The 72,089-nt window shown below is 39.3% G+C and overlaps 2 protein-coding genes across 3 annotated transcripts in view; one reads left to right on the top strand and one right to left on the bottom strand.

The window, feature by feature from the left end:
- Positions 1–7,074: 7,074 nt before the first annotated feature.
- On the bottom strand, positions 7,075–42,110 carry reep3b (receptor accessory protein 3b). The gene is made up of 8 exons (XM_029455710.1): positions 41,720–42,110; positions 28,432–28,504; positions 21,895–21,971; positions 20,982–21,102; positions 20,763–20,876; positions 15,045–15,210; positions 9,449–9,582; positions 7,075–9,267 (listed from the first exon to the last, which is right to left on the bottom strand). Exons 1-8 carry the CDS (start codon positions 41,749–41,751, stop codon positions 9,196–9,198), a joined length of 789 nt encoding a protein of 262 aa, XP_029311570.1. The 5' UTR covers positions 41,752–42,110; the 3' UTR covers positions 7,075–9,195.
- A 6,446-nt stretch (positions 42,111–48,556) lies between these two features.
- Positions 48,557–72,089, top strand: part of jmjd1cb (jumonji domain containing 1Cb) — a 102,971-nt gene continuing 79,438 nt past the window's right edge. The window contains exon 1 of one of the 2 annotated variants that reach the window (XM_029455570.1): positions 48,557–48,893. In XM_029455570.1, coding sequence (XP_029311430.1) covers positions 48,738–48,893 — 156 coding nt within the window. In that variant the 5' untranslated portion in view covers positions 48,557–48,737. The remainder of the gene's footprint in view (positions 48,894–72,089) is intronic. The other variant, XM_029455568.1, reaches the window with a different exon arrangement.

A 72,089-nucleotide genomic window follows, 5' to 3' on the forward strand; every position in this document is an offset into this window, starting at 1 on the left:
AAGCTAATTGTGTAAATGATTTGCATCATAATATCTTGTCATTTCTGATCACAGCTCTTGAAAAGCTATGGCAGGACATTATGCCTTCCTCCGTGTTTGTTTTTCTTTGACATGATCGGAATATTTAACATAGACAATGAGTGTAATGTGAAAACTTAAATGAGCTACTGATTGAACATCTCTACATTCATGGACTCTTGAATTGAAATATGTAAATAATGCAGCAAAGACAGACAAGCTTCATAAAGCCAAAGGGAGTTACATGTAATTGATGGCCAGAGTACAAACAGCTTAAACTTCCGGCTGGCTGGCTAGGGTTCATCAAAGTAGATGAAACAGCTTCAACAACCCTCCACAACTCTGTACCTTCTCAACAAACCCAACCCGAGCCTTGCACAACTTGCTGTTCTGTTTCTGTTCTTCAGATGCAATAGTCTTTTGACATAATGTCTGACAACATCTGAAACACTGGAGCCTTGTCAACCATGATTCAAGACTCAAAGATCACCGAGCAGCACGACCTGGTCAGTTGATAAAGGTTCAACACATTTCTTCTGACGTGTCCTCTGACAACCGATTGAACTTGTTTAGATTCCCTTTGGAAACAGAAGCACTACGATTGCAACTGTTCCAAGTCAGTATAATATGATTTAAACAAGCTACCAGATAAACAACGTTGCATGGAAACGCATCTTTAAGGAAATTAACTACTTACTAACAGTATAGTGGCAACAACTGTCCAAATCAGAGCTGAGAGTGTAAACACTTAAAAGATTACAGATTCAGCATTACACTCCTAAACATGATCAGACTTAAAAAAATAATCAAAATTGATCGATATCAAATGTTGTCTTTTTTATTCCAGGTATTCTTTTTCTTTGTCAAAATCTGACAACTTGACAGCCATTTGGTCAAATAGTGGCTAATGTAGCCTCTAGCCTGCAGCAGAGATGAGGCGACAGAGGTCTGGTAAGATTATTTCTAACTCCACATCCCCAGATTCTTTTCATGTCCACACTTGTAGTCTTTGGCCCCATCTGACACTGACTCCAGGGACGTTACTTGAGGACATTTATCACACTTCACACAGCTCCCCCTGGAGACACTAAATGTTTTATATTACTTTTTTTCCACATATCAAATCAAAATCAAATCAAATGTATTTATATAGCCCAATATCACAAATTATACATTTGTCTCAGTGTGCTTTACAGACTGTACAGGTTACGACCCCCTCTGTCCTTAGACCCTCGCATCGCACAAGGAAAAACTTCCTAAAAGAAACCCCATAATTAAAGGGGGAAACATAGAAGAAACCTCAGGGAGAGACTGAGGAGGGATCACTCTCCCAGGACGGACAGATGTGCAATAGATGTCGTGTGTACAGGATAAACAACATAGTACAAATACAACATCCATGTGACAGAACTGATGTTATGATCAAAAAAGAGAAAGTATGGATGAATCTAGGAAAATGTCAAAAAGGCTTCCTGGTGTCCAGCAGGACCAGGGCAGCAGGCGCAGCCACGATTCCTGATCCTGACGTAAACTTTATCAGTGGCAACCTGCCACATGAGAGACACAGAAACTCCAGGGATGATGAGTTAGTAACATACATTTACATAAATGCAAACAGATAGAGAGGGAGAGGAGGGGAGGGGAGGAGAGAGGAAGAGAAGGAGGAGAGCAGGGAGGTGTCCCCCGGCAGTCTAAGCCTATAGCAGCATAACTAGGAGCTGATCCCAGGCAAGCCTGAGCCAGCCCTAACTATAAGCTTTATCAAAAAGGAAAGTCTTTAGCCTACTCTTAAATGTGGAGAGTGTGTCTGCCTCCCGAACACAAACTGGAAGCTGGTTCCACTGGAGAGGAGCTTGATGGCTGAAGGCTCTGGCTCCCATTGTACTCTTAGAGACTCTAGGAACCACAAGTAACCCTGCAGTCTGGGAGCGCAATGCTCTAGTTGGTTTATAAGGTACTATGAGATCTTTAAGATATGCTGGAGCCTGACCATTAATTGCTTTGTAAGTCAGGAGAAGGATTTTGAATTCTATTCTGTATTTTACCGGGAGCCAGTGCAGAGCAGCTAATACAGGAGTAATATGATCCCGTTTCCTTGTTCTTGTCAATACACGTGCCGCTGCATTTTGGATCAACTGAAGAGTCTTAAGGGATTTCTTGGGACAACCTGATAACAATGAGTTGCAGTAATTCAGCCTTGAAGTAACAAATGCATGGACTAGTTTCATGTTGAGACAGGATGTGTCTTATTTTTGCAATGTTACGTAAATGAAAGAAGGCAGTCCTTGAGATGTGTTTTATGTGGGAGTTAAAAGACAGATCCTGATTAAAGTAACTAATTATTAAAATAACGCCAAGATTCCTTACCGAGGCACTTGGGGCCAAGTACATTAACTTCAGTTTTGTCTGTGTTTAACATCAAAAAGTTGCTAGACATCCAAGTTTTTATGTCATGCTTGAAGTTTAGCTAATTGATTGGTTTCATCTGGCTTGATTGATAGATTTAATTGGGTATCATCCGCATAACAATGAAAGTTTATAGAGTGGTTCCTTATAATATTGCCCAAAGGAAGCATACATAAGGTGAATAGAATAGGTCCAAGTACAGAACCTTGCGGGACTCCATGACTGACTTTGGCTGTCATGGAGGATTTATCGTTAACACGTACAAACTGAGATCGCTCAGATAAATGGGACTTGAACCAGCTTAGTGCGGTTCCTTTTATGCCAACACAATGCTCCAGTCTCTGTAGTAGAATGTCATGATCAACAGTGTCGTAAGCAGCACTGAGGTCTAACAAGACAAGAACAGAGACAAGTCCTTTGTCTGATGCCAATAGAAGGTCATTGGTAACTTTCACCAGTGCCGTCTCTGTGCTATGATGAACTCTAAATCCAGATTGAAAAACCTCAAATAAACATGACAAAAAATAAAAATGTAGTGCAATGTAATGTAGTGTAGTGTAATGTAGTATAATGTAGTGTAGTGTAATGTAGTGTAATGTAATGTAATGTAGTGTAATGTAGTGTAATGTAATGTAGTGTAATGTAATGTAGTGTAATGTAGTGTGGTGTAATGTAGTGTAATGTAGTGTAGTGTAGTGTAGTGTAATGCAAAGTAATGTAGTGTAGTGTAATGTAACGTAATGTAGTGTAATGCAGTGTAATGTAGTGTAATGTAATGTAGTGTAATGCAATGTAATGTAGTGTAGTGTAATGTAGTGCAATGTAATGTAGTGTAATGTAGTGTAATGTAGTGTAGTGTAATGTAATGTAATGTAGTGTAGTGTAATGTAATGTAGTGTAGTGTAATGTAGTGTAATGTAATGTAATGTAGTGTAGTGTAATGTAGTGTAATGTAATGTAATGTAGTGTAGTGTAATGTAGTGCAATGTAATGTAGTGTAATGTAGTGTAGTGTAGTGTAATGTAGTGTAGTGTAGTGTAATGTAATGTAATGTAGTGTAGTGTAATGTAATGTAATGTAATGTAGTGTAGTGTAGTGTAATGTAATGTAGTGTAATGTAGTGTAATGCAATGTCGTGTAATGTAGTGTAATGTAATGTAATGTAATGTAGTGTAATGTAGTGTAATGCAATGTAGTGTAATGTAGTGTAATGTAGTGTAGTGTAATGTAATGTAATGTAGTGTAATGTAATGTAATATAGTGTAGTGTAATGTAATGTAGTGTAATGTAGTGTAATGCAATGTCGTGTAATGTAGTGTAATGTAATGTAATGTAGTGTAATGTAGTGTAATGCAATGTAGTGTAATGTAGTGTAGTGTAATGTAATGTAGTGTAATGTAATGTAGTGTAGTGTAATGTAGTGTAGTGTAATGTAAAATAGTGTAATGTAGTGTAATGTAATGTAGTGTAATGTAGTGTAATGCAATGTAATGTAGTGTAATGTAGTGTAATGCAATGTAGTGTAATGTAGTGTAGTGTAATGTAATGTAGTGTAATGTAATGTAGTGTAGTGTAGTGTAATGTAGTGTAGTGTAATGTAATGTAGTGTAATGTAATGTAGTGTAATGTAGTGTAATGTAATGTAATGTAGTGTAATGTAATGTAGTGTAATGTAGTGTAATGTAGTGTAGTGTAATGTAATGTAGTGTAATGTAGTGTAATGTAGTATAGTGTAGTGTAATGCAATGTAATGTAGTGTAATGTAGTGTAATGTAATGTAGTGTAATGTAATGTAGTGTAATGCAATGTAATGTAGTGTAATGTAATGTAGTGTAATGTAGTGTAATGTAATGTAATGTAGTGTAATGTAATGTAGTGTAATGTAGTGTAATGTAGTGTAATATACTGTAATGTAGTGTAATGTAATGTAGTGTAATGTAGTGTAATGTAGTGTAATGCAATGTAATGTAGTGTAATGTAATGTAGTGTAATGTAATGTAGTGTAATGCAATGTAATGTAATGTAGTGTAATGTAGTGTAATGTAATGTAATGTAATGTAGTGTAATGTAATGTAGTGTAATGTAGTGTAATATACTGTAATGTAGTGTAATGTAATGTAGTGTAATGTAATGTAATGTAATGTAGTGTAATGTACTGTAATGTAGTGTAATGCAATGTAATGTAGTGTCGTGTAATGCAGTGTAATGTAATGTAGTGTAATGCAATGTAATGTAGTGTAGTGTAATGTAATGTAGTGTAATGTAATGTAATGTAATGTAGTGTAGTGTAGTGTAATGTAATGTAGTGTAATGTAGTGTAATGCAATGTCGTGTAATGTAATGTAATGTAGTGTAATGTAGTGTAATGCAATGTAGTGTAATGTAGTGTAGTGTAATGTAATGTAATGTAGTGTAGTGTAATGTAGTGTAATGTAGTGTAATGCAATGTTGTGTAATGTAGTGTAATGTAATGTAATGTAGTGTAATGTAGTGTAATGCAATGTAGTGTAATGTAGTGTAGTGTAATGTAATGTAGTGTAATGTAATGTAGTGTAGTGTAGTGTAATGTAGTGTAGTGTAATGTAATATAGTGTAATGTAGTGTAATGTAATGTAGTGTAATGTAGTGTAATGCAATGTAATGTAGTGTAATGTAGTGTAATGCAATGTAGTGTAATGTAGTGTAGTGTAATGTAATGTAGTGTAATGTAATGTAGTGTAGTGTAGTGTAATGTAGTGTAGTGTAATGTAATGTAGTGTAATGTAATGTAGTGTAATGTAGTGTAATGCAATGTAATGTAGTGTAATGTAGTGTAGTGTAATGTAATGTAGTGTAATGTAGTGTAATGTAATGTAGTGTAATGTAGTGTAATGTAGTATAGTGTAGTGTAATGCAATGTAATGTAGTGTAATGTAGTGTAATGTAATGTAGTGTAATGTAATGTAGTGTAATGCAATGTAATGTAGTGTAATGTAATGTAGTGTAATGTAGTGTAATGTAATGTAGTGTAATGTAATGTAATGTAGTGTAATGTAGTGTAATATACTGTAATGTAGTGTAATGTAATGTAGTGTAATGTAATGTAATGTAGTGTAATGTACTGTAATGTAGTGTAATGCAATGTAATGTAGTGTCGTGTAATGCAGTGTAATGTAATGTAGTGTAATGCAATGTAATGTAGTGTCGTGTAATGCAGTGTAATGTAATGTAGTGTAATACACTGGTTCCCAAACTTTCTGTGGCCAAGGCACACCAAAGACCAAGCCAAAATCTCAAGGCACACCTGAGTTCATATCCGGGCAGAATCCCCTCTCTAACACATCGTATCACTGTTATCACTCTGTGAACATTTATTTAGCCTAGTCCTTGTAAGAAGCTATTCTCCTTCACACTAACAGAGAGCCTTTGATGTGTCACACTCTAATATTTCCCATCATGCGCAAATGGCTAAAACGGGTTCGATTTAACAGTTTTTATTTATATTTAGGCCAAAGCATATAAGACCTATTGTTTCTATATTGTGAAATAAGTGTGTAGGACAAAGTACCGATAAAGTACAGTGCTTCCCTGCGCGCACTTTTCACATTGAACATGTGCTCTTTTATTAAATAAATGAAACGTTTATGTTATTTATCTAATTTATGTGCACGTTTCAGTTGCTTTGCGTATTTACATTCTCTCCTCTGCTCTGCTTCACGAGGGGCAGAGCTCCGCTTCCGAACCCACACACACACACACGTGCGCACACACCTACAGTCAGAGACAGCGGAGGAAAGGTAAGGAGAGGACTTCAAAAATCTGCGTCATGCACGGACCTCATCCAGCCCAGGCAGTACCCCGCAGAGAAGTAAACCTAGGGGAAACACTAAAGTAAATACAAAATCATTCATAACCTTGTGTAATGTAATGTAGTGTAATGTCCCTCATAGAAAGACACACAATTGACAAAGTGTCGCTCTAGCTAACAGGAGCTGGCTTACTCAGTGTGTACACTGTGTACTGGGTTTATTTACAGCTAGTTGCTTTATTCAGAATAACATAAGATAATATCATAGTAGTTGCTCTAGCTAACAGGAGCTAACTGGCTAAATTTAATAGCGGTTGTTGAGCTAGCTTAAGCGAAGCATGGGGAGACAATAAAATTCGACATGAATTAAAAGTGTTACGAGGAAAAATGCCATTATGAAATGAAAAGCCTTTTGAAATAAAAAATATCTATAATTAAATAAATATAATATCCAATAACTTAATAAAATAAATGATAACACTTCAAAATAATGGATTGAAATAAATTTGAATAAGCTCTTCAATTATTAAAAAAAAGATTGTTGGTTAATTTATACATTTGACATAATATATTATTTATTTCAAAATGCATTTATTTATTTGAAAACGTCCATAGATTCAAGTGATCAATCCTAAATAATGAAAGAATTATGGAATAAATAATGATATGAATTGATAAAATATCTATACATTTAGAAATGTCATCAGTGAAACATTAAAAACATTAGTAAGTTTACCAGTGTGTGATTGTGTACTCTTCACTGAGATAGGAAGTCTACACTAACACAAACACCAAACCCCCTTACACAGTTGTTGAAGGCATGGAGAATAAAAATAATAAGTAATAAACAGACAACAGACACATTTATCCCGTTGCCCTTTCTGTACTTGGGACAACCTTTATTTTATTGCATTTACAATCCACACACCAAACATTTCCCCCACACCGATCAAAACACTCTGCCACACAGCTCTGGGTGAGTATGTGAAGCTTTGGTATCAGAATTCAGTTATGAGCATTAAATAGACATGACATGGGAAAGTTTGGCTCGTTATTGATTCAGTCCAAATCAGACACTCACGCAGCTGTTAATACGAGTGTCATATTAAACCCCCACACCTGCAACACGTCATCAAGACAACGTTTCCTATCTTGCTGTGGAGAACCATTCCCACCATGCCAGCATGGCTTGGATGGTCAGTTAGTTTAGCGCGAAAACCCCACACCTTTATCAGAACATACAGTATAATGGAATACAAAATGTGCAGCAGGGTGGACAAGTTCCTGTTTATACTGCACTGCTTATGTGCTTAGGCAGACATGTTGACATGTACGCTTCATCCATTTTCCTTGTCACTTTGTATCAATCTTTATAGTTTGTAGGAACACTCTTGGTCATTAAAAGTCATTTTGCTTCAGCCAGACATACTGCTCTCACATAAACCTTCCATAACAGCAACTGTAGAAGAAACTTCAGCCACAGCTTGTCAGCAGTGTAGCACTGACTGCAGTACCAGAAGACACGAACGAGCCAAACTTTAAAATGTCATGAGAGGCTGTTTATTAGCATTAAGCTCATTGTGTGTTGTATCCTCCCACAGCAAAGTACAATATAAAATGAGATGAACACAACAGCATTGATAAAATTGTTTGGGATGAATTATATGTGCAAAAACAGGTGGTTACCATTGGAAAATGACTAATTTTGATCTAAAAGTAACACACGCACACAAAATAACATTTTAAAAGCTCATCTTCACCAATATTAGGAACACACAGTTAGATATTTACAACCAGGGGTGTGATCAGGACACTGCTATATAAAAAGACATGAGTAAAAGGCAGGAAACTAAGAAATCCTCATTGATAGCGAGCAGGAGCTCTGGGCCTTTAGGCTGAATAATCACTTTGTTTTTATTCATTTGGTTTTCTCTCCCCTTTCTTTCTCTTCATTAGTCTTCAGGTATTTGGCATAGTGTTCATCAGCTGGTGTTCACGTGTTTCACTCAGACAGGTTCAGTTCTACATCTGACTCTTTCTATCCACTCTCTCCTAACATTCAAAGGTTCATGTTCCAGCAGATCCTGCAGTGACTCTTCCTCAGTGTCCCCACAGTCACAAGGAATGTTGCATGTGTCTGAGCCTACATGTGTCCCTCTGGGTAAAAATAGTCTCCATTAGTATAGTGAGCCAAATGGAAGTTAATGGACTCCAACCCTAGTGTAAGAGGTTCTACTAGGAACAAGTTCCTCATTGATGAAATACCTGAAAGGCATCAGAAGCAACGTTTTAATCTTAATCTAAGTAATCTTTCAAAAGCCATTAATATACATGTTCAAGTGTTATGTTGTTAAAACTCTCTTTATCTCTGTCATGTTTGCAGTTAAAAAAGTCCAATATTCACTTTCATCACCAGCTACTGGATAGGAGCAAGACACACAAACTGTCGTTTTTAGCCTCTCTGTGTGCGCGTGCCTCTTTGAGGTCATTTAGTGGCAATTGTTTTGGTTTAGTTATTTTTGTCTGTGGTTGTTCCGTCTCTTTTTGCATTAATAAGGGTTGAAGAATCTCGGAATCGGAAGGATTCACACCCCAATAACCCAAAGTTGTTCTTATCAATGGCTTATAACAATGCTATAAAGCATTAGTAAATTATTTAACCATTAGTTAAGCAATTAATGACTAGATAGCGGCTCCACAAAACTTGTATGAAAAGAACGAAAATATTCTAAAATCATAAAGACTACATATATAAAATATCACGCATAAAAACTACAATTCTGATGAACAACAGATGAAAGAAACATAAGTTGCACGAATATACGCCATCCACCCAAAGATAAACATCGAAGTTCTCAGAGGAGGTTCTCCAAGAGTTAAGAAATAAATATGTCAGAAGAAAGCTCATCATCAAATAGATACGAGTTCAGCATAGTGACGAGACCATCCACCGTGTGTGTGTGTGTGTGTGTGAAGTATTCTTTTCATGTTGCATAGTTCACAGAGCTCAGTAGTGGTCTCTTCTTCCCTTTAATCTTCAGGGATCCATAACGAGCCTGATGACCAAAACAATAAAACAGTTATGAATATGTCAATACACACCTAAGTTTCTGTTTGTTGTGATACAGAATGATTTCCAAAAAATTGCGACTATACATATACTGTGTACTGTTCTCGCACCATTTTTAAACATGTCTTCTATGTCTGATTATTTCATTTTGTAGCCAGAACACTTACATCTTTGCGGACTCTGGATCGTGTGATCTTGACACTCTGTGATCGTCTCAGTCCTTTCTGACTCACTGCCTCGTCTTCAGAGAAGGTTGGCTCAGTCTCTTCATCAGTCCTCTCCTCCTGGTCATAAAAGTAGTCTGAAAAACACACACACACACACACACACACACACACACACACACACACACACACACACACACACACACACACACACACACACACACACACACACACACACACACACACACACACACACAAAGGAATCACTGAAACACAGACTCAGATTTGTGTCTTGACAAATTAAATATTTCATATTTCAGTTTGGCTGCATAACTGAGCCTGTCGTCCTCACAGCTGAGGTTAGGATCCCCAAGTGTAACGATCGCTGAAACAACAACTAAAACTAATGTTGTGTGTGGCAGTAGATTCATGAGTGTTTCAAATTAAATCTGAGAAAGTACAAATGCCCATTAATCTGACTCATCTACTGTATTTAAGAACTGAATCACTCATATTTGCTGAATTTGCACTTCACTAGTTACAGTGGATGAACCCTGGCGTTCACTTGTGTTGTTACCGATTGTGGTTGCTGTCCTGTTGATCTTGTGTGGAGGTGGCAGAGCAGAGAGCTGTGAGGTAGCTGGTCCAGCAGAGGGCAGCACACTCTGCTGGACCAGCTGCTCCTCACAGCTCTCTTTGTCTCTCCTCATGGAAACTCAACCGTTAGAAAGGTCATACACTAGCTGTCTGTTACACACTGCAGCAAGGTAAATACAATGAGTCTACCAGCGTGGCCCTAACATGCATGATTGGACAACAAAGTGCTGGTGCCAGTTCAGCTCAGAGTATTTTAAAAGGCTTTTGAGAGCCTCTACTAATTCATGTTTTCTTCTGTTCCATCACGAAGACTGTTGATCAGACTCAGATCATTAACTAGCATGGCATAGCCTTCATTTTGTTTATTAATGCATGATAAACCGAACTATATCAACCATATTGTGTCACATTGTCACGTTCGGCTGCCCTCTTCCCACACAAAAATAAACAAATCTACTACAAACCCTGTTGTAAATGTTCACCAACATGTCACAACTTTTCAACTTAAGTTTGTCATCAAATATATTAAGTCAATTTCTGGAGAATCTCTGTAAATACACAACAATACCTAAATATTGTTACTTTAGGTATTACTACCTTTCCGTTTTCTGTCACCCAAGCACTGCCTCCCCATGCCCGGCCAGTGTTCGTGTCCATCAGGGTTTTCTAAAGCCCAGTTAGTCTTTCAACAGCGATGTGTTTCGCATTTCTTCAGGATCGAGCTCCTTCTGCTGCCATTGATGTCACATCTGGAGTCCATAAGAGAAAACCTCCCACTCTCCAGAGTTGGAAGCAACCTTTCCCCTCCCAGAGGAAACGGGGTGGGATGAGACGGAGGCCAGCTTCACATGAGATTTTACATTCCAACATCAAAAATACCATCTGACTGTGTTGGTTGGATGGTAATCAGCCGTTACCCACAAATAGGCAAAGCTGCTCCAGAGCTGTATTTTTTTGGACAGTATTGATGAAAGAACTCAGTCCTGCTACTTGTCTACAGTGTTCAAGCCTGCAGTTGAAAGTAACCTCTAGATTAGGTCTAGATTAGAAACCAGGCGCTTCCATGTCCCCAGCCTGCTGGTTCCTCACTGTACTGAAGAACCACACAAGACTGTAAACTGACTGAGCAGGACACTGATCATCTGCTCCTCACTGTACACTCTGAAATTACAAAGTAGCACAGGAATAACATGTTACAGTAATGTTTCAGGGTGGAATCTAAATTCTCTGTCTGGACTGAAGAGCAAAGTCCAGTCATTCCAGCTATTAACAGTCTGTTCTGTGTAGAACTGTCTAATGTCCTGTCATGTAGCGAGCTGAGGGCTTTATTAAACAATGCTGTCTCGCTCAGCAGCAAACATCTGGAGCAGCTTGTTCTGTTTCTCCAGAACAAAAGCACAATCTTGTGTTGTCTTGTCCTAAATATTCTTCTCTAACATCGTCTTAACCTGTTGTTGAGTTTAACTTTCATTTTCAAAACACACTATCTTCTCATGGCACGCTCCAAAAACTCACCTGTGAGCTGTAGTCCAAGTACACTTGATGTATCTTTAGACAAATTAAAGGGGCGTGGTGTTTTTTGTTTTCTTTTTAACTCTGAAGCTTGCAGACCTGCACTCCAAGTCATCTTCTCTACACTGTGTGAGTCTCTTCTCATCTTCAACTCATCCTCAAAGTAGGGCATCTTTGGATTTAAAGATTCCAGTTGTCTTTATCGATTCCAGTTATTAATGGTTCTTGATTTCGATTGTTTGAGGGGGTCAAAACAGGTCACATGCATATTTCACAGAAGAAAAGGTTTTATAAAAAACTTTTCATAATTCATATTCACATCTTAAGGTTTGTGGAATCTTTAAATTAATTTCATACAGTTTAACTAGGTTTCGGTTATTCAATAATAACTCAGTCTTGTTTTCTTTGTGTTGGTCTGTCTCTGACTTCCCTGTTCTGTCTGTGGCTCTCAGCTCCAAGCCCATTGGTTCCTACTGAAGACCTATCTTTTTAAAAACACCTCACATATCAGTAAATTCCTAAAATATTTAGGTCACTGTAGTTTTGAACAACTATATTCAAACAGGAGGACATTTCAGTAGAGGATTAATCCACATGTTGGTGCTCCAGTAAGTATTTGGGGTGTATATGGGACTGAGTCAAAACAAAGTACAGTGTGTGTGTGGCTCATTGATGTGCTTGTAATAGTTTTGGGACAACAACTATGGCACAGAGGATGAACATGTCAGACTTTGATACACACATGACACTTGTTAGTAGATGAATTCCTTGACTGCATATGGGATTTGTTGACAATCAGATAAATATAGAATATCACCATGTTGAACAAAACAATCTGTAGAAAACCATTGTTGCCTAAGAGCTGAAGACCTCCATTATAGCCACCAGAGGGTGTGTGATGTCATGTGAAAAGCCTCCACAGCAGTGAGAACCATATGAAAGAGCAGTTGGAGGGTAAAAACATCTCCTCCTCTTTCTGCTGATGGCTGAGCTGAATACATAATACAGTCTTTCCTCTCTCAGTATGCTAATGTTGTCTGCCAGCCTCGCTTCCCTCCATCCTTCCACCTCTTCTTCCAATTCACTCCTTCTCCATCCATCCCTTACATCTCCACTCTCCTCCTATACATTCATCTCAGTCAAACACACACTCTCTCTCTCTCTCTCTCACTCTCTAACACACACACTCTCTCTCTCTCTCTCTCTCTCACTCTCTAACACACACTCTCTCTCTCTCTCTCTCTCACTCTCTAACACACACTCTCTCTCTCTCTAACACACACTCTCTCTCTCTCTAACACACACTCTCTCTCTCTAACACACTCTCTCTCTAACACATACTCTCTCTCTCCAACACACACTCTCTCTCTCTCTAACACACACTCTCTCTCTCTCTCTAACACACACTCTCTCTCTCTCTGTCTAACACACACTCTCTCTCTCTCTAACACACACTCTCTCTCTCTCTAACACACACTCTCTCTCTCTCTCTAACACAGACACTCTCTCTCTCTCTCTAACACACACACTCTCTCTCTCTCTCTCTCTCTCAAATACACACTCTCTCTCTCTCTCTCTCACTAACACACACTCTCTCTCTCTCTCTCACTAACACACTCTCTCTCTCACTAACACACACTCTCTCTCTCTCTCTCAAACACACACTCTCTCAAATACACACACTCTCTCTCACTAACACACACTCTCTCTCTCTAACACACACTCTCTCTCTCTCACTAACACACACTCTCTCACTAACACACACTCTCTCTCACTAACACACACTCTCTCTCTCTCTCTCTCACTAAACACACTCTCTCTCTCTCTCTCTCTCACTCTCTAACACACACTCTCTCTCTCTAACACACACTCTCTCTCTCTAACACATACTCTCTCTCTCTAACACATACTCTCTCTCTCCAACACACACTCTCTCTCTCTAACACATACTCTCTCTCTCTCTAACACATACTCTCTCTCTCTAACACATACTCTCTCTCTCTAACACATACTCTCTCTCTCCAACACACACTCTCTCTCTCTCTAACACACACACTCTCTCTTCTCTCTCTCTCTCTAACACACACTCTCTCTCTCTCTCTCCCAACACACACTCTCTCTCTCCAACACACACTCTCCTCTCTCTCTAACACACAGCTCTCTCCTCTCTCTCTCTCTCTCTAACACACACACTCTCTCTCTCTCTCTCTAACACACACTCTCTCTAACACACACACACTCTCTCTCTCTCTCTCTCTCTCATCTCTCTCTCTCTCTCTCTAACTCTAACACACACACACACACACACACACACCAAGGTCTTCTCTGCTGGCCTAAACATCATCAGAATATAAATTTAATTTTATATATTTTTTTCACAAATATGTATTAAATTATTCCCCATAGTCTATTCTCTTCATTTCATAGCTTTCCTCTTGGTTGCGCTGCTTCCAGCCTCAGATGGAGATTTGGAGGTCTGGCCTTTATGTTAGAGCTTTTATCCAATCATATTTCAGCCATAATGTGTTGCCAGGGTCCAAGAAATCTGCCCTGAGGCCTTCAGAATCAACAATGCGGGCACCTGTCGCTTAAAGTGAACGGAGACAAAACTGTGGCGTTAACCACTGGGGCCAGCTAGCAAACGTACGATAGCGTCAGCACGTCCACGTCTTTTGATTGGATACACACTATTGAGAGGCAGAGCTATGCAGAGCTAGCAAACTTTGAACAAGCTAATTTGTGTAAATTTCTACAAGCTGTTTTTTTTCAACCCACAATGGCTGAAGGAGAAGAGATCGATTTGGTCGCAGATATAACTACAACGCCATTTTCAAGACGAACAAGAACGCCCAACCCCGACGCTAGCGGGCCTATCACAGCTGGGAAAAGGGTTTGTCCGCCACTTTCAAATTACTAACTACGAGCGGTACCCCCGGCTCACAGCCTCCGAGAGGCACTGCACATTGTACTGCTGGGAATGCCTGCTATTTACAACTGATCGATTTGGTGTTTGAGTGGCTCTACAGCTCAATGAACAAGTGACAAGGGTGAACAAAAATAGGGAAATATTGAAAAGACTGATTGATTGTGTCCTGTATTTTGGTAAACAGGAACTTTTAAAAAAGTTTTGACAGTATCCAATCTATTAAAGCTGGTAGTTTAACACTTTATTGATTATAAATGTTTCGTAAATATTAATATCATAATGATGGTATTAAGAGGTGGAATAATTCAGGTAGGACTGTGTAGGACAAACAAATCTTGATTCAACATCTACTTTCTAGCTTCTTCCAGGAAAGCTTTCATCTGCATTTCCTGGTCTTCCTCAGCAGACGCATTTTTCTCAGTCTTAGCAGATGGAGTTCACTAAGTTGTCATTCTCTGAGGAAGTCCACGAGATACAATTGAAAGCTCCAGATACCGTCCAATATTTCATACATCTGTTGCATATAGTGTCTGTCTGTCTGTCTGTGTGTCTGTGTGTGTGTACCATCTCCGTCGGCAGCGTCAGTGCTCTGAGACCTCCTGATGGCGGGGTTGGCAGAGTGGGAGCTGTACTGGTAGAGCTGGTCCCCACTCTCATCCTGCTGGCGGCTTATCTGTGTGAGGTCGTGCATACTCAGGCTACGTAGCTTCTCTGTGATGGCACCCTGACCCTGTGACACACACACACACACACACACACACACACACACACACACACACACACACACACACACACACACACACACACACACACACACACACACACACACACACACACACACACACACACACACACACACACACACACACACACACACACACACACCAGTCAATATTACATCACCAACTAACAGCAGACCTCGAGATCAACAGGATAAAATCCACACGGATGAAGTGAGTGTCAACAGACCAACGACTCCCCTCAATATCTACAGACAGTGAGGTCAGGTGGTTCCAACTGAGAGTCTGCAGGGCTGGAGGCCGAAGGCTGTTTTGGGGAGGTGGGTGTGTCAGTGAGTTTGTTCTAATTTATGGGCTACTATCATACATCTTAACGACTGACTCGGATCTATGTTGCCTCACTAACCCCAACCCCTGATAAATAGTCTACTGGTTGGATTCAGCTTGAAAAGTAAGAAAGCAGAGAATTTAAGTTAACTCTGCTTTCATTGCATTCCAATAGAGACTCATAAAGTCCACGGAGCTTCAAACTGTTGTGTTTTGGCTCAGCAGTCTGGAGTTAACCAAGTCCCCACTGTGGTAACAACAGGTGGGGTTACGGACTCGTATGTAAATGGTTACATTTCACTCAACTCTCTGATCACATGGTGGTATTTCTGAAACCTATAACATCAGGTCGTCCACATCTGACACATAAGCTGACAGACTGCTCTCAGCTGTTCACTACGATGGAGTATTGCAATTAATCTCCCACGGGTGCTGTCAGAGCTCCGTGCTTTCGGACCAAAAGTCAGGGGCATCTAGGAGCGCGATTAATCTGCGTTAATATTTTTAACGGTTATTTTTTCTGTGATTAATTAATCGAAATTACCGCGTTAATTCGACAGCCCTAATAATTATTAATACTTTTACTTATTAACTGTGTTTCTTGTATAAACAAATACTTTAATTATATATGTGTGTATATGGTGCGCAGAAATTGTTGTGATCATTCGGGATGTTATTGATTCTACAATGATAAAGACATCACCATAGAAACAGTTCACAAGATGGACAACAGCAGCAAGAGAGGAAAACACTTAGTGAGGAGACTGTTGGTGAAACATGAAGCAAGTAACAGAAGAAACAGGAGGAACATGTCTGTGTAAGTGTTAGAATGAAATGAAAAAACTAAGCATAAACTAAATATTGAGTTAAAAGCATTTGCAAATGTTGATTCTAAGAACAAGATGGAAATAAAGATTTATTTTCAGCTCCCTGGTATAAGAACAGAAATGTTTAAAAATCAAAGGATGGGAAACATGGTGTCACGGTATGAAATGGAAAGTTCTGTTCATGCTGCTTACACTGACTGGTTTTACCTCCCAGAGTAGACTGCTGAAGCACACACACCCTGAAGAAAGAAGGATGTCAGTATAGAGAGAGAGAAAGAGAAACAAAGTCACAAGAGGGTTAGCTCGAGGCAAGCCGGGGCAGATGCACACATCATCCTGACCATATACTGTAGTACAAAAGAAAATAGACACAATGTGGCTTTCAGACTTTCTAAAGTCAGTGTGCAGGGTTAGATACGCAAGAGAAGAAGCCCAGCAACAGTGATACAGGTTTCCCACCACAGGCTCCCAATATAAACAGTTCACACCATATTAAGTATTGGGCTGAAACTGTAACCTTCAATCAGTTCAAAGAACCAGGACTCAATTGCATCAGCTATTCATAAATCTATTACTAAGTTTGAACATAAAATAAGTTCTTAGTAACTACAGGCTAGTTTCCAACTAGTGATTTACCAAATCAGGTGTGGTCATTACAACTTCAGAAATGTAAGTAGAAAGATAGTTTCTAGGAAACGCGGTTTAATCAAGTGCCACAACTATGTAAACCGGAAGTCACTGTAGCATCACAAGCTTCAAAAACATTTATGTCTACATACGTGGAGCTTTTGTGCTTAATATTAATATTCTTACAGTTTACATATCCAATTATGCTAAGCTAATGACTTTTATTGCTCAATTATTCTTTTTATTAGCATAACATTCTGTAATTTGAGGTATGTTGTATTATTTCTGTGAAAGACAATATTAAATATTTAAGATTGGCATCATTACAAATCAGGGTGGCCAGGTGGTGCAGTGGTAAACTGTGTCGCCTCACAGATAGAAGCTTCTGTCCAAAGACATGCAGATTAGCTACATCAGTGACCCGAACATATTTCAACCTGAAGATTGTGATTCAGGTGGGGGGTGTACTGGGTGTACTGGGTGTACTGAGTGGGGGGGTCCTGTGGGAGTGACCAGAGGAGTCTCTCCACAGTTATCGCTCACAGACCAGGGAGCGCAGCAACAGCAGCAACAGCAGCAACAGCAGCAACATTTGAAGTCGGCATGTTTGCATGATTCTTGCATCTTTCAGGACATTATAAGATTTTATCTGGCATCAGGATTAAAAATCACTTACAATAAATTGATTGTGGGGAATTTGCATTATCTGCTGTCTGGCTTGCCATCATGGTAGAGAAGAGAAATATAGAGCTTTATTTTAAAAAGAGAGGAATTATCATGTGAGAAAGATCAGACTCCATTTCCTTTTCCTTTATTTCTGCAGGAGGACCTTATGATTTAGTATTACCTTATTTAAGATTCAAGCATTATATGATGATTATTGGAATAATATTGTGAAAAGCATCATGGCATGATGACATCATGCCTTCCCATGGAATCCATATGATTGAATGTACTTATTGTAAGTCGCTTACTTGCATTGGACAAATGTGTCAGCTAAAGAAATGCAATGTAATGTAATTGAAGGAAGCAGTAAGCAAACCAGTCTGCTTCTTCACACCTGTAGAGGCTTTGCAAATGTAATTTAAAATGGGCCTCAGGCTACATGCAGATCAATATGCATGTATGCTGCATGCATAATAGAGGGTGGTGCATATAGCAGCTTGAAACGTGTTGGTCTCAGGAGTTTCATACTCCAACAAATCCCATCCTAAAAAGGCTGAGATGCATTTGTAAACCAAAACCACAGCACTGAAATCTGTGACGATGCAGCTTCTTTTATTGTACAAGCAAAGGTTAATCAAATTCCAGGTTCAACCAGCAAAAGCTTTTAAAGGATTTGAAATAGCACTGTGACCTAAAACTGTGACGATAAACTACAGAGGGGGGGGGGGAGAGAAACAGTAGAGACAAGGGGAGCCAATAAAATAAAAGAATATAAGAGACAACGTGTGAGAGAGCAAGAGATTGGAATGTTGTAGAGTGAGAGGCATAGCTTTGAAGAATGTTTAATGTTAGCAGACAGGAGGGTTTTAACTGGAGTCACTATAAGGACACAAACACTACAGCTCTTTCTTAGTTCACATAGTCATACCCTTGGCATTGAACCTTCTGATCCACATCTCCTTTGTTTCAAATCACACCTGTATCTCTGTCATGATCAGGTTTTGTATCTTGTTTATGCCCTTGCACATGTACACATCGTATCCTGGTTTCAGAAACCTGGATTTGAGAATCCTGGTCCTTGTTTCGAGAAACTGGAAAATCATAGAGAACTCTGATAGAAACGGTAAACACCTGACACCTGATCACTGTCTGCCATTTATGTAGGTAAATCCTCAAATAGAGTCAAATTGAATTTTGACAGTAATTAAAATTACTAAAACCATTATGCTTAACAATTCTATGACGATCTTCACAGTAACATAAAAAGTGAAAGTGATACTGGTAATGCATAACACAGCAGAACCAGAAACTGAAATTGACCAGGCCTCAACTGTTGAGGTATCTTATTCTCAAGTCAGTACAGCAATGACAGACAGTGACTAGGATATTAAAGAGTTTCAAGTGGGGTTGTATGATTATCAATAGTCAGACAGTTACAGTAGGGGGCGGTCTGCACGCCTCCACTTTACAGAAACAGACTGGAGTACTGGCACAGAAGCTGAGCAATGTACTGCTGTGCACGAGGCCAGGAGCAAAGCATATTGCCACCATCGGTTAGTTTGTTTGTGTTATTGAGTGACTTTGGTGTTTTAATGGGTAAGTTCAGATTCACCGAAGTCGACGAGTAGACGTAGACGAGCATCTTCAGTGTTCTTTGAGGTCAAATTAGAGTAGAGTCAATAGAGTCTATTTGCTTTGAAGAGAGCAGAGATTACGGCTTCAGTTCTCCATCTAAAGGCTGAATTACAACAAGACAAGGCGCTGAAAAAATATTCTGTACACTAAAACAGATTCATTTGTTTAGGTTTCTAAAAGATGTTTTGGTCCATGTTGACATATTCCTCATATGATGAAAACCAGGATACTAGTGTGCATGGAACTGTATCAAATATTGCATGGTCCTTCAATTACACTCTTATCTCTCTGAATTACTTTTGTCCTGTTAAAAAAAGAAAGAATACGTACTTTTTATTTTATTTTTTAAACCTTTTTAGTGGCTTTATTTTTTTAACCTTGCACCTAATTTTCTATTACACGTGATCCTAATAGACACACAGGAATATAGAGTTATTTGTGCGGTTGTGGAAAGTTTAAGATCATATCATTTTGACATGTTATCATCACATGTATGAACATGTGGTATTGCACTGAGACAGAAGAGACTGGGGACCGGAGAGGTCAAAGATGACTCAGCCAACATCACACAGTTCTGAAGGCCTAACACTGATGGAGGCTTCTTCTCTTTTTCTGATGACCCACTTCATCCAACTCAAAATTACAACACCATTTGCTTTTACTGTTTTTCTAAATGTATTTATATTTATCTTGACTGTCTTCATTCAGATTAAACTCAACAAATCCAGTATCATGTATCAAGCCATGCCAGATTGCATCTGCTGTCAATGTGGATCCAAGAACTTGACTTTCTATTTAATAGTAGAGTCCCACTGCCTGGGATTACCTCAATGCAGCAAAACCTAAAGTAGGAGATTATTTGGGATTTTCTGACACACTCAGGTATTCACACAATGCTGATGAAACCAGTTCACACACACCTCATTTATACTGACTCTGCAGTGAGTGGTAGCTGCGGGTCAACAAGGTAGTAGCGACACACTGAAACATTGTGCTCACGCAAATGTATCCACTGTTTAAGATAATAATCCAGCTCTACCATTCATTTACACACACAACACTGTCTGCTGTGTTCTTTCTGTGCTTCAGTAAGACAAGTTAGTACATGGTGTGCCAACTTGACTTTGGAAAAACAATCTGCTGGATTGCTTTACTACATGAAACCGGTGGAGAACATCATTGTATCTCAGCGAAGAGAGCTAAAGCTCACACTTTCTTACAAAGTCAGATAGGAAAGAGAATTTCTTTCTAAATGTTTATCCTCGTTAGGGAGCAGGATTTATGGGAAATGTCTGATGATACATACCACAATAGAGAGACACAGGGTACAAACTGCCTCAGCCATGCTACTGTGATTGTTTTGGTAAATCCAGAAAGTCATCTTAAGTAAATCAATGATGTGAATAACAAAGACAAAGTAGCACCTTTAAACAAATATCAAATGATATAGAGACACTTGCCTTGACAGCTGCAGAGACAGCGGCGGTGGCTGCGATGCTCAGGCCCTGCTTGCCAAAGTTGACCATCGTCTCATAGCTCCTCTCTTTGGCCTGCACAATATACTCATCGATTTCCTACAGGGAGACAATCAATAACGTTTCTAGAAGACGGTTTAATCGAGCATAAAGTGGTGTGGCTATAATATTCTCAACAACAAACACATGGATGGATGATCTTACCCTCTCTCTGGAGGACAGCAGAGGGTGCAGACACTTCCTGTAAATGAGACTTGCTCCTCTGGTGTAGGGGGACAGCAGCCAGATCACAAAGGCTATCTTCAGCTCGTAGTACAGAGGAAACCTGGACACGGACACAATCACGGACGGACACACACACACACACACACACACACACACACACACACAGACAGACACACACACACGGCTGTCATCCTCCTGTTTTATGGTGTTCTTGAAACTTAAGAAATGGGTTACAACACAGAGCCAAAGGGACAGAAGACACAGAGTATTGCTTGTGCTGCTCTTGATTCACCTTCAGATGCTGCGTCACAAAGCACTGAACTGATTGAGGTTAGTACACTAACCTGACTGTCACTCCCACTCAACTAAGGTTCAAGTCATTGATTCTGCCACATTGTTAGGTTACGGTTGGGTGTCTCACGGATGAGTGATTGGTTTGGTTCAGCGCAAACACACTTTGACAACACTGGTCCCATTATCAGTGCCACATCTTCTATTGTTGTCAGTCAAGTTGTAGCCATTTTAATGATTTACGTCTTAAACGTGATGGTTTGTAAAATTCAGGGAACGCACAATAAAGCCTCCCAGCAAAGACAGGGTTCTTTAAGTGTAGGTTATGTAAAGCTTAATGTTACAGGGGGTTAAGTTCACATTTGTGTTCCTATACATTCTTTCATCAGTCATGTCCATGAATACATCTTTCTAATTAAATTAGTTACCAAGGAAACCCATATACAAAGCTAATTAATATCAGCAGGTGAATTTCCACTGGTGACAAACAGTGTACATACAGTATGAGACAATGAGTTTTAGATAATGATTAAATAATAGATTATTGTGTATATATCTTTTGTGTAGTTGGTGCAAACGTGTGTGTTTGTGTGGAACTCACCATGTTAGTGTTAGGTCGGTGATGGTCTCCACCACAGTGTAGAGGGCAAACACAATCCAGTACATCATCCATCGCACCTACACAGACACACACAACCCAATGAACACGGAACAATAGAACGCCTCACTTAAGAAAAGCAACACTGCTTTGAATGGAACAATAAACGTCCTAGACTGCGTCTCTCTCTTCTCTAACTACCATATGATGTGCAGGGCTTGGACTGGCCAACATGAAGCTTTGTTACTGTAACGTGTTATATATTTCAGCCGCACCATCACAGCATGAAGCTACACGCAGAATTCCCTGTATGGAAACGCTCTGATCAGCTCTACATCGCCTCTACATAGCATTACAGTGTATTGTCCATCGGTTGGTTGTGCCAGCAGGGCTACGCTTTCTCATTTGTGTACTTATGTGGACCGAACCGTGCTTCTGACCTGTATAATGACACCATTTTAATCCCAATATTCCTGACAATTGAATTAAATATAATGAAGAATTTGTTTTGTTTTTCTTATGTGGGAAAGTCCTCCAGCTCCAGATGTTCTGGAAAAGAGGAGCAGATTTCTAAACAGACAGAAAGTGTTGATCCCGTTGCACATCACATATGCACATGTTTTTGTTTGTGTGTATGTTTCTCACACATTATATAATATTCTCTCTATTCCCTTATATTCTCACACACGTTATTCACTTTATTAATTGTATTGTCTTTCATAATTGTAATTGTGCTTTGTCAACACAAATGTCATGCCAATAAAGCCTATCGAATTGAAAAATATACTTAGATACACAATTTAAAGTTTATATGGTAGTCTTTTTTTTTTTTTTATCTCTTTCCCCTGTCAGACCAGTAGTAGTGAAGATAGATGGATAGATAGATAGATACTTTATTCATCCCGAGGGAAATTTAGGAAACAGAGCTTTAGGATTTTGCTTCCCTTTGCTTTTGTGCTTTCTGCCGTCCTCCCTGCTCTCTCACTCCCTCCGTCCCTCTTTAAGGGCTTCCCAGGCTCCTCTGGCTGGATTTCAATATCAAAGGCAGCGGTAGACAGTGGCAGGCGGGCAGACGGTCACATGGCAGGCTGTGGTATTAGCCAGAACAGGCCACAGCCGCACGACTGAACACACACCGACACTATCTAAAAAATGTCTGTGTGTGTGTGTGTGTGTGTGTGTGTGTGTGTGTGTGTGTGGGTGAGTGAGTGAGGGAGTAAAGTTGGTGTTTGAAAGAGGGAGAACAAGAGAGCGAGACACAAAACACATATTCACCTGTCTCACAAGCACAAACTCTCAGAATCAGTAACACTGCAGTCTGACTCTCATTACTGGAGAGTGAAACACAGAGCCCGTGAGATAGAGAGGACATCTCATTTATATATTTCAATCCACTTCTGCCTCCACGGCTTCAGTCTCTCCTCCACCTCTCCCTTTCATCTTCCACTTCATACCCCTTCTCTCTCTCTGTCTCATCAGTAGGGAGGACATTAAGACGTGACCTCAGTGAAATATACAGCAGTCATTTTTCCTTCCGGAGGCAATAGCAGACATTTACTGGGCCGTCTGTGAATAACTGCCATCCATTAAAAGAGAAAGGGGAAAAAAACACTTGACGTCAGCTCTTTACGGCCACTGGGCCCACTGGTAATGTTAAACTTAGACCGAGCATGAAGACAAAGTTGGGCAGCAGTGGAGAACGGAGACGGGCGATTGACTGTTTTTCCTGGCCAAGGTCAGGGTCCTTGAACACAACACGAGTGAAACGTGTCATCACGTGGTCACGTCATGTCAAAAAACTTCAATTTTAAACGAGACTGTCATTGACATCAGTGAACGCAGCATGGAGAGTGTAAAACAGAGAAAGCTGGATGTGGAATGTCGCACTTCCAGGAGAAATGGACGAACAAGGATTTCTCTGTGGAAGTAAAAGGCCAGTGTGCCTAGTTTGTGCGAACGTGTTTGCTGTGATGAAAAATAATCTCGACCGTCATTACTGCACGAGACATGCCGAACTGCACGAGCTGAAAGGACGAGTGCGTTTGGATAAAGTTAACGCTCTTCGGCGGAGTTTGGCCCAACAAGCAGCTCTCTGCAGAGCGGAACATACAAACATGGAAAGATAGAGAGGTAGACCACCACACCAAGAACAGACTATTCCACCACTGCTGTGCAATTATCACTGCCATGTGCAATATTCACTTTATTTCCATCAACCACTTGGTACTTATATTGTTTTTGATTCTATTTCATTATTACTGCCTTTTTACGTCATATGTTCTTTTGCTGTGACAAGATACATTTCCCCGTTGTGGGACTAATAAAGGATTTCTGATAAAACAGAAAGATACATGGATAAAACAGTAGCTTTTTTGCACAGGCTGCGTCTTAATTTTCTTTGCCGAGGTTATGAGTTCAATAATTAGTATGGCCCTCGAAGGATGTTGTAAAAAATAAAATGGCCCTTGATATGAAAAAGGTTCCCCACCCCTGGTCTAAATGAACACTGAGGAACACTGTTCCCCCAGTTAATGAAATCTCAACACTTCCTCCATGCTTACCTGATACGTTTAGTATTTCCACAGCATTCCTCCATCAGTAGTGAGAGTCATGTCCTACCCACCTCTGCTCTGCTGTTTTACATTAAAAGCCTCCCAGTGGCTCAAAGGGCACAATCCCTCCCATTCCTGGTAGAGTTTTAATTTGAAACATATGTAAGAAGTTTTGAGTTTCACTGAGAATAATCCTGATTCCCGATAACAGAAATTCACCCTGATCAACTCATCGTGGGTGTTTATCGCAATTTGCGTTAAAGTCCTATATTGTCCCTTCCCAATTGCAAAAAACTGAAAGAATAAAGAAATAATTATCAGAGTGGTGACAAGACATGACTGTTTCTGTACTGGTAGAATTAGTGCTGTGGAAATGGACATTATACTGAATTTAGCATGCTTTACTCGAGTTGTGAGTTTCATCAGAACAGTTTTGATTCGGACTTTTACATTTAAATGTGTGATTTTCATGAATTAACGTGCACAGCAGTGTCTATAATCATGTATAATTTAGGGAAGAAAGTGATTTAAGTTTTCTTTAGCTTAAAAGTTCACATTTTATATGAAAGATATTGTTTCACCACCGAGAACATTTATGGCCTCAACAGTAAGTATATCATATTAGTGTGAATAATCCTACTTTGTCTTCATTAATGACGCCATTAAAGCTGACACTTCATCCAAGTCAGTCCAGAAGCAGAATGTCCTTGAAAAGTAAGAGGGCTTGTCTAAACATAAATAAAGAAATATACTTTATCCGCAATCAGCTCTTGCTTCCTGTGGTTTGAGCAGTAACAACACATCAGACAAGTCTACTCAAGTCAGGCTGGCATCCAGATCGCCCAGCACAGAGGCCCATTTGTCTGACAGAGTGGAGTCAACAGTGTAGCCCAGGAGTCAAAGGCTTTAACTGCCCTCATTCAACACTTCATCATTCCTGTGTCAACAGCTAGCAGCGATGTCGGGAAGGATTTTGATCAGCTAAATGGTGTCCAGTATCGTAAATGAGGCGGAGTGAAGGAAGAATGGAATGACACTATGGAAGGAGGGAGAAGAGATTGTTTTAATTACTGCTTTTACTTTTACACTGAATGGGACACATGCCGGTCAGCATGCACCCATGTGTACTGTATTGTTTATATCTGTGTGCGCATGTTTACATGTGTACACAGTGTATGCACACTGTATGCTGTACAGGCGTGCTGTAGCTCAAGTCACATACAAGCAGCCACAGGCTTGTTTCAGCTGTAGAATAGCTGCTATGTTCTGTGCTTCTGGGTGTCCTTAATGAAAAGCTCAATTTAATCTCATGAATTTGTTTTGGTTAGATGATCATGAAAGGTTGGAGGCTTGTTTGCAAACAGCAGTCGATGCTGCTCCGAGCTCGTCCTGTAGTGAGATCCAGTCATCCTTGACTGATTCAGCCCTCCTCTTGACATTTTCTGAAGGGGGCGCCAAGTGTAGAGAGTGCAGCTGTGCTCTTGCTTCGCTCCAGAGAATAAAATGTTGGTTGAAGTTTGGGCTGCTCCCTCTTTAGTCAATTAGTTGAATAATTGGTTGCGTTGGTCTTCGTCGACTAAGATTTCTTTAGTTCACTTTTTTTCATGCTGAATTACTTATTTTGAGGAAACCTATGGGTACATCTGTGGTAAACACAAGATTTAAAGTTCTTTGTGGAGAAACTCAGTCAATTAATTAACTAATCGATTAGTCGAAAAAATCATATGAGTGTTAGTCGAGGACTGCCCTAAGTTAGAAGTAAAATCGGACATGATGACCAGGAGGAACTCATTCATCAGTTAACTTCTTCTTCCTGGCTTTAGAGCAGTGGTCCTCAGCCACCAGTCCGAGGGTCATTTGGTACCGGGCCGCACAGAAAGAATGAATAAAAAAATATTATTAATATATATAAATATTATTGATCATCAGTCTGAAAGATGTTTTATTTTTTTTAATGACCGGATACATCCGTATGTGCGTCTGTGTCTCTTGTCACATGTCAAGACCATAGGTCAAGACGCTCATCTCAGTCACGTGATACTTTACTTCAAAAATTAAATTAACCATAATAATGCCGGACCTTGTGGGGAAACTGCAACCGCGCTCGGCCGGTCACTTACAGTATGTGCCAGTAGGGCTGTGCACAAATAAAACATTACCACAGGCTTTTGGTGGAATAGTATCACGACAGTAAGATTATATCCTGTTAAGACTTTAACACAATTCTGCAGTCCAAATGAAATTCTTAATACTAATGATGATGATAATAATAATAATAATAATAATAATAATAATAATAATAATAATAATAATAATAATAATAATAATAATAAAGTAACAATAAGTCAATAAGGTTCTTGTCATACATGTTTTTCTGACGGTGTGTGAATGGGTGAATGCTGATGACAAAGATTGGAAAGGCGCTATATAAATGCAGTCCATTTACCATACAGTTCAACAGCTCCACAGACTCTAAATCGTCATCTGATCATGAAGTTGAATCAACACTTCTCTGAAACAGTATGAACAGAAACTGAACATTAGCACCTTCATGAAGGAGGATTTATTACAGGACTGTTTGATTACACTGCATTAGTTTAGCTAGATGGACCTTATAAACTGGTGCACATGAATATCATAAAACAAATTCCTATTAATATTGTGATGCTAAAGTTAGCCATAGCCTTGTAGCATTGTGCTAATTGTACTGGTTACCTTACAAGCATTGAGGCAGAAGAGAAATATTGCTGGTGCGATAACTTCCCACAGCTATCAGTCATCACAATAATCAGAATACAAATGGGGGGTTTAAACAGAATTTCAACTTGACATCCTGGATATTTTTGAGACATCTACAGATCCATCTATTCCTTCCTTGCTCTCAAAGTTGTTAAAAAAGAACTTGTTAGGTAATTGACTTATACCAACCCAGCTGTTTTATTAGCATAATAAGTGGAGATCAAGCGAGAGATGCAGACAGTGAGGAAGACAAAGAAAAAGAGGTTGAAAGCAGAATCACAGCTTACTGCGTCTGAATCTGTGAGCTGGTGTGTTAACGCTGTGTGTGAATGTATTACTAACTCAGTGGCCTGGGATTTCACTCTCACTGACAACACTTACATCAGCCATGTCCACCAAGAAAACCCCTCCAAGCCCTTACACCTATATGTATCAGAAGCTGAGTTCAAATGGAAAGGAGTGCTGTGACACAACTCACAGCTCAGTGCGATTCCAATGTTTCTGGAAATACACCCAATGTACAACACAGACAGCAGTTTCCCTAAACACTTTCACAGCGTACAATCGGACATATTCCACCAACATGACTTGCAAATGGAGCGGTTCCAGCTGGGAATTCCAAACTTTGCAGTAAAATAATTGCATCACATTTATATGAAAAAAGTACAGGAAGAGGAATTAAATCTGTCCCTCTGCTGCTCAGTTCTGAGAGAGCTCATATGTTTAGATTTATACATGTATTTATCATTGAAACAGCAGTAATGCTCAGGTAATCTTTTCCCCTCAAAATGTATATGCAGCATTCTATTTTGAAATCCTCCAAAGAGATTTCTTTGAGTCAGAGTTTCTTAAGTAACCTAGGGGGAGTATTTGAATGAGATAAATGAGTTTAGTTAGTCTTATTTGCACTAATTTAATCTTTAATCTCTGCTGGAGCTTGTACACACAACGTTAGCGGTTAGCTCCACGGCCTCACTGTGTGGATTTTGATTTGCATTTTTATGGATTAAATTCCCATTGTGTAAATAATTTGTGAAAGCACCAATAGTCATTCTACAATATCATTGTCGAGGTATTTGATAAAAAATACTGTGATATTTGATTTTCACTATATCGTCCAGCCCTATCACATACACACGTGTGTGTGTGTGTGTGTGTGTGTGTGTGTGTGTGTGTGTGTGTGTGTGTGGTGTAGAATCATACAAACATCAAGGAGGCCATCCATGCTGAGTGATATTCATCTACTTACATATTCCTTAACATTTTTTGTCTTTACAGCTTTGTAGGAGTAGTATGCAGGATACAGAGTCCCAAAGAACAGCCTGCAGGGGGAGAGAACACATAACATGAATCATATTATTCTGTTACAATCACATAAATAACCCCAATTACCCATCTACTAATATTTCTTGCTAACCTGGGCACTAAGTGTTGTCAGCAGTGACATTCCTGCTTGAATGGGTAGAGTGCTCTCCCTTTGATGTGTCATTCCTTTCCCACCACCAGAAATGAAAGATGATTTGGATATACTAATGCAAACAGCCAGGCCGTTTGAATATAAGCCCATATGTGACAAATCTAAGGAGGTGTGTTTGCACTAACAGTAGACATTGGTGGGTTTTTACATGGTAGGAGAAACATATACAATTGATCCGTTTACATTCAAGTAAAGTTTGTCTCCACCTTTACTGTCTGGTTTCCACACTCAGTGTCCCCACACACCACACACCACACACCACACACCACACACCGGACTTTGCAATCAAACCAAAATGGCAGTACAGCATGATCCAAAGTATACGGAGGCTTACATACCAAATTGTAATTTTGCAGTTAAAAGCCATCATCTGTTCCTGCAGAACAATCTGGGTACAAATGTATATCCGGCTATGATCGGGTGTAGGGTTCTGACCTACAGTCTGAAGACAATGACTCAATGTTTCCCCTGTCATCTTCTGCAGCGGCAGTGGTTAGTGGTACAGTGGGTTTAGTTCCATGTCTGCTCCAGTGCAGGTTTCAGAACCACCTCACTATACCACACTCTTCTTTTGTTCTTCACTGAGATACAAAGTATTTGCTTTGTACAAATAGTCATTGTTTTATTGAATTTGTGTGTTTTTAGGATGTGGGCTTTTTTGCACTGCTGAAGAATTTTTAGTTCCTGTAGGTGGTGCCGTTTTGTCTGTCCAGCCCTGTTAACTGTACAGCCTTTTTTTTTTAAATGGGAAACAAAATGGAAACGTATAATGCAGTTTGTGTGCACACGATGAATGCAAGTCCAATATTCACTATCTTCTAGCTCTACTGTGCTCTCCACCAACTCCTGAGAAAAATATCTGTCTTTTTATCTGCTGAATGCTCCACTGTGTTCACTCACTAATCTCCAACTGTGTGTCTGCTGTTCGATACAGAGGTACAGCGTGAAAACAGCAACCAGCTAATATTCAGTCTTAGCTGTGAAACTGAACCAAAACAGTGAAGCTGCAGGCTCCAAAAGCATTACAACCAGCTGAATGATACTTAAAGCTCTGTAGAGGAACTGCAGTGCTGCTGATGATTCTCATGAGTGACACCTTTTACATTAAACTGTCATTTTGATCCATTCAAATATTCATAAGTGCAGGTTCAAACTGAATGTCATCAGTTTCATAGTTTCATTTGGATTTCAGCTGCGCCACAAGAAAAGATAGAGTAATTCTAAAAACAGTGTTTTTGAACAAACATTATAGAGATTAGAATGCAGAGATATTACAGATATCATTATTGTAGTCCTCACTACCAATGAACAAAGGACCGACCACTTACAGTGACACACACACACACAAAAACATTCAAAAACAAGAGGCAGGTTAGAGGTGGGTGATATGTGTTAGTCCCTTGTTCACAATTTTGCAAATCATTAGCCATTAACAGTTTCTCAATTGGTTTTCCACAAAACATTATGTGATGAAATATATTAATATTAGAGTCCAACTTAGCCAATAAGGTGCCTGGACCGAAATATGTGTAAATGTTCGCTGATAAATAACAAAATGTTAATCTGTGTCAGCCTCAAAAAAACATTGGTCAGGCTAATGATGTTGGGCGATACGGAAACATCCTCTATGGAGGCCCAACAGAGGCAAAGATATCCTTACGTGCCAGATTATGTGTCAAACCCCGAAAACAAAACAGTGCTTAATTGTAAAGATCGGCATTATAAATGTATAAAAAGGCTCGAAAGGCCAAACTGAGTGAATCCTGCGGTGTGGTTTTCTCTAATACTTGACAAAGCTCCTCGAGGACCACAGAAGCCGGGGGACACCTCCCTGCTCTCTTCCTTCTCTCCCTCTCTCTTCTTCTCCCTCTCTTCTTCTCCCTCTATCTGTATGCATTTATGTAAATGTATGTTACTAACTCATCATCCGGGGTATCATCCCCGGAGTGTCTGTCTCTCATGTGGCAGGTTGCCACTGATAAAGTTTACGTCAGGATCATGAATCGTGACAGCGCCTGCTGACCTGGTCCTGCTGGACACCGGGAAGCCTTTTTGACATTTTCCTGGATTCTTCCAAACTTTCTATTTCTTTTTTTTTTCCAATACAACATAATTTCTGTCAAATGTTGTATTTGTACTATGTTGTTTATCCTGTACACACAACATCTATTGCACGTCTGTCCGTCCTGGGAGAGGGATCCCTCCTCAGTTGCTCTCCCTGAGGTTTCTTCCATTTTTCCCCCTTTAATTTTGGGGTTTCTTTTAGGAAGTTCTTCCTTGTGTGATGTGAGGGTCTAAGGACAGAGGATGTTGTAACCTGTACAGTCTGTAAAGCACACTGAGACAAATGTATAATTTGTGATATTGGGCTATACAAATAAATTTGATTTGATTGATTGAGAAGACATTATACAACTGTTACAACCAGGACCAGGGTGAACTTCTGAGTGCCTCTCTAAAGCCAGAGGTATCACAATGGTGCAGCAATTAGTCTTTTGATAATCCAACAAATTAACAACATTGCTTGCAAAAAAAACAGAGATATAAAAGGGACAGATACCCTGTAGGGAAGTCACGGGAACCGATACTTTGGTACAAAGTCAAAATTATGAAAACGTGGCAGTACTTGACTTTCTACAGTACCGCAGGTACCGTATGTATCATAAGAACCGTAGGAACCGGGGGGCTCGAGACTAACGGCGTCATGTTGTTGCCTTAGAAATGTTTTATTTTGATTCTGCTTATTGGTTCTTAAACACACGAGTCTGGCCGTGCGCACTAAACTGCAGGTTTTCTCCTCTGCACCCTCTCTCTATAACAGCTGTTAGCTGTCCGTATCGGAGGTTTTATTGACTTGTATTAAGGTGAGTTTAGACTATTCAGTAAAAATGTGTATTGGGTGAAGGTAAAGAATATTACAATGTGGTGGGTTCAAATGTAATCTGGAAAAATTTTGTTTTTGGTGAGAAAGTTATTCAGGTTTACAGTTGTTTGAAGGAGATGTTTTCAAAGCATTATAAAATAGAGGAGAGGGAATTATGACCTTTTAAACTTCCTTACAAAAACAGTATTCAAACGTAATGAAGGAGTGTGCTTGTTTATTTTATTTTTTTCGTGGCATCGAATCAATGTGGAGAATTGTGGAATTTCACTGGTATTGGTATCGACTACTACATTTCTAGTATTGTGATATCCTTAATACCACGGTATAAATAGTATGGCTTCATCTGACATTTGACAAATGTACATCGAACTGAAAGCTGTAGTGAAGAAAAACACTGTCAAAGTGTACTGCACTTCGGTACAATGATGATATAGATAATTAAATGTCCCTGGATTACCTCAGTCTCCCTATAATTCATTTAACTGTTCTCAAGACTGAAAAACTGATGCACATAATGCATAAAACTAATTACACCTATCCAATACCAATGTCAACGGGAACGAAAGACAAGAGGGAAAGAAGAAGAAAAAGAAGAGGAAAGAAAGAGAATTTGAAGGAGGCATGGTCTTACTTAGGACAGTCATGTTGGCAAACCTGACTGGCAGACTTGAGCTGCTGAATTTAAACTGGCCCAGAATTAAAACTGGCATCGGGGGGAGAGAGGGGCAGGAGAGGGGAACCTCTTGCTACTGTAACAATACAGCTGCGTTTCCACCGCATTGTTTATCAGGCCTCCAAAGTGCACCAAATTGATGTATATATATATACACATACATACATATATCTATATCTATATATCTATATATCTATATATAGATAGATATATAGATATATGTATGTATGTGTATATATATATATATACCACATCAATTTGCGTGCACTTTGGAGGCCTAGACTAAACAATGCGGTGAAACCGCAGCTGTTCTATTGTTACATTTAGCAAGAGGTTCCCCTCTCCTTGCCCCTACTCTCCCCTCGATGCCAGGTAAGTTTGAATTCTGGGCCCAGGTTTTCAAGGTTTTTAAATTCAGCCAGCTCAACGAATCTTGGATAGATCAGTAGGTGCATATGGATCGCTGACCACCCGCGTACTTGGAATATAGGCGGGGCGATTAAGCAAAGAGGAGAACAGAGCAAGAGGAGTGGAAGTGCGAGCGGGCGCGCGCGAATAAGGATGGATTGATGGAGGGAAAGAAGGCGCGGAAGCAAGGGAACGAGGAGGGGAGAGAGGCGAGAGAGAGGCGAGGAGGGACGAGCGGAGCAGAGGACGCAGATGAGCGCGGGCGAAAGCCGCGGCAGAGAGGCGAGAGTAGAGGCATAGTGCAGAAGGTAGATGCGAAGATGAAGAGTATAAGGCGAGGGGGATAGGGGGCGCGCACCAGCGAGTCTCTATATCTCTCTCTCTCTCTCTCTCTCTCTATATCTCTCTCTCTTATATCTCTCTCTCTCTCTCTCTATATCTCTCTCTATATCTCTCTCTCTCTCTCTCTATATCTCTCTCTCTATATCTCTATATATCTCTATATATATATCTCTATATATATATATATATATATCTCTATATATATATATATCTCTATATATATATAGATATATATATCTATATATATATATCTCTCTATCTATCTATATATACGGTATATATAGATATATATATATATCTATATATATATATATATATAATATTAGTATTTAAAAAGGACGCAATTGGAGTATGAAGAGAACACCCGTGAGACCGCAGCGCAAAGTCTGTACGAGCCTTTATCGAATAAAGTCATTGTAAATGTAACTGAATTGATTTCTGCTTTCTCCAGCAGCACTGTCTCATAGTTGGTTTTGCTTCATTAATTTGGGTTTTAAGGTTATAAAATGAATACTTAACCTGTCCAGTAATTACATGGTTTCCCTGCTTAAGAAGATTTAAGATTTAGAGACCGGTATATTTGGAACCATATGCATTTCAGTAATTGAAGAGAACAAGTGTCTAAAGCTATCGGTTGCAGCTGCCTCTGGAGACTCTAAAAGGTTTTATAATACTTGTTTCATGCACTCTTCAAAGTCAGTGGAGTTCCCCTTTATAATAAATGATCAAAGAAATCACACCAATGCTGCCGCAGCAACATTTGCCAGAAGTCACGAGCTCTCAAAATGAATGCTTTATTTGGCTCTACCACATGCAATGCTTTCACCTTTATAAAAGGGACAAATGCCGAGAACAGCCTTCACAGTATTATCCAAATGGCCAAAGCTGACAGACATGACTGACAAAAAGACCAGGATGTCAGAAATCCTCTCAGCCTAGTGGTGGTGATGGTCTAGTGGTACGGCTTCCAAATACAACACCAGAAGGTTGTGAGTTCAATACCAGGGCTGTACTTAACCCTGAGTCCAGGTCTGCTAAATGACCTGTAATGTAATCATTAATAAGAGTAGCAGGTTCTGTTCTCTGATGGGGCATCAGGGTCTATCTCTATCTCTCACTTATCTCTTATCACATCACTCTTCTCAACCAGTCATATGTTTTTCTCGTGTGTAGTCTGGTTCCATCCTTCACCTCAGCACTATGATGTTCAATATTTGAGAGTTTAAAACATTTATAGCCTACATTGTATTCAATATTTATATATTTTGGTGTTACATTTGGAATTGCTGCTCACTTAATTTATTCATTTTTATATGGAAAACTACACGATCTCTAGTTGAAAGAATAAAGTTCTCAACAATCAATCAATCAATCAATCTTACCATATGCTATCTCCTAATTGTATATTTGAATAATGATTTCAAAATGTAATGAGCTGACATGCATTCTATTGTCTTTGTTATGACAATGCTGTGAAGCACTTTGGGCTGCAATTCTTGTATGAAAGGTGCAATACAAATAAAGCTTATTATTATTATTATTATTATTATTATTATTATTATTATTATTATTATGTCACAGCAATATTCTGACTCTTTGATGGCCTTATCTGACACAGTCACCATCTTAAAGACATAAATACCATGTATTCTGATCTGATAATTCTGAACATTTTTTATTTCAGCCCAACCACCATAGTTTGGATTTCATTTAATCCTCAAAAAGTTTAGTAATCTAAAAGGGCGTCAATATGCCGAGCACCTGGTAAGGATGCATTGATATTCTGGTCTCTACTTGTTTGATTGCCCTGTCGCCACGACCCCGACATGGCAGCAGGATAAATGAATGATCTACTTTAAAAGGAACATGGAATCTTTCAGACTAAATGATAAAAATGTGAAAGATTTCGTAATAACAGCAACCTACAAACAGAGACACAGACACAAAGTGAATGGGGTTATACACAGACACACTGACCAGAGTCCCTTCAGCAGCCGGCGAGCCGCCAACAACCACAGCCGTTTATGTTCCTGCTGTTGCTATAGAAACAGCAAGGCTGCTGTACATGCTCTCTCTTCGTGTCTACATCTCACTGTCAACTCACTGTGCTTTATTTGCATAAATATAGAGAACCATCAGCCCAAATAAGTCAACTTTGAATGAATCCCTTCCCTCTCTTCATTAGTATGTGGGTGTGTTTGTGTGCATGTTTGTAGTGGAGAAGCTGGATCAGTTTCCCCACGGGAGGTTTTCTCCTTCGTCATTAATTCAAGGTACACACAAAAGATAAATAACTATGCATTACATTTTATTCCACACAATGTTAAACAACATGTGAGCTTAAAACACAATGAATTAAAACGTATTGAAAGTGCAATTACCTCAAATTAAGTAAATAAATAGCAATGCACCACATGAAGAGGCTTCAAAGGCAAAGCATAAGCCGAATAATGCACATAATAATAATTATTATTAGTCCATACAAGTCTTTCCTTTCCATCGTTATTCAAAGGCCTTTTTTTTGGCTAGCAGATCTTAGTCATGCTAATGAAAGGCGATTCCTGCTGATGCTGGGATAATAGCAGATATTTGTGTCTCAATTACTACTAATTTGCTTTGACTGCAGTGAGTCTAGTCACAGAACTCCTGCACACACACACACACACACACACACACACAATGCTGGGCCCATGGTGTGAACACAATCAAGCTGGTAATAAACAAGCTCAACAATAACAACCTTATCAGGCTCACGTCACACCTCATGATCTTTGCCGTTTCTTTTCTTTATTTGAATTATGCGAGAAGCTTTTCTTTTTTTTTTTTGCATAACTTGCTGTCATTTCTTTCTACACACAAGTGTTAATGAACACACCTGTAGGATAGTCTGTTAAGCAGGAAACTGGGGGATGGATTTGGAGCGTTCCTCTGGGACAGCAAGGCAATCAAAGACAGGAAAACCAAGCCTCAAGAGTGGACAGGAGTCAGAGCAATTCATAGGAAATGACACTCTCATCACAATGGTTACAAATACACAAAGTATTTGCTCCCCATGAATTCAGATTAATTAATCAAATCCATCAAAACGCATGATGAAATGTGTAAAGGACAGCTTTTATGGAGTGTTTTGTCTGTATGTCCCCACGTGTTCAGCACACAACAATGACTGCGTAATATGGACATAAATAACCTGGTTATGATCAGGTTATTGGAGTATCCTGTTCATGTGTTTGTACTTGTAAACGCCATTTCCCGTTGACAGCAACCGGGATAAGCCCATATACCGTTCATGAGAAACTCTGAAACACACCGGGATACTGGTGCATGCAGCCAGGCGGACCACAGAAGCAGCAGTTTCTTAAAAATACATGGCTATAATTTACTCAGCAAAAAATCTCCTAGTTTGGCAATTCTTAGCGGATCAAGCCGTTCCCACAAAAGTATCACTTTTCACTACCGTTGCCTCCCAATGACTGTATCTATGGCTTTTCTTAATATCTTAAATGTACATTTACATCTTTGTGAATTTCCAGCGGAGACACTTAAAGTGTCTCCATAAACCAAACTCAGGCGAAAGAATTGAATGTGCACAGAAATGTTTTAATTTAGTGAGAAACAGGGCCTCTTCTTCATACCAAAACTACCATCTCTCTAATTCCCTTCTCTCCCTCCTCTTTCCAACACCTTCTCCCCCTCTCTGTATGCAGCTGAGAAAATAGCCCCATTGCTTTTAGATAGACCTGGACTCTGGGTCAATTTCTCTGGTTTCCTGACACCGTACACCACCAACAACCAGATGGAGGGAGGGGGAGGAAAGGACGACGAGAGAGAGTGCAAAGGAAAAGAGAGAAAGACAGAACAAGAGCAATAAAAGCAGAAGACATACCGAGAGGGAGAAACAGGACAGAGAGAAAAAAACTGATGTCCAAGATATGAGCTTGCACCATCTGGTTTGAGCTTCAGGAATAAGAATTTGATTACATAACTTTTCCCCTAAAAAGAGAGAGAGAGGATTGTTGAGAAAACTGCTGTTACAGCAAATGAGGATGTTACAGTCCAGGTCTGTACATACCCAGAGGATTCCCTCATGGGGACACAAATGGCATACATGAGACTGGTCTCACAGCTCCCTGAATCTTCCCACATTAAAATACTGACTTAAGGAATCGTATACAAGTTCAAACCTGTTCCAAAACTAGCTCAACTTTGCATATTTTTGGAAGCATAAATATGCCAAGATCGCCTAGAATAATAACAATGGAGCAACTTGAATAAAGCACACACACACACACACAGTGATAACACTAATTCTCACCAAGTTAATAGCTGAGAACACAGCGACATTGCTATAAAACAGTCAACAGGTCAGACACACAAGCCGTCAGACATTAGTTGAAAAGACCAACAGTTTATCAAGATTATCTAAACCAATTCATTTGGAAGTTAAACAGAGTGAACACACCTGGAATGTTGCTAAAGAATCCCCAATTGCAAAGACAAACTGGGAAGTTGAAGCAGTAAAGGTGAAACCTGCACAAATCGGTCTACACCAACTTGCACAGACCTTTTAGTCTTTGACAGTCAGGAAGGAACATAAACCTTACGAGTGAGTAAATACACTAGACTTTCTGTGGCCAAGGCACACCAAAGACCAAGCCACAATCTCAAGGAACACCTGTGTTCATATCCGGGCAACATCGCTGGACTTCTTTGAAGTGATGTCACTGTGCTGCCACATGTCTGGCATCATGACTACAATTACTATTATTACTTCAGATGAAAGCCAAAATTACTGAATGTGACTCAAATTATAATAATCTGGAATTACTGTACATTAAGACCCTGTCACACATCTCTGTATGGCAGAAATGTATGCTGGCGTATATGAATATTTGTCAGAGTCCAAATACGTCCAACTTTTCATCGGCTCTGAAAAGTGAACATATACAGATATGCATGTCTAACCTGTTGATATCGCATCACTTACTTATACAATATGTATCAGACGAATGCCCAACGAATGCATAACGTATACAAAAATATGGCGTATACAAAATATGGGCAACACGCTGGTGTACGTTGATATAAGGCAGGGGTCCCCAAACTTTTTCCTGTGAGGGCCACATAACTTTTCCCTTCTCTGATGGGGGCCAGGGTCAGTTTGTAACAGAAAAAGTGTGACGATCGCAGGGATGCCTAAACGTAAACATTTATTGTTTTCCAGAAGGCCACACATAACCAAATATTAATAACCCTTTCTGGGATCTTCACAGAAAAGAAAGTCAGGAAATAAATAATACTATTAGTGAAATAAATAACCAAATAACCCTCTCGGGGTTCTTCACAGAAAAAATAATGTTTCACTTGTTCCAAAAGCAGCGCAAGTTTCACCTCAAATGCTTTTATGTGAGAATACATGTCGCAAATGAGTTCCCCCTGGCCTTGTAGCTGCAAGTTAAGGCTGTTCAGCATTTCTGTCACATCTGTTAAAAATGCGAGGTGCCATTTCCATTCTGGGTCGATCAGCTCTGGGACCGTTTTGTCTTTTGAATGAAGAAATGCGTTAATTTCGGGTAGCAGCTCGTAAAAACGCCTCAAAACTCAGGCACACCATGCATCCTACTTATCCTGAAAAGCTTGTTTTGTTTGTTTAGTTCAGAGAGGTGCAAGCTGACTGCAGCAGGACCACATTTCAACTGAAGACATTAGGGTGCTGCAGGGATGGTGTGTTTTTGTATTCCAACCCCAGAAGTTAGCATCACACTGGTTCCCTTGACGAAAAAGTAAATGGGATTTTTCCATTTCATTCTGGATTATACATGAAAATAATCTCAGTGACAAACAAACATTTAACATACTTGCATTTACTGAAGTATTTTATGTCGTAGAACAAAACAATACAACCTCTTAATCTTATGTTAACCACAGACCTTGTTTCAGGGTTCTAACCAAAAACCCATTAAAAAACCATTGACTTTGAGATGAGGAAACAGGAAGTGCTCAAATGCTGACTCAATCCCGGGTTTTAGGACTCATTCCTGCAGCTCTCTGTAGAACCAGTGTAGTTTACAGAGTCAATACACTCATGAGCAAACAGATATATTTTATGCTCCTGTGCAATTTGGTGAAATCAAACACCATAGACCAGGGGTCGAACCATATATAGAGTCATCGAAAGGTCAGGTTCCCGACCCCTGCCATAGACCTACAACAAATAAACCCTTCCAATAATACCATAGCGTTGACCATTCTGAGCTAAAGGGCTCATGCATAAAAACTCAATTGTAGAGGAGCTCATGAGCATACCTCCTGTACTCTTTTAATTGTGCTACATTTCTGAGAATAAGAACACTGCTGCGCTATTTGATAATCATCACCATAGAGGTCCACATTTTTGGGAAGAATATATATATTTTTTTACATGGCTGTTCAACTCCTGGGCAGACAACTCAACTTCCTTTGTAAACAAACACACAGGCTTTTTTCATTTTTCATCTTCATCTCGTCTGATCAACACTTACTTTAACAACGACATGGCTACCTGGAATGAAGTGTTCAGCGAGAGAGGTGTGAAAATGGTCAGCAAAAGCTGCTTTGTTTTAATGTGTCATAACAGCTTATATATTTCAGGTCTTCCAGTTTACTTTTCTAATGATGAATACAGACTACCGCCGCCTGCTGAGTTATTTCCTCTCACGCAGGCGCAGAAAGTACGTGCTAGTTTGCTGTTGGCTGTAGTCTTTGTGGTGTGTCCAAATACGACTTTTGGGCCAAGACAGAGGCAAAGAGAGGAGACACAACAGTCTCCACTAGTTATTTGACGCATGTTTGGTGATTCTGGGCCTTAAAAGGGAAGCTGTAACAAAGACTTAGAGCTGGACAAACAGGGACTAGGAGCGATGTACACAAATATTCCAGAACCATTCCTTGCAGGCTGCACACTAAACTTAGTTGGTCCTGGATTGCTGAGGTGAAAATCAACATCCGCCTTTTGTAACTGTTGCAATGCTAGGCAATTTAAATGGTTGTTGGAAAGGAGATGTGATAAGGTCGAAAGAGTGACAGAAACAATAAAAGAAAGAAGCCGGTTCCAAATGTAGTGAGTGCAGTCTGATGGGCGTGTTTTCTGGTTGCAGCACATTAAAACACAGAATAGGTTTTGGTTTTTCTTCACTTAATATGTTGCTTTCTTAGTTTGTGTTTTGTCAACTACACAAATGTTTTAACGTTAACAGAAAAAATGTATTCTTAAATGATTGATCCTAAAGAATTTGTCATCATATAATTCCAACATTACATACAGACTCAGCACTGCAAACCATTAATGAACTACAGATGTTTTCATTTATTTTACTCAAGTTCCATTAGGAGTAAATGGCATGACCAAATTACAGAATCATCTCACCATCAGTATGTTACAATATTTGCTTTGCAGATATCTGTGGGCGTAACTGCAGCCAGCCATTCTCTGCAAACGATTGGGCACCAAATAGCATGTGTAAGTCAATATGTTGAATTCCGATTTGGTCCCATAAAACTGCAAACTATGTATAGACAGACTACAATTCCAGCACTGTTTATCTGATTATCTGATAATAATATCAATAAATTAAAGCTGAATGTTAGCTCTTTAACCTTATAACCAGTGTTACACTTGATGGGCTGAATCCATCGTTAATGGACTTTAGTACATTCTATCATTCACTTGCATTATTGAAAATGTAGCATTTAGATGCAGGAGGGTAGACCAAGTTATCTGTTTCCTACATTTAGACCCAGGTCTTGATCCACATATTGACCTATGACAACAGTTATACAAAATAAAGTGTTCATTATCTCACAACATAAAGCTGTGTTTGAAAGTTACATTAGAGAAAAAGGAGAGGCTTTTCATATTTTTTTCCTCCACTTCCTTCTGTCCTTTCCACCACATTCTTATCCTCCATTGTACCAAGTTATGAAACTAGGGTTCCTGGATGTAAACAGATGGAGACTGACAAAAGGATATTGAGAAAGAGATTGAGAAAAAGGAATGCCGTTAGATAAAACATTTACATTTGTATCCAAAAGTAAAACACATCTCCAGTGTAATAAATATGAATATCTGACTTCTGCTTTATTCACAAAGGATTCTAGTGGCATGGCAATAGATAACTAGCTACCCAGTAACCCAACAATTCCATGGAAAAAGCCAAACAATTTCCTTTATGTAGGTTAATTTGCCTTTGTTCCTGTTGCCAGGTTACTTTGGGCACGGCTGGCTAATAATATCTTCAACATGACAGCTGTACCTGACACTCCTTCACAGATGAACATGAAGAACGTGAAATGTTCCACCTCACCGATACCGATCCTTAACAAAAGTCAAAAGTGAATTTGGTGCGGCTAACTCACCAGTTGTGTGCATGGCCATGATTTTTAAACAAGATGCTAGCCTTAGCTTTGGTCTCAATAGCTAATCACCAGCCACAAGGCTAGCTATGTATACAACCATTTATATTACACAATAAACAACACTGTTTGTGACGTCTGGTAACTGTTTGCTAATCCAAATGATATAGTTTCTTTTTGACATAGTTTCCGCAATGATCTAGAAAATTAAAGGACTGAGGTCACAACATAGCAGCAGGACGTTAACAAGTTAGCCAAGCAAGCTAACACAGTTCAATCCCATCAGATACTTTAATTTTCTCCATGGGGTAAAATGACCATTTTAGTTTACTTTCAGTATTATCATTTGTCTTGGTACTTACACAACGCTTCTCGAAATCATCCAGGACACCATGTTTTCTGTCTTTGTTCTGTAGGGCTTTGTCAGTGGTAGAAGACAGCCCGGTGATAACGTTAATGGCTAGCCGAACCGCTTTAGCTTTTAACTTCTTCAGCCAAAACTTCGATGAGCTAAACCAGGACCAGCTAGCTACCGCTCTGCCGACATGTCAGCAAACGTTACTGCTCTGTTTTTGTAGCCATAGCTAAACGATTAAGTATCTATCCAATATGATTCCTACTCTATAGTTGCAATCTCTCAGTACCTCAGGTTTCCTCCTTTCCTCTATACTTTACTCCCCAACAGTTCCTGGCACCAGGACAGTGCTCACATAGCCCCTGACGTCAACAGGAAAAGAACAACCTCCTGAACCTAGGATTGGCCAGTTCACTCTGTTTACAACAAATACAAACCATCATTGGTTGGCCACGTTTGCCCATGTGACTTTTGCGTTTGACAAATGCAGTGGAACTTCAAACTCAGCGACCCGTGCTCTGATTGGCCTGTCTTCGATTCGTGGCGAATTCCAACCAACGGGTAAGAGAAGAAATAAGTTGATGGTGAATTTTCTAGCGTTGGTGTATGGGAAGCATTTTCTAGCACGGAAACAGACGGTGGATTTGTTTATGTTGCACAGTATAGGCAGGTTCTGTCTTAATACCAAATGTGCTTGCTGATCAGAATATTAGAAAAGTATATCTATGTATTGAAAATTACATAAAGAAAATCTTAATGAACCCTTTTAGGAACGACCAAAGGAAGTGGTACCGCCCCTAAGTGGCGCAGTGTGCATTAAAACAAGCGCTCCTTTCCTCATTGGAAAATATATCGTGTCCATCGTGGCGGGTAAAGCCTTTACATTCGGGTAAGTCCTTATTGATCCATAGGCGTCTGATTAAATAAATAGTGATTCTAATTAACCAAAAAAATTAATCAATGTTTCTTTCTATGCAGAAAAACATGTTATTATTTAATAAGCCTAAATTGTGTTATATAATCATTTGATTACCAAGAAGAATAAGTGAACATAACAACAAATAAGTGGGTCCTTCTCATTTGAATAAATTTAATAATTTAATAAAACACAGGTTCATGAATTTTCTCAGGCAAGAACTAAAATCCTAAAAGTTATTTTCCAAATATGCATTGTGCAAGTAATGGCATATGAAATCATATTTACTTCTAACTATTTATGATGCATCTCTCACACAAGCTTACACCTGTACTAAACCTGGTATTCATATTTATTCTCTTCCATATTGTATCCAAACAAGTATAACATTTTATTAGGAAAACTGTACTTAATCAACAACAAACAGGTAAATACTACAATAGAAAATGGAAAATTATTTTATTTATTTTTTCTTGTATTTGCACATAAGGTAAGTGGCTTTGGAAAAGACTGGATACCTGGAATACAAATGCAGTGGACTGCTTTTGTCTCACTCATTATGTAAACCACACCAGTCTTTAGGTCGTAATCATATTCATTACAGTTTTCTATACACGGCACTTGGCAGACACAATCCCCATCTGTGAGCTTCAGCATTCCTGCCTCTTTGTGTGTGCTTGTCTATCTTTGTGTGTAGATGATATCTGAGCACATACACATGTGTGTGAGCTTGTATGCAGCTATGAGCTTGTGCCTTTATATATATATATATATATATATATATATATATATATATATATATATATATATATATATATATATGTGTGTGTGTGTGCATGTTTGTGACCACATGCAGATGTGCATGTTTTGTGTACATATGATGCGAGTTATGGGGGAGGAGGCGGGTTGTGTACATATCTACTTGTTATTCATGGGGGTGGCTGCTGCAGTGTGCAGCAGTGTGAGGGAGATTCCCAGTGGAGCCTCTCTGGTCACACTGGGAATCTGTGACAACATGAGCATCAAGATCACAGCTGAACAGAAAACACCTCCACACCGAGCATTCAGCGGCTCCACTGCTAACCTCACGGCACTGTATAATGTCACACATCTGCAAAATCCAGTTAGAAATATACATTTTTGCAAATTAATCTAACTGAATAAATACACTTAAAATAATCCATTGGTAAAATCCAAGTTGTATTCAGAATGACATATTTTCTGCTTTAAGGTATTCAATTATGCAGTGCATCAATATTCAGTGATATATTGACATTAACATGCTGTTCAAACAAATAATATTCATCAAGAAATATACAATACAGTGCACCTGCTCACTTACATCTCACTCCAGACCGTTTTTTGTAGTCAGTGTTTATTCACCACAAACAGCCAACGTAGTGACTGTTCAGACGTTAGCTGGCCAAGTTTTCAACTTGTGCAGATGTGTGTCATTGCCTCAGTATGCACTGCATCAGGGTGAATTTAAATTTAAACAAATCTGTTTGTTTTCAGTCTGAGAAACAAGTTTATTGTGTTATCATGAATATCTATTTATCACGGTGTATGTTCGGTTATATAATTTTTTGTTGCCATGTCAAATAAATCAAATCAAACCAGGTACAACATGTTTAATTAGTGAGCTGTATACACAATATAACCAGATGTTGAACTTTGATCACCTAGCTGCTTTCAGTCTTTGTGCTAAGCAAGGCTCCAGATCTTAACTAAGTGTTGGGAAACTACATCATCATTCTATAATGACAGTGTGTGTGTGTGTGTGTGTGTGTGTGTGTGTGTGTGTGTGTGTGTGTGTGTGTGTGTGTGTGTGTGTGTGTGTGTGTGTGTGTGTGTGTGTTAGAGAGAGAGAGAGAGTGTGTGTTAGAGAGAGAGAGAGTGTGTGTCTTTTAAAAATGTTTTTGTGCGTGTGTGTGTGTGTGTGTGTGTGTGTGTGTGTGTGTGTGTGTGTGTGTGTGTTAAACAACTTTGCATGTTTATCCTTACTTCGATACAGGTGTTAGAAGCGGTCAAAAAGTTAAGCCGCCTATTAAATTAAATGAATGCCTCTCTTCATGTCCAGTCTGAACTTTGACTTCATCAGAACAGATCGTTGACACAGAGCAGAGCTTTTGCACTCATGATGCTTAGACTGCAGCGTTGCTACCGTAAACACGTCAATAGACTCACCTTAAAATCCAGGAAGCAGCGGCACTGCCCTAGTGTAATTACACTAGTGGTTTACTACTGAAACTACAAACAATTTGAACCCTTAAAAGGAAAGGAATTATATATTTTTTTACCATTGCTTCTCCACTGTAAGTCAACCCTCTTTGACTAGCCCCACCCCTATAAATTATAATACTTTTTGAAATAAAGTCAATTGATGGAATATTGTCCTACCTGGTCACTTTTTTGTTATAATTTCCTATGACATGTAAATTGTCAATTTAATCATCAAAGTAGTTTGAACTATTTTTTAGTTTATTTAATTAGCCAAACTAGATTTCTCCCTATGGTTGCATTGCTGCAGTTCAACTTCTTCCAGTGTGAAGTAATTAGAGTAAAGCTATGATTTCAACACGTCACGTTCAACAAGTAGCTTCCAACACGTCTGTACTTAACAACAGACATGAGATTGATATCCAATGTTGTACAATTCACTTAAACAACACAATTTAAGATTGTGGGAAGGATGAAACCCTCTTTTAATGGTCACACACAGTACAGAGTACACAGTGAAATGTGTTCTCTGCTTTTATCCCATCCTAGTCTACTACTAGGCAGCTCATAGGACAGCACCCAGGGAGCAATGGGAGTGAGGATGTCCGGTGCCTTGCTCAAGGGCACCACAGCAGGGCAGGAGGTGAACTGTCACACTCCATTTTTTTTTTTAGGTCGAGTCGGTGACGAACAGTCCAAGCCCCTACTGACTGAGCCACTGCCGGACATGTACCCTCATCTATAGCTATGGGAGAGCAGGTTCTTCCTCTTCTAATTAAAGGAACACTGCCACATTTTCTGACCCGCTGTTTGCCATGTTATCCATGAGTCAGATTGGAATGGTGTCATTGGTTTCATGCTTTTAAGGTCTAGGATTTAATCTGGTTTAATACAAAGACTGCAAGCAGGGTGTAACTGTTATTTTAGATCCGTCAAAAGTGAATAATATGCTTTCTAACAACTCTTAAGCCATCCAACTGCCCAGCCATCGGTCAAGAAGTTCCAATGCTAACTAAAACCACAGTGTCTGCTTTTTACACAACTACACCTGTTCCATAAAAATGACAAAATATATAAACCATCCTGTTAACTGTCACAATTTCTTACTCCACCACTATGACCCACCTCTGCTCTACTCTTTTCTCCTTCTGCTTCTTTCATCTTTTGTCTCATGTGCATTTAGCGTGACTGTGTTTCTTCTTTGCCCTTTTTCTGTCTCTCTGCTCATCTTCCCCTGCTTCTCTTCCTCCTTCATACCACCGCTCTCTTTCTCTCTCTTCCCCTCTTACATCCCACCCTGGAGGTTGTACCAGGCTGTGTGCTTTTCTCCATGCGTCACAAACCAACCTCTATACTGTCCTTAAGATCCCTACACTGTGCACACACAAGTAAAAGCACACAAGTGTGCAATCCTCCATAGAGCCACATACGCACAAAACACACACACAAACCTTCCATCTCTTGTCCTCCTTCTGCTCCTCTGCCTTATTCTCTCCTTCACCAATTATCTCTGTCTGAGGCTGTAAAGGAGCAACACAATGCAAACTAGTAAACTGGTAAATCCACTGTGAAAGAAAGAGACCATATGTCAGTTGCATTTAAAATTCTAAAATAAATGTTCACATACTTTTCTTAACAAGATTACAAAGAGAAAACAAATGCAGAGGAAAAAACAACAACATGGGTATCATAAAACACATGGGGATAAAACATAGTATGTGAAATGGCAAGAGTTGGATGATAACACCCAAAACTTAAAAATATTCATAAACGCTTTATTATAAAAGACAGCTTTAAGAAAGAGTTTAAAAGACACAAATGACGCTGCCTAATCTGATATATAATGGCAGGGTCTGGGGGCTCTAACAGCAAAGACCTGGTCACCTTAACCACTATAACCATAACCACTGATCTAAGGGACCGCCCAGGTGATCAGTAGAATTATAAAATTATTATGGAACAAAATGGTCAGCCAGTGTAAGTTGGCACAGAAGTCATGAATTCATATTTCAAGTGCATTACAGTCCAAGCAGGAACAAATAAATGCATGTATTGCATGATGTAAATCGGTAGGAGATGAGAATGACCTGATTTGAGAGTTTTTCTTGGACTAAAAGAAGCATCCCAGGATAACATTCAAAACAGAGATCTGCATTAAATAGTACTATATTAACCTACTAAATATTTGTAGACAGGGAACTAAGGTAGAGTGTGTTATACCAAAGACTATGACCTTATTCAATTTTAGAAAGTAATATTACTGAGGAAGGCAAATAGATTATCTGGACTGCTGGAGTTACTGGAATGGAGAGGAACATATAACTGTTTGTCATCCACATAACAGTGGTGGGAGACACCATGGGTCTGATTGATCTGGCTGATCTGCAGGAGAAGAGTAATCAATCGTTTCGAAAGCAGTGCTCAAAATCATTAGGACTGAGCAGTCACCCTTTAGAGCTGTTAAAAGATGAATATGACTTGTTCACTTGTGCTCTGATAATGGCTTTATTGGGGGAATATCCTAGTGTCTAAATTTTTGTTTAGTTTAAATTGTTTGCAGACGATGTGCATATTTTTTGTATGTACTCAGACATTATTCTTTCAACTGTTTGAGTCAGCCATTGGTTTCCATTCATTTTATATTGCAATTACTTGAGTAATTAAATAGTGCAGACTTGATGTTCCTGTAATGGTTTACACAAATAGAGCTTCAAGTCTGTTAGCTAATGTTCATACAGAAAACAATGGAAAACAACGGCTGCCATGAAGAGTAGGCCTATACAGAATGTGATTTGTCGTAAATAGGACATGCTAAACCACTGCTGTGGTACTTCAAACACTATTTCCACCATGTTTCAAAACGTTTTTCCTTTTGCTACATCCACTCCCACACTTCCTTACATGTAAGTTATTCATTCATGCAAAGGTTATTTGCACAAGGTGGTCCAGGTAGGGTTATTAACTCTCTTTTGCATAGGTGCCCTGTGTACACAGGACACAAACGCAGAGATACTGTCTCACATGTTGCAATTACAATGTAAAACATAAAGCTGCATCGCAGCATTTGAAATGAAATTATATATATATATATAAATATATAATTTATATATATATATATATATATATATATATATATATATATAATTTATATATATATAATATTATATATATATAAACAATATATATATATATATATATATATATATATATATATATTGTTTATATATATAATATTATATATATATATATATATAAATTATATATTCAGATGCGGAATTGTGGTGACTTTATTACAACGGCTGCAATTACGCAATTACATTACCTAAATTCCTTCCTAGCCTATTATTATATATATACTATATGACTGCTTTTGTTGTTGTTTATTATAGCAGCAGTAGAACTATAACGAACAATAGTAGTAGTGTTATTACAATAGTAATAGAAGCAGAAGCTGTCTCCACACTTGCTGTTCACAGTAATCATGGCAGTTCTACAAGTAGGAGAAAGAGCAGACACAGGAGTATTTTTGCGATGATAGAACCACTGTTGTTCAATTGGGCGGAGGGACACAATCGTGCTGCGGCCTGTGAATGCCTTGGGATCCAGCGGAGAAACACAAGTATGGATAGCGGCTGTGATGCGGTTCAGTGTTCCACCGTTTTTTCATGCTGAGAGAAAAGAGACTGACGCTTGAGCGGGTGGAGACTGCTACATATTTAAATCCCCCGGGTCGGTTATTCAGCGTTTTGCAACAAATAACTTTTCCTTTTTTTATTTTCTTTCTATCGTTGGACTCGTTATAACTGGTTTAATGTCGTAAATGACAGGTCGGTAAGGGCGTCGTTGTTGGAAGTTTTTTCGAGGGGGGGTTTTGACCAGCAAAAGGGCCATGGCAGTCGAGGCTCGGACGGAGCTGGTCGGGAAGCGGTTCCTCTGTGTCAGCGGGGAAGAGCCGCCCGAAATCGGCGACATAGGTCGGTGGCCGTGGAGGTCTGGGGTCATACGAGCCGTTAACCATCGTGACAGCGACAATCCCGACCTGACGGTAAGGGAAACGCTGACTTTGTCCTCCTCTTTGGTCTGTTACATGCACAGCAAATGGGAAAATCTCTGTGGTTGGTGGCTAGCCAGCGAGGCAATGTTGTAGGCTTGTCGAGCGGAAATTATTTTGTGGCTTTCTCTCAGTTATTATGGCTCTTTGCCCCGCTAGTATTTATCATTGTTTCTCTAAAATATCTGTCGTTGTTGCATTTATAAGTTTGACTAGTTTTTTGACCACTTAGCTTGCAAGTTAATGGCAGACTACCAGTAGGGGGTTATGGAAAGCAAACAGCCAGTGGTGGTCCAGACACTCTGATTATCTAAATCTTCAGACATGTCTCACTCATAAACCATTTACAGTGGCAAGATAAACGTCCAGTCTTTCGTATCCAGTAAGTGCTAAGAATGGGCTCGCAATGGGCTCCGTGTAGGTCACTTTACGCTTGTGTCTAAGGTATAACGTTATTGTAAATGGATAATTAAAAAATAATACATTTGTCAACGAGAAACACCTGGGTTTTGGACTGATGTCATGTCCTCTGAGAGCGGCTGTATTTGTAAAAGCATGTGTAGGAATTTGAGTCCCGAGCAGCTAAATGCTTTAAAATCTGCTGTATACTGCAAATCAGCTGACGGAGGTATGGTTAGCTTTCTAGATTTACCCCGCGTTACAGCATTCACGTTGAGCTAATCCCTATTATCTCGTGGTTATTGGTCTCTATCCACATTATTTGATAATCGACCAGAAATCCCCGTGTGCCTGTATTTCTCTGGTGGACATCAACCTCCGACTTGGACAGGCAGGCAGGAATGCTAGGACTTGTAAAAGCATAAGACTGGCTTGATGTAGGCTGAACAATGGGAAGTTTGTCTTCATATAAAATAGTGTCTACAATTTTAAGACAACTCCATGTTGTCACTTGTAGAGCTTTTAGGAGAAGTCAAATGTCCTGCTTGAGGTGTAATTATTGCCTTCCTAAGCTATTAGAGTCAGGTAAGCAGGCAGGGCTGATTCAAATGTGGAAATATATTGGTCTGATTTCCCCCCTCCTTAAAAAAGAGCTATTTTCATAATAGATAAACATGCCAAAACATGCCAAAACCAGCAAACAATGAAATATTTGCCCTGACAAGCCCTTGGCTGGCAAATACACAGTACTGTCTCACTGTACAGTGTGCCTGTTCTCCGTTTTCTTTTGTTCACAGAATCCTTCGATCTGCCTGTGCAGATTACTGGCCAAACCCCAGAACAGCTCTGATTTGATTATTTGGTATGATTTCTGGATGTATATATGCTATTCTTTATAGACAGTAAGTCATCAGATATTACACCTTCCATCAACTATTATCATCTAATGGCCATATATCTCTGATAGGGTTATTCTTTAAGTTAATTTGAGAAGCATCAGTGGTAGTTCAGTCTTTGTGTCTACATATGCAATTTAAAGCATACATTTAGGCCATCATTCCTTTTAGACCAGCATACAGTCGTACATGTCATTAACTACTCTTGGTATGTCTATGTGATGTGGACATTAGATAGATTCCAGGTTTCACTGCTTCATAGCTTTCTGCTATTCTGCGTTTCACATAGGCATTTAGATCAATTCGTTTTTTTATTTCTAACAGTGAGGTGATATCATTCTATCAATCGATTACAATGTCAAAGCTAAACACTTTTCTCATGTGTAATTGCATGTTCCCTCATCTACCCAGCATATTGCATGTACTTGTTTATATCGCACAACAAACATGCTCCCAGCTTCCTAATTCCCTTGTAGAATTGGTCCTTGTGTGTGATGTGATTCAGGCAGTGAGTAGTGTTCTGGTTTAATTCCATACAATGGGGCACAGTCTCATTAGCAAGGGGCTTAACTAGCTGAGTGAATACAGTGGAGAAGGATTGGAGATTAGATTAGAAGAAGTGTGTCAAGCCAAGCTGTCAGGCCTTTGTCAAGTGTATGTGGTCAGATAGGCTACTAAGTCTTATTGGTTCATAGCTATACTGCAGGCTATATCGTAGACAAACAATGCAATTTCAAGTCAATGATTCAATACGTATGATTATAAATTGATATAAAGATCAGTCTGAGATAACCAGCCACTAACACCAAATAAATCAAATCTGTTGGCTAAATCAACTACGGTAAGCACTGGTTGGTAGTTTTTAAAACGATAGCTTTTAATTTCTTGGTTATACAAAATTAACTCAACAAACTGTTCTCAAATAGCTAGGCTAGCGCTGAAACAGTCAATTCATTGATAATCAGATTGTAAGAACATTTAGATTTTTACATTACAGGTCATTTAGCAGACGCTTTATCCAGAGAGACTTACAGTGAACTAACTACAGGGACAGTCTCTCTTGCTCAGGGGCCCAATGGTGGCAGCCCTGGTATTGAACTCACAACCATCCAGTGTTCTGTTAGGAAGCCGTACCACTAGACCACCACCACCACCAAATGAACCAGCTAATGGATGTTCATGTTATTATGGTTATTTCATGGTTCCAGCTTTACACATTCACTGCTTTTCCTCAATAAAACTTTAGTGAACTCATTATTTGTGGCTGTTTGTACAGTTGTTTGGACAAAAAATGCGATTTCCTAAACAATCCATTTGAGGTCTCGTTGTCTGAGTGCTCCCCACCTGTTAAACCTGACAATACTTTTAATTAGCTCGGCATTCTGGGCTCTGTGAAATAGTGATGAGCATTTTTGTGTGTGCATGTGTGTGTAGGGGGCGGAGCCCTGCCCTTCGCGAAACAGCAGAGGAGAAACTGCGCAAAGCAAGCAGTAGACCAGGAGTGTCAAACTCAATCACAGAGAGGGCCAACATTAAGGCATCGTTTCGGGGGTGAAGCTTGGAAACTGTGCAGCGCCCACAGAGTCACACTTTGCCTTGAGTGTGTCGTTACACTGGAGGTCAATCAGCTCCATTTGGATGTTCACATGTGCTGTTTCCACGTCACGGGGTGGGTTAACACTGATAGAGTTTTAGTACTCGGAGACGTGATGTACTTAAAACTCAATTTTATTAAATATATGGCTCTCAAGGAAATACATTTAAAAATATTTTGCTTTTATGGCTCTCCACGCCAAAAAGGTTCCCGACCCCTGAACTACAGGGACAGTCTCCCTGGAGCAGCTCAGGGTTAAGTACCTTGCTCAGGGACACAATAGTGGCAGCCCTGGTATTGAACTCACAACCATCTGGTGTTGTATTTGGAAAATATTCAATGGTGTATTTGTGGTTAGGGTAGCAGTGGATTAGACCAGTTTGGCTTAGCGTTGATGTGGGCTAAACAATTAAAAGGACAAGAAAATAGCCCTAATATTAGAATTACTGATGCATTTTGAGCCAATTCTGTATGTAGATTAGGCTATATGATGACAGTTATGACGCTGTACTGTATGTAATACAGAGCCACTGTAGTAATAACTGAGCTGCTTAACTGTTTGTTCATACCAACCATTTATTATTATGGCCACGAATGCACATCTTCATATATAGTCTAACCATTAGTCCACACTAAACAATGAGTTCATATCCAAATAGTAAATATGATATAATGTATTTGATATAATGCAACAATGGGTTGAGACTCAGTCCTGCTTTTTGTTTCCATATTTAATGCTGCTTATTAAAGATATTGAACAAATAGTATGTGTACAGGGTTGAAGTTAGTCCAGTTTGGTTTAGTGTAGCCTATATTTGAGCTAACTGTTAGCACTAATATTTAAAGCAGTCATGCAGTTGTCCGCTGACAAAACATTTGGTGTCTTGTTATTATTGTCTCTACCTGATAAACCTGACAATACTTTAAATTATTTCGGCTCTTCGTGAAGAAGAATACATTTCTCTTTTGGATCCTGGCATTAGAAAAAGTTCAGAAACGCCCCCCAAGTATTAAAATACAGTACTCCATTAATGGCATTGTAAATTCCTTTGAAGTGATTGGCACCGCAGGGACAGTCTCAAACTGAAAACAGAAGAATACATGACAAGGTGGAAATGGCAGCAACAGAGACTGATAGATAAACATTCAAACTGAAAGCTGAGAATCTGTGCAGCAGTGACATACACAGTGAAATACAGCATTGTAATCCCCTTGCAGACACTTGTTTTTTTTGGGACTTGAGGGACACTGACTCAAGCTGAAAGAAAAAGAAAAGCTCAGCAGCAGAACTCTACGCTGGCACATTAGCCATTAAACTGCCACACTCATCTGGATTCACAATGAATGGAAAGAGCGGGGCAGCCAGGTCATTGCCTATAGGAGCCTTTGTTTTCCATTACAGACCACTGTGTGTGTGTGTGTGTATGTGTGTGTGTGTGTGTGTGTGTGTGTGTGTGTGTGTGTGTGTGTGTGTGTGTGTGTGTGTGTGTATGTGTGCGTGTGCGTGTGTGTGTACAGTAGCCTTGCTGCTAGTTTGTTTTTAGGGCTGTGGTCTGAGGTTCATCTCTGTGTGGCTAATCAGCAGAAAATGCCAGGCTCTGACCAGGGAAGAACCTTCCACATACAGAATCCATGCATGGTTGTTGCAGTGCTGCAGTTCAGCCAGCTCAAAAACTATTCTAAGCTGTGTGTGAGTGTGTTTTGGCTTGTGAATAGCACCATTGTGTAGAGTCAAACACAAACCAGAGACATAAACAGGTCTAGATATATAATGGATTTACTGAATACGTTTACAGGGATGTTTATTCTCAGCAAGTACGCTTCAGGTGTGTTTTAATGTTTATGTATCCTATTGTTCACAGTGCAATACGTCTTTGTGCTGATGTCTACAGGTAGCGCAGAAACTCGTCTTGTCTCAGTTGCCTGTTGTTGTTTAACACTGGCTCTAATAATGAATTTCAGTACAATCAGGGAAGGGGAGCTAAAAGTAGTCTATTGTGTCATGAGAAGTCTTTATTTATCGAGTTGATATTTGCACAGTAAGCTGCAGTATTGCTATGTGACGGCCAGGTTATGTGGTGTTTGGGCAGCGCAGTAACTGGATACTCCGAGTGTTAGTGGTTTGTTTTCTGGTGCCTAAGGAAACAAAATGTAATCTGAAGCCAGGATGGGCTGGCTGGATTGCTGGCTGGATGTACCCTTCCCCCATCTTTTTTTACACACACATGCACATGCACAGTGAACAGTGCTACATACGGCAGCCATAAAGTCTCCTATAGGCTTGCAGGCTTCCCAGATAACCCTGGGAATACATTAGGCTCTACTACTCGACAGCTGCTGTGGTTTCCTGCAGGATCGTGTCAGACCTGAATGGTGTACTGTGCTACGCTACTTCTATTCTCATTGCATGGCTGCGATGGAATTTGTATTTTAGAGGCATATAATGCTAAAAATACAACACATCTATTTAGAAAACTGACAAAAAAAACATGCATGGAAAATAAGAACCAAAACAACTAACTGCCAAGCACTTGTAAAACGTATCACGCTGACCCTCAACTTGATCTCATATCTAGACAGATTGTGCTATTTCTTGGTCTTACACTTTTCATTTTATGGTGAATTCTACAACTTATCTTTTGTGTACTTTGCGGAGAAATCTCAACACAAAAAGGCTTTAAACTGGCCTTACATAAACTGACATCGTCTCATGACCTCAGTTTGCAACAAGATATTAAACTTAAGCAAGCAAGCACTCAAGAATGGATTCCAGCCCATTCAGATAGCAGCAAATGTTTAAGTGATTTTTGTTAATAATTTAGGAGAACTTTGACAGTTGTTTCAGAACAGTCACCATGTTCTTCCCCTTAAAAACTGCAAGACGAGTAAGGCAATGCATTCACACCAAATCAGAAGGTCCAGCGATTAGCCGCAGGGCTGTGCGACGGTGTGTGAGTGTCACTTAATGGCCCATTTGTGTTAAGTCATGTTGTGAACTTTAACACCCCAATGTAGCACAAGTAGTTTTTATATTTCATAATTATTGTTTTCTGTCAGAGCGTGGTCATGATCTCGACCTTTCCAACCGATCTCAAAGGCAACTTCCTTCATTTCCCAGCAGCTAGACAAGATGTAGGGAGTGTGCCTTGTGTTGGAGCTTGTTGCAGGAAACAAGCTATTAAATTCCCCACAGAATTGCTACAATGTCACCCATGTAGTCAGCTGCTACGCAAACTCCTGGGTATGTGTTTGTGCAGGCTGCTGCATTTTTTCCTGAATCCCCTGCTGTGCCTGACACCTCAGCCCAAACACACTACCCCAACTCAAATGAATGGAAGGACGTGCGTTTTTTGACGGACCCCCTGATTTGGTTTGAATGCAGCCTACGTGGCCTTTCCGTCAGATATAGCAAGGGTTTAGGTTGAGCCTGAAATGACGTCAGACCACAGTGTTGCAAAACAAAAACTGTTGGATGGATTTGCCAGATTGGTATCAAACATGTAGGGTTAGGTAATGTTTATGTTATTATGCAAAATTAATAGAAATTATTTTGGCCTTTTTAAAAGGATTTTTACTACACTGTAAAAACCTCCAGTTCTAATGCCGCCCAGACTGACTGTAACTGTGTCCTGAATATGAAATAAATAAACTGATAAAATATTGTATGGTTTTAAAGCCTACTGTTGCTATATTTAGACTAAAACGGGCACTTTCAGTACATATATTTTGTATTTCTTCCAAATTCCTCCTCTTTTTGTGGTGGGAAGCCTCTAGCATTGGATTAAGACCACCATGTGACACTAATAACTACTGCTAATACTAAGTCCTACTAGAATTCAACACTGTGTGTTTTCAGTTCGATTGAGAGAATCATGTAAATCCAAGTTGTATCTTGGACCCAGAGTTGTCCTGTGTATTTTCGAGCACTGCTGTCAGGGATTACTGGCCCGGCCCTCTAACGAGACTGTTTTACCAAACAATGTGAGGCAATCTATTTTGGTGTAGTCAGTAATGAGGAGTTTGTGCCTGTTCAGTTTGGAACATCTCCTAAGTGGATCGAGCAACTCTAGCTCATGGGTGTCCTTCTAGTTTGGCTCCTCTCTTTGAGTAAAAGAGATTTCACTTACTGCTGTTTATATTCTGCTTATATCTGGGACTGGGACACAGGCTGAGTAAACCGTCTTGCTGTATCACCCCCTGAGGTGAACCCATAATTGTTACATGTTCCTACCTTGTTTGGGAAAGCTGGGCCCGATGGAATGTTGTCTTACCTGTCTGCATAACGTGTCTGCATAACGTGTCTGCATAACGTGTCTGCATAACGTGTCTGTATAACGTGTCTGTCTGCAGACATCACTGACACAAGTTGACCCTAAATGTAGTGCACTTATCTTGTCATCATCAAATTCACTACATTAACATGGTTGCTCTTTGCCAGTGGGACACTACGAGAGGATGAATGACAATATGCCTGCCTTACATTCTCTCTACTTGCATTTTTAAACAGGGTCCCTGTTGTTCTCAAGAACAGTTTGTCCTCTCTGAGAAACAAAAAAAATTATTAATAATATCATTTTCATATTGTGATGTGTGACAGTGTCTTCATGACAGTGCAAATGTAAATGAACTATCTTTGGCTTTTGTTGTTTTCTGTCTTAGAAGCTATTGCACTATAGCTTGTTTCTTCCTAACGTTGTGATGATTTTCTTTACAGTGCATAACCTACTAGATGAATTCAGAGGAGAGACAGCTGTACACTCTGCATCATATCTGCTTTACTAACAAAGCTGAGTGTCCTAGTTTTATTTTCTTATCACATCTATAGCTTATTGCTTTTAGTAGCTATATTTGGTCACGTATGTTACTTTTCTCAGCTTGGTCTCTTTCATTTAGTCCTTAAATTAGTCTTGACTTTAATTCCTGGTAGCATTGAAAAGGGCTGAAACGTACACTGGCATATTCAGCCTGGCTTTGTGCTGTTGGTGCATGACTCACTGGCTGGCTTTCTGATATTACAGAGAGAGAGAGAGAGAGAGAAGAGAGAGAAGTAAGAGAGAGAGAGAGAGGAGATCTAGAGAGAGAGAGAGAGAGAGAAGAGAGAGATAGCTCTCTAGCTCTCGACTCTAGCTCGCTCTCTACTCGTCTCTGCTCGATCTCTTCCTTCTTATCTCTCGAGAGAAATGTTTTCGAGAGAGGTGAAGTAAAAGAGAGAGTGAATGTTATTTGAAAAAGGAAGAGAAGAGAGAGAAAGCGAGAGCTGTGTACTCTCATTAGTCGTTTGGTTTCCAGCAAGCCAGGCTCTCTGGCAGTGAGAGAGAAAGAGAGAGCAGAGGAGGAGGGAAAGAGAACGAGAGAGAGAGAGAGAGAGAGAGAGAGAGAGAGAGAGAGAGAGAGAGAGAGAGAGAGAGAGAAAATGGGAATGTGAGAGAGACGGAGAGAGAGGGGTTTCTTTCTCCTCTGTCTGGCCTCTCTCCCATAGCAACAGTGGCTTAGCCACGTGAACGCCAGTTCCTTTGAGTTCACCCACTGCACAGAACTTAACTCCTTCACCACCAGATTACTGCACAATACAGCAGCACAGAGACAGAGAACATAAGAGAACTCCAGACAGAATAAACATACAAAAGAAGAACAATTTATCTGATTCCACCAAGGACTGAATTTATTTAGTGCTGGTTTAACTGGAATACCTAAAATTGGTATTAGAATACAGACAATGTAGAAACAGAATGTGTAATATGGGTTATATGGAATGGCATCATATAGAGTGGAATAGAATGGCATCATATAGAATGGCATCATATAGAGTGGAATAGAATGTCGTCATATAAAGCGGAATAGACTGCAGTCATATAGAATTGAATAGAATGCCGTTAAATAGAGTGGAGTGGAATGCCGTCATATAGAGCTTAATAGAATGCTGTCATATAAAGTGGGATAGAAATGCGCCATATAAAGTGGAATAGACTGCAGTTCTATAGAGCTTAATGGAATGCCGTTAAATAAAGTGGAATAGAATGTTTTCATACAGAGTGGAATAGAGTGCCTTCGTATAGAGTGGAATAGAATGTCGTCATATAGCTTTATAAAATGTCGTCATACAGCTTAATAGAATGTCGTCATACAGCTTAATAGAATGTTGTCATACAGCTTAATAGAATGTCATCATATAGAGTCGAATAGGATGCCGTCATATAGAGTGGAATAGAATGCCGTCATATAGATCTTAATGGAATGCTGTTGTATAAAGTGGAATTGCATGGCGTCATATAGAGTGGAATAGATTACATCATATCAAGTAGAATGGAATACTATGCCATAGGGCTGTGGGATGATTCTATCACGATTACGTTTAATTTCAGTCGATATTGATCATTTTTAATAACCTATTTTTAAATTATTTCAATGCATGCGTAGGTCCTTTTCTTATTTCTGGCACTTTGGATTTAGTCCAATAAACAAACAATCAAAGTATACAGCCTTGGCTGTATAGCACATACACAGAGATGGCTAATGTAAACAACAGGCCGAAGTGAAAGTGAAACTAGCGAACATTCTATCAAACTATTTTATTTTGATATTGATGACATGTCTATTACGGAACAGAGAGTGGAATAAAATACTGTCGCATAGAGCGGAATTGCTGTAATTTAGAGCTGAATAGAATGCCGTAACAAAGCAGATTGAATGCCGTGACTTTGCGTGGAATAGAGTAGGGCAATATATAGTGGAGTAGAATGCTGTTATATAAAGTGGAATAGAATACAAATAGAGTAGAAAAGTGTGTGCAGATGTATAGAATGGAATTGATACAGAACAGTGAAATGATAAAATATTCGATGTAGGAATGAAACAGTGGAATGATTGTTGACTGGAGCCAGTGTGGGACAAAATTGGTTTCTGTGGGTTTCCTGACTCCATTACTCAACTTAACAGCAAATACAGAGAGAGAGGGAGAGACAAAGAGAGAAAGAAAGAAAGAGAGACAGTGAGAGAGAGAGGGAGAGAGATGTGCTGGTGGATGGGCTACGAGCAGACAGCTGTTGGCGATCGGAGCAGAGAAGAAATTAGCAGTAAAGTTACCAATGTAGGTTGTAGGTATGAATAAATTCTGTAGCTCAAGTAAATTTCCTGCGTCTTGCCCAATTGCTGGAATGTTCAGAATTGTCATGGGATGCAACCTTGACCTGGTAAAGCAAACCATTACCTGTCCATGGTGCATAGGCATGTGAATGAAATAAGACAATAACACTAGATGAGTAATCCCAAACAAAAAATTGTTAAAAATAGCATGATCATATTGTTGAATTTATTGAATTAAAGCAGTCCTTAATCAGTAGCTTAACCCTGTCATATCATATTCACTACACTTTAAGAACAAATATTATTGGAGCTCTACAGAAGATTGCAGATGAGCATTTACTATCGAGGCTTGCATATTATAGACACTCCCGCTGAATTTAGCAAAATTGACCAAAATTGACCAAACACGGTCCAGCGACATACTAAGTTTCCAACTAGTACCAGTTACTAGTAGTAACCATCTTTCTCTCCCTGTTCACTGGTTTCCTTTAGTTAACAGCTAGTTTTAAGATAGCTAGCTCAGTTTAATATAATTGCCCATTTACCAATTATAGTGTTATATACTTTGACTGTTTGACTGTGGTAGCCAGTTAATTTCTGTTTTAGACATAGTATAGACGAGTTGAATTATTAGTGCTAGATATGGCCAAAATCTTCTATCCTGATCATCATATCTCGAGAGTGATATATATCACGATAATATCATGTTTTCTGGTAATTCAATAAATAAATAGAAATAACCACATGGTAAAGCCTATTGTTGTATAGGCTACTGATGTGTGAATGAATTACTTGACAAATAAAAAGTACTTTTATAATTACATGCACACACACATACAGAGTTATCAGATTAAGACAGTAGTTCGATTTTTTTACTGGAGTCCAGTTTGTAAATCGCATTGAACTGCATGGTTATGTAAAGTGTGATACAAAAACAAAATCGCAATATCCCTCAAAATATTTCACATCAGATTTTCTAAGAAATTTGAGTTAGTATGTGCTTGTTATTATCAATTTAAACAACACAATCTCAATATATGATTTCATCTTGATAGGATTCCAGTTAATGACAATAAATGATCATATAGAATGATTGCCCAGCCCTAATTAGATTAATAGTTAATATTAGTCGTTAAATAAGGAATGTTTTGGGAATGATCATGATTTACAGGCTTGCTTTTGTTAAGTTTAATTGATTAAAAATGTTGTTTGCTATTGTTAATGTATTGTATAATATCATGTTTATTTCATGATATTACTTATTACAATATTTTGTTTTATTTGTTGGCTTTGTCTTGATTTTAGTCTCTTGATAATCCAGAGTAGTTTTCTATAATTACTATTTAAGATATTTGTATTTACATAATAATGTGATTAATCAAACGCATCCTATTTTGATAAAAAGCACATTATAATGAATATTTAGATTAAGAAGGCTGCAGGCTACAGTGCTTGGACTGCTGAATACTGCAGTGTTTATTGTGCTTGAATACTTGTATTGCTTCAGCCCTGGTGTGAGTTGACTTGGTATTTGACGTGTCTCAGCTGGAATGTGAACTGCAATTAAACAAGTTAACTCTTGTTACCTGAGAGGAGGAAGATTCCCTTCCTCCTCTCATTGTCATCACTCTCTGTTTCTCTCTTTTTGTCTCTGAGAGCAAATGGCAGTGTCTCTCACCGGTACTATATAGAGCCGCAAATAATAAGTATTTTCATTATCAATTAAAGTCTTGATTATTTTTAGATTAATTGAATAATTGCTGAATCTATAACATTTCAGAAGATTTCAGAAAAATATGTCCTTGGTGACATCTTTAACTTACCCGTCTTCCAACCAACAGCCCATAACCCAGAGATATTCAATTACCAACAATATAAACAGAGAAAATAAACAATTTATCAAAGCTGAGAGGCTTGAGCTAGACAATATCTGACTCATTTGTTTTGCTTTATACATGACTCCTGGGCCACTAGGGGAGGCTGTGGCTCAGAAGGTAGAGTGGTTCGATCCCCGGCCCGTGCGGTCAAAGTAACCTTGGGCAAGATACTGAACCCCGAAGTGCTCCCATTGGCATACTAGTATCCTTATTAGGATCAGAGTTTTCAGAAGCCTGGATAAGACCATATTCCGGTTTTGAGATAGAAACCAGGATACTATGGCATGTAAACACCTGGTTTCTGAACTTTCTTTATTGGTATAGAACATAGTGGCTCAGATGGTGAGAATTCAAGACACACCTCCAGGCACATGATCTGAAACCTGCGTACAATTATGATTATGCATACTGGGATATGAATAACTGGCTTAATAACTCAAAACCAGGATACTCGTGCACATGTTAACACCGTCAATATCCCAGTCCTTATCCTCTCCTCTGTCATTACCTAGACTGGTGTATTACTCAGTGGCCAAAATGATGTGTATTATCACCACATCCCAAAGCATTGTTAATAACCTGCTCTCACACAGCAGTTGTGAAATCGCATGGATATGAATGCTCTTCTTTCAAGGCTAGGACACAAAGCAATTCCCATTACACACACCTGGCCAGCTGTGGATACAAGTATTACAAATATAGGTATGAAGCAAATTGAATAATTCAACAAAAAACATTTTAGATTGAATGGATACAAATAATAAGGATTTTGCTGCTGTTACCAGAGCAGAAAGATTTGGGTAAAATATTTGATTGCAATATTTTTCCAATATTGTATTTTAAATTGTTCTTATTATCTATAAACAAACTTGTGCTGGTAAGTTGTGTCTGAAAATTGAGAAGCTAGCTTAATGATAACTGACTGATGACCTCCTTTATAGCTCTAGATAAACAAATATGATGTGAACATGTTCATGATATATATTGTCAAGTACTAATGGTTCTAATAGCTAGATAATAGGGTAAATAATTAGTATTGCTGATGTGACATGTATCATCTTTGAGCAGTCAGTTTGTGGTGGCAGTTGAAAAACTGTGCAGCTTGTCAGACAAGCAGAATTTCAGCTCACCATCCTGTACAGCAAAGTGCTTACCCTCAGCTGTCTACTGTGTCCTCTTATATCACTCAGGCTAGAAAGAAAAGCCACATGTGGACTGCAAATGATTGTGCACACACATGCACTCCAGTGTTTCCCCTAGGTTTACTGCTTTGGGGGGGGGGGGGTGTTTGCGTTGCACGGATTCTATTTAGTTCTCTCATCTCCTTTACTCCGCACAGACTGTAGGTGTGTGCACACGTCAGGTGCGAAGCCCCGCCCTTCGCAAAACGGAGCGACAGAATGTGAATGTGCAAAGTAGACAGGGCAAACTGAAACGTGCACATAAATTAGATCGATAACATAAGCGTTTAGTTTATTTAATGAAAGAGCACCTGTCAATGTGAAAAGTGAGTTGTGAATATAAAAAAAAACACTAGAAAATAAAAAAACACCTTGAATTTCAGGGGGGGTGCGGGGCTCCGTTGGGGGGGCACAACACCCCTCCAAGACAATGGTAGGGGAAACACTGCACTCATACGTGTTGGAGAGAGACAGAGAGAAAACAAAAGAGTTTGGAATAAAACTCCAGTATGACATACCTTGAAACTAAAGTGTGTTGGGGAGTGACTCCGAACTTTGTACAGTCACACATACTCACATACACCTCTGTAGTAGTGGAGTCCTGCAGTGTAATTAGGCTTTATTTACATGCTGTGATTTCGGATGGGGGGCTCCATCCTCTGAATCCCATACAGTCACAGCTAGAACATATCTTTCAGGAGAACTCCATTTAATCTGTTAGACATCAGATTTATATATTCCTAGGCTTTAAATACACTCCTATCCACCATAAGGTAGACAGGCTTATATTTGAGATCCTATTCTAGGAATTCAGTTGTTGAATTTTGGTGTTTAACAGCCACTGCAGCCTGAAGAGGCATATTTTCTGCACAAATGCAGTCCATGTATTGTACAGTTTTCAATCTTACTCAAAACCATTAAAACTGAGCTTTGCTTTAACAGCTTTTTAATGAATTACATGTGTCATATGTAAACACTGTTGTTTGAACTTAGCACTAGTTAAAATGCCACAATGCACTCTGAAATGGCATGTGTGTATATGCTATCTGCATGGTTGTGTATTTGTGTGTGTCCTGTGGAGGATAGTGGATGTAGTGGTGTGTGAAGTCCAAAGTTGCTGTTGACATTGTAGCAGTACATTGTTACAGCTTCTCCTACTGCACAGTTGCCTCTGAAAAGTCTTCTGTCCTACTTTTTCTCTTCAAATGTTGGTATATTATATTGTATGGTTGCTGTGTTATTTTGTCAAATAAGTTTCCAGTCTAAAATAAATAACATTTATATATGAAGAGAAAACCGTGTGAGAATTCAAACAACATAAGCTTCTCCTGGATCTAAATAACAAATGGTTAAGACCTTAAAATTGAAAATGTTAGTTGTGATTTATTCTACCCACTGGGCTTTCTGGTTCAACCAGAAACTAGCTGCTTTTGTCAGTTCTGTTTTTTGTATTTTGAACCAGGTCTTAATCTTGTTTTTATGCAGCAAAATACAAATTTATAATTCATTTATAAAACCCTTAGCTACTAAATTGTGCAAACACAGAAGCATTCAGCTCAAAAGTCCACCTGAGTGTGATATGTTGTCTCTGCACTGCAGTGCTGCACTTTTGTGCAGCCTTGACAAAGGCCAGCGAGACCAGAGATGTAACATGAGATTGTTCCTTGAGAAGCTAGGGCAAGGTTTCTTCTCCACACATGTATCGGTCTGTGTGTGTTCAGCTTGCCCGGCTGCTGCCAAGTGTGCATGCATATATTTATTATGCATGTGTATGTTTACTGGCTCTGTGATGTGATTTGTCAGCAAGTGTGTAGGATTGAGAGCATAGTATTGTGTAAGAGTGTGTGTGTGTGTATGTGTGTGTGTGTGTGTGTGTGTGTGTGTGTGTGTTTGGACCAGGCATGTGTATGCATGATAACTTTTTGTCTGTATGTGTGCATAATCATACTTGGTCTGTGAATGCTTGCTTTCTCTACGAGTGCGTCCGTGTGTTTGTGTGTCAGAGTGTAGCAGACGAAGGCAGGGAGGGGTATTCTACTGCTGGATCCATTGATTGGTTCCATACAGACTGAAACTTGACCTTCACAGCAGATGTCTGTAAGGCTGCCAAAGTCATGCACGCACACACAGACACACACGAGAGTACATGACTGTACCTCTATTATATTGCCCTGGCTTATTGTATGTTTGTTTCTAAGTGTCAGTTTATGTGTTTTATCAGCCTGTCTTCATCTGTGTGTGTCTGTGTGTTTCACTGTGTGACCACAACAGGCTCTCCTAATTTCCAACAAGATCCCTGAGGATTATTTAACATAAAAAAAAACGTTTACACATTTCACAAATGACTTGTGATAAGCTAGAAGAGGAAGATGAAGCATGATAGCAAGTGTGCTGTTCTCTCTTTCAATGACAGCTGGAAGGGCCCGAGGGTCCTCTGAAAGCATCTGCACCCTTTGTATGATAACACCAACTGCAGCAGACCCAAACAAAACGCATGCATGGAGATACTGTTCCAGCTTCTCAACACTGCTGAATGTTGCAGTTCGAGCTGCATTAAGGCCAGTGCAGCACAGTGTGTCACCTTTCTGTGGTATTTCACAGCTTTCAGACAGCTTTAGCATGATGGAGAGAGAGAGAGAGAGAGAGAGAGAGAGAGAGAGAGAGAGAGAGAGAGAGAGAGAGAGAGAGAGAAGAGAGAGAGAGAGAGAGAGAGAGAGAGAGAGAGAGAGAGAGAGAGAGAGCATTTTCAAAGTGTATACCGGTACTTGTTCTTTGTGTTTTTAGAAACAAGAAACACCATTAGGTATAAGAAGTGTAGATTCTTTAGATATATTGTACATGGGGAAGCTTGTTCACAACTACACAGACATGAATCTAATACTACTACTAGGTCGTCCTCAGACGGGTCCTCCATCGGTGCTTCCAGTCACCCTGATCCTCCATGCATCTGGCTAGCTCGCCAGTATTTTCTGCTCCCGCATCTTTCCTGAGTACATCCACGTATGTTATTGCGGGACACCCTCGTGATTGGTGCCCGTGTGTTGAACTAATTCTGCACCACTATTGCTACTATCACAGCTGCTAATATTTTCTAGCCCACTTTTGTCTTCTATTGCTGCAACTACCTGTCCCATTACTACTGTTAATACTTGCATTACTACTGCCACTCCTGATATTGCTTTATTTCTTAGTAAGGTTTCTGGCTTACAATAGTCAAAGGTAAACATTTTCAGAATCAGGCTTTTCAAAAAACAATTTTAGATTATAAACTCCTATCAATGATGCTATGCTGAGAACATGTCCTCAGTAGAAAAAGTAGCTTGAGTCCTGTTTCTATTACCCCAGAGTTCTTACTGTTACAGCCATTATGGTATAAGCAATTACATGTACCATTACTGTTGCTTCCACTACTACTGCTGCCATTTTTGTTTGTTTAACTGCTCCTGTCACCATAAAGACAGGCTGGGATGTTGATTCAGTTGAAAACGGGAGGGGGATAGAGAGACAGTACCTGTGTGTGCCCATGCACTCTTACAGCCACAGTGCACACACTGGCTGAGCCCCTGTACCTGGAATTAAAGTCTTGTAGAGATATATATATATATATTGTGTGTATATATATATATATATATATATATATATATATATATATATATATATATATATATATATATTTTTTTAAAGAGGCAGAGATTCAGTCCATAGGATTTGCATGGTCACTCACTGCCAATGAGGAGGAAAACTGTCACACTTTAGAATAGTAACTGAACTGTCGAGGACTATAGTGAATGAGCACACACACACACACACACTCCTTCACACTGCTAAGTCATAATGAAGCTTCTAGTCCATCAACATGAAAATGAATCACCTACTTTCTTATCAGCTATTAAAGTTTGGGCTGGGCTATTATCGAATATCGACATTTATTAACTTACAGTGGAATGGAATCTTGATGATACCTTATTGTTTTGCAAAATACGGTTAATTTCAAGCAAGTTGTGCATAAAGTTGTGATGTGTTGAAGAGTTTATCACATGAAATACGTGATTTTAAATGTCACTGCAGAATTCAATTAATTGCAAATCAGTTGAACATCAGTTTGATTATTATTATAATAGTTGGATATTCTTCATAATGATGTGATACTGTGTGACAACCCTAATGCTAATTGTAGCTGTGGGAAATCCCCATACTTGGTAATCTCTGTTGAAATACAATGAGGCTGCGGTGAACTACATTAGACACGAGACAAGTGAAGTTATGTTTCAATGTTTCCTGACCTGTGGAGCATAACCTGGGAGCCACTAACCCCCAGAAGACAGTGAGCCAGAACACACACACACACACACACACACACACACACACACACACACACACACACACACACACACACACACACACACACACACACACACACACACACACACACACACACAGAGGTGAAGGTATTTACCAATGAAGAGAGTGCAGTCTGTTATCTCCACATGACTCTGGGCTCAGAGGACTGCCTGGCTGCTGCTGGGAGAGTCCCATACTATTGCAAGTGTGTTTTTGTGCACGTTTGTACTTCATTGAATGCAGATGCATCTCTTACTACATCTTTCAGCTGCGTGCACCTGTAGAGGTTTTTAACTTTACTGCTGGCAGTGAGTCAGGTTCTAGTTGTTTACCAGATGGAGGAGTTCTGTCAGGACCATCAGGGTGAGCCAGAACATTGACAGCTTGAAATGACAACAGTTGGAGCTAATTTATATTTTCTGAGAGTTTTCCATATTACAAAATGAAACTCCTGGCTTTGTATGAGCGTGCTCAAAACAACGCACCCCAGCGTAACACCGCCTGCTCTTAACGAATACTACTTATACCTTACCTTATATCTACGTACACCAGCGTGTTGCCAATATTTTGTATACGCCATATTTTTGTTATGCATAGTTATGCATTCGTTGGGTATTCGTCTGATACATTTTGTATAAGTAAGTGATGCGATATCAATAGGTTAGACATGCGTATGTGTATATGTTCACTTTGTAGTATCTAGTGTAGATTATCTGGAGACCTCATTGAGACTGTAAACACGTCTGAATTTGTCAGTTGTACAGGCTTCAATTAAAGTAAATGTGAGATTGAGTGAAAATGAGTAGGATGTAAGTGTATTGTGACTATAATTTAACTGAGTGCCTTACATGAAGGTAGCTGGAGGTAATGATCGTAGTTACATCCATAATTCAGGACTGTGACTTTCTTCAATCATTAATAAATAACATTAATAAATACATCATTATCAATGAACATAAAATGACAGATTTGACAGAATTATATTGATGAATCAATTCAAGGCATTTATTTAGTAATAATCCATAGTCTTCCTGTCAAAATGACCAGATGGTTGTTGCTTATATAATACCTATTCCTAGTGTGTGTGTGTGTTTATTCGTGTGAGGATGTGCGTGTGCATGCTCCATTTTGCAGGAGGCAGGCTGTGTGTGCACATGCTCTTTTCAAGCCAGGAAACATGCAATTTGAAACGATGGGATGGTGGAATTTCTAGCCCACATGCTGTAGCAGGAGACGAAGACACGTGAGCCGGTTGACCTCAAACCATCTCTGAGAGAGAGGGGGAGGGGAGAGGGAAAGGGGGAGAGGGGGAGGGAGAACTGCACAGTGGTGAAATACAGACACAGCCAAGAGAAATGAGTGTGCATTAAACAGAAGAAGAGAGGGACAGGGGAGAAGGAACAAATAGTGAAAGATATGTTTTTGAGACAGACATGCAGACAGACAGACAGACAGACAGACAGACATACAGACAGACAGACAGACAGACAGACAGACAGACAGACAGACAGAGTCTGGTTTCAATTAATTCTTAACAATCCTGCTGTGTTTGTCTCTTTGGCTTTCACACATGAACATGGGTGGGTTGTGCATGCTAGTGACTTAATCTGCACACAGTTTGAGTGTTATTTCATGTAGCGATGCTTTAATGAGTGTTGGAGTTTTACTCACTTGTATTTACTTAGTCAGAGTATAGGATAACATATGGAATACATTTTATTGTCTGGTTATTATATTTACACACTGCAACACATCTTAACATAAACAAACATAAATATTATAAGAAAACATAATAAGAAAACATCATGTGTCCTGAGCAGTCCCTCACCAAAGTCCTCACATTTCAGAAGTACCACAAGGGCTGCCTGCAACTAACGCTTATTTTAATTGACCAAGTTCACAGAGCCCGAGGTGAAATCTTCAAATGTCTTAAACAGAGAAAGAGACAAATCCTTTCATTGGTAAATGATTTCTTTCATTGTTAACTAATCAATTAATCGCATAACTGTTTCAACATGAATGTGCACCTTTTGGTACACCTATACACAAGAATCCTTATCACTGCTTGACATTTATGCTGACAAATATATGACTTGCACGATAAATTCTTGGCACAGAACCATCACTTTAACACTGGCTGCCGGCTAAACAGCTGACTGCTCACCTCTGTCTGGACCACTCCTTTTATATACCACAGTGAAGTAGCATTTAGAGTGGAGGACAGGGCAGTTTAATGCTGTCAGTGTGAGTCATAAAGACAAGTGCTTGTGGAACAAGAGCAGAATTAACATGAATCTGCTCATGGCTGCCTTGCACATACTAGGGGGGGGGGGGGGGGGGGGGGGGGTAATTTGAACAGTTTGTTTTCTTCCCTTTTAAATCTTAATTGAAGCAGCTTTTCACCTGCAAGTGTGTTCAATCCTTTTTTAATGTAAAGTTCTACAAGCAGCATTTCTTTTAAGGTGCTATACAACTGAAGTTTAATTGTTAAAATCTGGGCACTCTTTGTTTATTTACTGAATTAATATCAACAAGCTGTCTGTTTCACAATAAAGGAGATGTAGCTTCTTTATCTTTAAGAAAAGGAACATAACATGTTAACATAGCTGACAATGTAACTTAAGGCAAAACTTCAGTTCCAACAGTTTAAAGATAAAATATATTGTTTATTTTTCTAGTTGTTAGGCAGCAGAGTTAGTGCTTTGTCCCTTGTTAAAATGTGTACATTACTTTTCATGGTTTTGGCTTCAAGGATCCAACAGTAAACAGGCCTTGTAATAGCAAGACCATTCTTATATTTTTGGGCGCCAGAATAGCACTGTGAGGTTTGAGTCTTATGTGCCGTGTAATTAAGTTGGAACTAAATTTAAACCAAACTGTGATTAGATTTAACTAGCCAACAAACACAGACATCACCGCTGCTCCTCCACACCACATACATGCTGTATTCTTGGACTTATTTACATGTGTGTGTTTATTGGTTTCTGCAGTTGTACTTGCAGTGAATAGGAGAAAGCACACTATAACTGAAGCTAAAGCTCCTGTGCTGAAAGACACACACATGCACACACAGACTGGGCTGACAAGTGGTTGTAATGATCCAGAATTATAAAAAAAACGATTCTCCATGACTTAACTTATTTGCCCTGACATGAACCCAGAAAATCCAACTGTGTCTGGAGCTGTCAGTCTGTCTGCCTCTTCTCCCTTACTCACTCTATCAACAACATGGTGTGTGATAACTTTACGTTATACTGGAGTCTGAGGGAAATATCAATAAGGGAAATAAGATGGAGGGAGAGCATGAAATAGGAAGAAAAAGACAAAAAGAGAGATAGATAAAGAGTAGACATGTTGAAGTGCAGCAGTGTAGGAGGAGGAAGAAAAGTAAAAGTGTGTGTGCCAGCAGCGTGTTACAGTGTGTAAGTGATAGCGGAGCAGTGTAAGTCAGACACATCCAGCTAGAGGTCAGCCAGGCTGCTGTGTGTCCTGTCTGCAGACACAGGCGTGCACACTGCTCCAGCAGTCTTGTTTCAATGATTATGTTATCCTCCGCCAAGCTTCTGTCATCTTTGACAACATGCTGCTGATCATATTATAAAAAAATCCCGATCTTTTTAATCAAGATGATTTAAATACAGTGAGTAAACAAGGAGAGGCCTTAACAGATGTTACTGTGAGTATCAGCGGGGGTGGAAATCAGCACTAAAACAATTAGAAATGACTAATGGATTAGTCATTTGCCAGAAAAATTAATCATCCTCAATTTTTTACAATCAATTAATCATTTGTCATTTGCTAAGCAAAATTGCAGACATTACCTCGTTCAAGTGTCTCTACCTAATGTGAAGATTTGCTGTTTTGCTGTCAATTAGTGCCTATACTGCTGGTCATTAATCACTATTTCTACATACATTTTATAGACTGCCTGACATGTGCGTGTATAAATAAGGCTATACACTTAAATGCATTTCAAGGTTCTTGGAACTTCTTCAAAAACTGTCACCTTATATGGTTATTTAGCTATAAGGGATTGCAGATAAGTGTAATTCATTGTTTGCTGAAAGGGAAAATCCTGTTGATACAGTGTGTGTCAGTTGTTTCTTACCACATTTATTTTCTACAGATTGGCCAGGTTTGTCTTCTTTTGGCATGTGTGTCTAGCAGAACATTTGCACTTATCGTGTTTACACAGCTTACATTAGCTTTGTTCTTGGTTCTGTTCTGTATTTCTCTCTCTTTGTTACTGACAGACTCTCAGTATTTAGTTTACATCCCCAGTGTTTACTGCCATGAAACCCACAGTGGAGGGAAGCACTGATTTCAGACTACAGACACTGTAGAACTGCTCAATCACTCTCCTGGGGATTTCAATGTGCTAGTATGTGTGTGCATTTGGGTGCACTTCTGCTGCTAAAACCTGGTTAAATCACTGTAGTATTTAGCCTGCTATTGAACAGATGATAGCAGCATCCCCCTGTGTGTGTGTGTGTGTGTGCGTGTGTGTGTGTGTGTGTGCGCGTGTGTGTGTGTGTGTGTGTGTGTGTGTGTGTGTTAAATAATTGATAAGGAAAAGTGGAGCAGAATGTAAAAGAGATGAAGTGGTGGTGGTGTAATACTGCCCTTAGAGTCAAATTCCATTATTTTTGATACCCAACTCGATAACATGGTAAAAAAACAAAAGCAGATTTATAAAAACAAACACTGTGGGCTCTGCATGGTCATGTGTGTGCGTAATTTGTCACTGGAAGCCTGTCAGTCCAACGAGAGGTGATACAGTGATTGTTCTGTAAATTCAAATAAGTGGTTTAAAAGTACCACAAATACCACAATTGAGTAAAAAAAAACACACACAAATTTGTACTTTTCCTGTACTTTCATTTCAAAAAGCTGACAACAATATTGTGCAAATGGCTGATAATCATATAACCAAAGTTTTTCCTCATCCTAATTTTACAATGTCAGGGATTTTTTGGCTTGTAAATTCAATGTCTATTAAACACAGGCAAGCTAAAAATGTGATATGAGGACTTGAATGTGTGATGTCATCAAGTGACACGCTCAGCATTTGTGAACCCACAACTGTATTGATTGGTGATAGCCACTGTGACCTAGGCCTCTGGCCACAAACACAGGGTGCTGCTGATAGGCTGCTTCTGTCCGCATGTCACAAGTGAGGAAGTTCAACGATCAGAGCAGTGTTTTTGCACGTCTAAACACATTTAGAAAATATCCCACATATACTGCCTTTTTTTCACCATGCTGTAGTGTTTCAGATTTTTCAATTTACCTTATAAGCAGCAGTTGGTTGTGATTTATTTACAAACAGTATGAAAACCAACTAACATGCTGTTCAAATTCATTACAATGAAGGTCAAGGCTGCATTAATTTCCATTGCTGTGTTTGGAAAATGTAACAATGTCGCTTTCTTTTGCCTGCTGCAGGCAAATGATGATGTCTGCCTGAAATGGTTCTGTGCATTAATAAATCATTTAACCAGAGTGCGGATTTAGCAACCAGTTCAGTGGAACCAGATTTACAGTAACTGAAAGGACTTTCTGCGGTCAGCTCATTATGTGCAGAATTCATCCACCATTTGGATGATTGACAATAAGAAATGCCAAATCGAATACTGTTTTCTGTCCTAGATGTGTAAATGCAGTGAGTCGACATTGTTCTCTTTATGAGGGTATCGCAGGGATCAGATGCTAGCTGCTCTAATGAATAGATGCCCTTCTAAATGCCTTGTGTGCACGATACACTGAATGAGAGCCAGTTACTATGCACAGGGCCATGGTTTTATCCTTTTATTTATGAA

This window comes from Cottoperca gobio, chromosome 19 (assembly GCF_900634415.1).
Source record: "Cottoperca gobio chromosome 19, fCotGob3.1, whole genome shotgun sequence".
NCBI classification, from domain to species: domain Eukaryota; kingdom Metazoa; phylum Chordata; class Actinopteri; order Perciformes; family Bovichtidae; genus Cottoperca; species Cottoperca gobio.

What these genes read in the sequence shown, in the direction of transcription:
- reep3b (XM_029455710.1), bottom strand. Translation starts at nt 41,751, where the DNA reads ATGGTGTCCTGGATGATTTCGAGAAGCGTTGT. An exon ending in ACCGACCTAACACTAACATG is followed by an intron (nt 21,103 to 21,894) that starts GTGAGTTCCACA and finishes GTCCGTGTCCAG; the next exon opens with GTTTCCTCTGTACTACGAGC. An exon ending in TGCTGTCCTCCAGAGAGAGG is followed by an intron (nt 20,877 to 20,981) that starts GTAAGATCATCC and finishes GTCTCCCTGTAG; the next exon opens with GAAATCGATGAGTATATTGT.